The sequence below is a fragment of the Neofelis nebulosa genome, chromosome X, assembly GCF_028018385.1.
Source record: "Neofelis nebulosa isolate mNeoNeb1 chromosome X, mNeoNeb1.pri, whole genome shotgun sequence".
Lineage (NCBI taxonomy): Eukaryota > Metazoa > Chordata > Mammalia > Carnivora > Felidae > Neofelis > Neofelis nebulosa.
Window position 1 is genome coordinate 35,737,241 of NC_080800.1, and position 71,127 is coordinate 35,808,367.

At 49.3% G+C, this 71,127-nt stretch overlaps 2 protein-coding genes across 2 annotated transcripts; one reads left to right on the plus strand and one right to left on the minus strand.

Moving 5' to 3' along the window:
- Positions 1 to 19,191: 19,191 nt before the first annotated feature.
- LOC131502457 (RNA polymerase II subunit A C-terminal domain phosphatase SSU72-like) lies at positions 19,192 to 20,021 on the minus strand. Its single transcript, XM_058713225.1, has one exon. The coding sequence runs from the start codon at positions 19,947 to 19,949 to the stop codon at positions 19,365 to 19,367; it is 585 nt and encodes a 194-aa protein (XP_058569208.1). The 5' UTR covers positions 19,950 to 20,021; the 3' UTR covers positions 19,192 to 19,364.
- Positions 20,022 to 33,481: 13,460 nt separating this feature from the next.
- On the plus strand, positions 33,482 to 39,096 carry LOC131502047 (uncharacterized). Its single transcript, XM_058712698.1, is given in 7 exon segments — positions 33,482 to 33,538; positions 34,273 to 34,896; positions 34,898 to 34,973; positions 34,976 to 36,784; positions 38,304 to 38,382; positions 38,614 to 38,845; positions 38,944 to 39,096. Coding segments are annotated over 6 exon segments (2,781 nt in total). The 5' UTR covers positions 33,482 to 33,538; positions 34,273 to 34,464.
- The last annotated feature ends 32,031 nt before the right edge of the window (positions 39,097 to 71,127 follow it).

Here is a 71,127-nt window from a genome sequence, read left to right on the forward strand (position 1 = left end):
ATGCAGGTCCTGCCTGGTCTCCCAGAACTTGGCCCAGTGAAGGGAGGGATCGTTATGAGTATTCTTTCTTTTTCCTTTGAAAAAGATAGAAAATTGCTGGAACTTCTTATCCTGGTGAACCTGTGGAATTTTCCTTAAAATCTGAGGGATGGCTTCCACTGACTGTGGCGTAACGATGGCTCAGGAGGTACCCTCTGCCATTCTGGGGGCACCTCCTCAGGGTATTCAGGCTGCCGGGACCCCACCCTAGAAGGGAGGTGTGTGGTGAGGAGGCCAGGCCTCACCCGGCCTTCGGGCACATTCCGGGACTGGCCACCAACACAGACCAATGGGGCTGTACCAAGAGAAGTGAAGGTAGATTGGGCGTATGAGATGGGGGCGGAGGGGGGGCTGAGCCGAACGGGGTGGGGAAGCCTGTTTTTTCTAATCCAAGTGGGATTGACAACCTAGGTTTATTTATTCAACGAATATTCAGGTGTGCGCTTCCTGGGAGCTGGTCTAGGCACTGGGGACGTAACAGCGAGCCAAATGCACCGAAGGTCCCACATCTCGGGGAGTGTGTGTTCCGAGCGTGGGGAAAACAAACAATAAATGTAACAGATGACTAAATTATCTCATCTCTTAAGAAGGTGAGGAGCACTGTGGGAAAACGTACCAGGAGAAGTGAGGGTAGATTGGGCATATGAGATGGGGGCGGGGGTGTAAGAATTATCTTTTTGGAAAAATGTTTATTTATTTATTTCTGAGAGAGACAGAGAGAGAGCACGGATGGGGGAGGGGCAGAGAGAGAGGGGACAGGGGATCCGAAGCAGGCTCTGCGCTGACAGCAGAGAGCCCCATGCGGGGCTCAGACTCACCAACTGTGAGATCACCTGGGCTGAAGTCAGACGCTTAACTGACTGAGCCACCCAGGCGCCCCTGTGGTGCATTAAAAAAAAAAAAAAAAAAGGTTACTTATTTTGAGAGAGAGAGAGCACAACCGCTCATGCACACGCACGAGTGAGCAGAGGAGGGGCAGAGACAGAGGGAGAAACAGAATCCCAAGTAGGCTCCGCGCTGTCAGTGCGGATCCGGACACAGGGCCCGATCCCACGAACCCTGAGATCATGACCTGAGCCGAAATCAAGAGTCAGCTGCTTAACTGACTGAGCCACCCAGGCACCCTTAGCTGCCTTAGCTACAGAGAGAGTGCCTCGGTCAGAGTCACGCCCCTTCAGTGACCTTTAAATATGAGGCTGTAAAGATCTAGTCTTCTGGGCACCTGCGTGGCTCAGGGGGTTAAGCATCCAACTTTGGCTCAGATCATGATCTCCTGGTTCTTGAGTTCGAGCCCCGCCTCAGGCTCTGCACTGTCAGTGCAGAGCCTGCTTGGGATTCTCTCTCTCCCTCTCCCTCTCCCTCTGCCCCTGTCCCACTCTCTCTATCAAAATAAATAAACTTAAAAAAAAAAAAATCTTGTCCCCTGGGCTCACCTCTAGACAACTCTGTGGTAGGCCGAATAATGCCCCCAACCTCCCGACATGAACATATCCTTGTTCCTCGAACCTGTGAATATGTTTGGCCACCGTCCGTGGTGAAAGGGACTTTGCAGGTGTAATTAAATTAAGGATTTTCAGTTGGCGAGATTACCCTAGATGATCTGGGTGGGCCCAGTGTAATCACAGGGGACCTTATAGAGGGCGCAGGAGGGGCAGTCACATAAAGAGATGTGACAATGGAAACAGAGGTCAGGGGGATGTGCCTGCTGGCTCTGAAGATGGAGATAGGAGCCAAGAGCCAAAGAATGCGGGTAGCTTCTGGAAGCTAGAAAAAAAACAAGCAGATTCTCCCCTGAAATCTCCTGAAGGAATGTAGTTCTGCTGACACTTTGATTTTAGATATCTGACCTCCGGGACTGTAAGAGAATAAACCTGTGTGGTCGTAAGGCAGTGAGCGTGCGGGGATTTCCTCCAGCAGCAATAGGAAACGAATACGATTCTTTTTTTTTTTTTTTTTTTTTATGTTTATTTATTTTTGAGAGAAAGAGACAGAGACAGAGAGAGACAGAGCGTGACAAAGGAGGGGCAGAGAGAGAGGGAGACACAGAATCCGAAGCAGGCTCCAGGCTCCGAGCCGTCAGCCCAGAGCCCGACGCGGGGCTCGAACCCACGGACCGTGAGATGGTGACCTGAGCCGAAGTCGCACGCTCAACCGACGGAGCCACCCAGGCGCCCCGGGAACGGACACGCTTCTGAAGGTGGATCCAGCTCCGGAGTTCCCTGGGGTGTGGAGGCAGGCCACGGAGCCTGCGGCCAGGCCTCCCTCTGCCCTGTCCTGCTCCCCTCTTCCCTCCCACACAGCTGGCATATGTTCATTATAAGGCTTTATTATGAACAATTTCAAACAGACACAAAAGTAGTAAGAATAATATAATGATCTCCCACAGTCCCATCGCCCAGCTTGGACAGTTGCCAACTCGTGGCCAGTCTTATTTGATCTGTCTGGGAACGGTAGTGGAAAGGGAGAAGCAGAGCTCGCGCCCTGCAGACTTTCCCCGAGTCTAGATGGGGAGTTCAGGTGGTGCACACATCTCTGAGGCCAAGAGGACACCAGGCAGCCGTCCCCATGTCAGCAAGCGTGGGACCAAGGATGCAGAGAAGCAGACTTGGAGAAAGGCAGGAAAGGGGGGGGGGGAGGGGAGCCAACCAGAAGACAAGGAACCAGTGGAACAGACCATGCCACAAGAGGGTGGGTCCTAGGGTCACGGGCAAACTTGTCTAAAGGCTTCGGGGTCTAAGGCAGGAGGCAGGTGATGTGAAAAAGGACATTGTCAGGCAGCACTCGAATAGACTACCACTTGCCTCTGTTTCTTTTTCTTTTCTTTCTTTCTTTCTTTCTTTCTTTCTTTCTTTCTTTCTTTCTTTCTTTCTTTCTTTCTTTTTTAATAGGCTCGTATACCTGACATGAAGTTTGAACTCAGGACCCAGAGATCAAAGAGTGGCTTGCTCTATGGACTGAGCCAGGCAGAGGCCCCACCTGCCTTTGTTTTATTCCACTGTCTTTCTTTGTTTCGTTTTGTTTTGTTTTTAAAGTTTATTTATTTATTTGGAGAAAGGGGGTGGGGGAAGAGCGCATTAGCAGGGGAGGGACAGAGAGAGAGAGAGAGGGAGAGAGAGAGAATCCCAAGCAGGCTCTGGGCTGTCACAGAGCCCAACGTGGGGCTCAATCTCACGAACCACCAGATCATGACCTGAGCCAAAGTCAAGAGTCAGATGCTCAACCGACTGAACCACCCAGGCGCCCCTATTCCATTGTCTTTCTATTATTTGTTTGTTTGCTTGTTTAAATAGGCCCCCACGGGGCGCCTGGGTGGCTCAGTCGGTTGAGCGTCCGACTTCGGCTCAGGTCACGATCTCGCGGTTCGTGAGTTCGAGCCCCGCGTCGGGCTCTGGGCTGATGGCTCAGAGCCTGGAGCCTCTTCCGATTCTGTGTCTCCCTCTCTCTCTGCCCCTCCCCCGTTCATGCTCTGTCTCTCTCTGTCCCAAAAGTAAATAAACGTTAAAAAAAAAAAACAACAAAAATTAAATAGGCCCCCACCTGCTTCTACATGACTAATAATAATTAGCTGTGGTGCCAGCTGCTGAGCTAAGCACTTCCTGCAGGTGATCTCACCTATCCGCTCAACTACCCTGGGAGGCACATACTATTTTTATCACCACTGCACTGAGACTCTGTGAAGTGAGGCCACTTGGCCAAGGTCCCTGGATGGTGCATTAGTTTCCTGGGGCCGCTGTAACAGAGGGCCACACACCGGATGGCTTCCGACAAAGGAAATAGACCGTCTCTCAGTTCCGGAGGGCAGCAGCCTGAAATCGAGGTGTCGGCCAGAGCTGCGCTCCCTCGGAAGCTTCTAGGGGAGGGTCGTTCCGTGTGTCTTCCGGGTTCTGGTGGCCCCAGGTGCCTTGGCTTGTGGCTGCCTCTCTCCAATCTCTGCCTCTGCCTTCGCGTGGTCTTTTCTCTCCCTGCGTCTCTTACAAAGAGAGATCCCCTGTCATTGGATCCAGGGGCCACTGGGCGGGCTCATCCGGGATGATCTTCTCTCGAGATTCTTACCTTCATTACATCTGCAAACACACTATTTCCAAATAAGCTCAGATTCCCAGGTTCCTGGGGTTGGGACGTAGACATAGCTTTTTGGAGGCCACCATTCAACCTGCTACAGATGGGAAGACGGGGACCAGGGGTCTGAACCTAAGTAAAAGGCTCTGTTGTCCGTGGAATGTGATGCAATCTCTCCAGGAAGAGCTGGACTGGTAGGAACCTCTTTGTGCTCGTTTTACAATGTGCCACAAGTTCGTTGACCCTCCTCCCTTTGAAAGGTGGCGTCACCGCCTCTCCTCTCAAGTCTGGGTAGGCTTGTGACTCGTTTGCCACCAAAAGAATGTGGCGAAGTGGTGCTGTGTGATTTCCAGTGGCGATCAGAGAAAGGGGATGCAACATGGGGAGCTCCGAGCTGGCCTGTGAGCCATCCGACTGGCCTGAGGCCGCCATACTGGAAGGAAGCCCAGGCCGGTGGAGAAGTCCCATGGAGCCGTTCTGATCAACAGCTGTAGCTCCAGATAACTCTAGCCCCCAGCCATCCAGTCACCCTCAGCCATGGAGTCTTCCCAGCTGAGGCACCAGAACTAATGGAGCAGAGACAAACTGTCCCTGCTGTCCCCTGTGAATTCCTGACTCATAGAATCTGAGGATAATAAGGGGCACCTGGGTGGCTCAGTCAGTTAAGTGTCCAACTCTTGGTTTTGGCCCCGATCGTGATTTCATGGTTTGTGGGATCAAGCCAGCATCAGGCTCTGTGCTGACGGCACAGAGCCTGCTTGGGATTCATTCTCTCCCTCCCCCTGCCCCTCCCCCCTCCTGCTAGTTTGTGCATGCATGAGTTCTCTCTTTCAAGATGATAGATAGATAGATAGATAGATAGAGGAACCTGAGGATAATAAAATGGCTGCTTTATGCCTCTACATTTTGGGGAGTTTTGTCACACAGCAATAGTAATCAGGACACCCCTCCTTGTCTAGAGAAAAGCCCCAAGTCGGGGCGGGGGGAGGGTTAGCCGTTCCTGAGAAATAGGTCTGATTGAGAGAGAGACAAAGAAAACATATTCTGTCTGAACAAGCACCCCCTACCCCAATTCCCAGTGGTTCTGTGATGAGAGGTGAGGAGAGGTGGGGTCGGCGGGGGGCCGGTGGAACCGGCTTCTCTGGGCATGAGAAGCCATCCCAGCCACCGGTCTCTCCAGCCCCAGCCCGGACAGGGCTCCTGGACGTGGGGGCCCAGCTGCCGTTACAACTTCCCAGGCCACTTCCGTCCCCGGGGCCTGGCCACCTGACTGACCAGCCCCCCGGGGGGCCCAGCCTACCCTACGCTGGGGGACTGGCTCCCACTCCAGTCCCGGCTCCACCAGGGCCCCGGGGTTTGTCTGCAGTCCTGGCTGCTGCTTACAGCGCCAGCCCCTTCATTTGCTGGATTGGATCTTCGGATTTTGTCATTTGCTATGCAGAGGTTTTCTTTCTGACTAATTTGCTTACCAGGTTTAATTCTTCAATCATGTTTTCATTTTAAGAGATTTCAGGGTAATTATGAACTTTGAATAAATCCATCTGAGGCACCGAAGTGCTCTTAGCTCAACTCTGCTAGGGCCTGCCATTCCGCTACCCTTGAGATTCGGTGTGGATAGGACCGCTCTTGCCCACGCACCACCCCCCCTCCCAGCTCCTGCAATTGAAAACAGCTGGGCCTCTAGGAGCCAAGGTCAGGATTCGAGAAAAAACCACAACTGAAAACCACAACTGGGGGTGGGGAGAGATGGAATCGGGCCCGGTGCTTGAGTGAGGCTCCAGAACCTTCGAGGATGCTTCCACTCTCCACCCACCTCACCCAGGCTGCTCCCCAGGGCCCCAGGTGGGGCCGCCCCCAGCACCGCCGGCTGAACATTTGTCTGGGTGGGGTGCAGGAGTACCTAGGAGAGGCCCAGACACAGAGGCCAGAGGCTGGGGCCCCGGTTCCAGCCCCGCAGCCCCGGAGCGGTGGGGCCATGGGCAAAGTTTCTGAGCCCTCTGGAGTCAACTAGAAATACACTGAGGATGACAAGGACAGCGTCCGTTCTGTCCACTTTGCAAGCTTGTCACAGAGGAGCTGATGTGTGTGTGTGGTGGGGAGGTATTTTCCAAGCTGTATCATATGCCACAGTTGAGAGGTGGGTAGTGTTGTGAAACAGTCTCTTGGTCATATCAGTAGGGCCGCACTGGCAGCCTGGGGCGATGTGACACCAGAGCAACTGATATAGGGGCAGGAAATGCCACCAGGCTCCTAGATGTCTTGACTCCGTTTCTCAACCAGTGCGTCCTGGCTCCTGGGTGTAATTTGCATATCCGTATCAAACCTACAGCCAGCCCCGGGGTGGGTGGGTGGTAGCAGTGTGCCCACTAATCGGAACTCGGGTCAGTGGATTAGGCTTAGCTAATTTACATGCAGCCAATCCCAGCCAAGGTGGGAACAGCAAAGCTGCTGGGGGGAACCTGCCACAGGAAGGGAATTCTCCACCGTGGAGTGTAACCCCTGAGCATTGGGAACTTGGTGGCACTCCCTCCGTGTTTGGGGGCCCTAGACTTGCCCCGACAAGAATCCCGTGCTGGGTCCCATCTACTTGTGTCAGTCCTTAACTAGGGGCTACTCCCAGGGAAGGGCATTAATTCCCACACCCCCCAGTCTGCCACAGGGGCCGGCAAAGCAGCTTTGGCGACTGGTAGAAGCCCCCGGGGTGAAGAAATTCATGGATTGCCATTTGAAAGTTGGGCCTAGGGGCTCCTGGGTGGTTCAGTTGGTTGAGCTTCGGACTCTTGGTGTCAGCTCAGGTCACGATCTCACGGTTTCGTGAGTTTGAGTCCTGGATCGGACTCTGTGCTGATGGCATGGAGGCTGCTTGGGAGTCTCTCTCTCCCCGCCCCGCCCCCCCACTCTCTCTCTCTGCCCCTCCCCTACTCACGCTGTCTCTGTCTTTCTCAAAATAAACTTTAAATACATAAATAAATATAAAGAGCGCGGGATCTGGCGTGGTAAGTACGGTTGTTTCTGCTGCACACGCTTATGAGACCGATACCGGACTATCTTGGATACCTGCCTAGAGGCCAAGGAATCATGGCCTCTGACCTCTACCCCCAAGGAATGTGCGTGTGTGTTGTGTGTGCACCAACAGGAAGGTTTAATCTAGATAGAATACATACTTTTATGTTGGATAACCCTGGGTAATGATGTATGACCCTATAATGAACGTAATTTGCAAAGGTTACCTCTGGTTAGTTTCTATGCCAAGCCAGTGGGGTGAACTGGATGTATAACATAGTTCACCGTGGTCCTGGACCCCTGTAGCTTTGGTGGCCTCCCTAACGGGGCCTGGAGGACTTCAGTGCCTCTTGCTAATTTTAGACTCATATTCTGGGCACGGCTAGGATGAGGGTGTTTTGAGTCAGGCTTCTTGGTTTCACTGTATCACTGAAACCAGTGATAGCCAACTTCAATAGGAAAGTATTTCTGGAAGGTACGAGATCGTTTAGACTTGTGGGAAGGGAGCAGGACTCCTATCTAAGAACACTCTGGGTGGTGGTCGGGGGAGGGGATCTGACTTGTTAGCTCGTCCCTTCCCCCAGCCTCTGTAGGACACTTTCACTGCTGACCCTTGATGTTGCCACCATGGTGTCATTGTCCCTGCCTCTTTATTATGTTCCCTTGAGATTCAAAGTCTTGGGGCCCCTTGGCTGCTGCGGTTGGGGGAGCTTTCAGGGAGAGGAGCTCAGCTATGAGCTTCTGTAAATGGGAGGCAAGCCATGTGTTTCCCCAGTATTACCCAAACCGGGGGACGCCTCCCAAATGGGAGAGATGCTTGTCCTTGGTACGTGGTTAGGTAAAAATTCCAGCAAGGGGGTGGAGAGGGAGATGCGATTTATTCTTATGAGTCCTGACGTGTTTGCTAAGCATTGGGCCAGGCTAATGGAGACACTGGGTAGACTGGATGTCAGGCTGGATGTGGGGTAGGTGCCCTTGACCAGGGATCCCTGAGGGCACCAAGAGGAACCAGGGGGACAGAAGCAGGAAGACTGAAGGACGCTGGGTGTTCTGCTTACCTGTTACCACATAATAAACCACTCCAGAACAGTGGTGTAAAAACCATAACGATCAATTACACTGCTCACAAATCAGGGGCTTGACTGGGTTCGGCCAGGCAGTTCTCGATTAGGGGTCTCTTAGGTTGCAGTGACATGGTGGCCAGGGCTGGAGTGATCAAAGACTTCTTCACTCACAGGTCTGATTCTTGGGCTGGAAAGACCCCCACAGCTTGGGATGGGCCCACTGGGGTTCTTTGGACCTCCTTCTCTAGTTCTTCGGCATCAACTCAGGGCTTCCAAGAAAGAGAACCAGACAGAAACTGTATTGCCTTTTATGGCCCAGTCTCAGAAATCGTGTAGTATCACTTTTGCCATATTCTATTCATTCCATGGGAGTCTGGAAGGCCAGCCCATATTCCAGAGAAAGGGGTTAGATCCCTCCACATTTTGATAGGAGGACAGTGAAAGAATTTGGGGACATACTTTAAAGCCACCACAGTGGGCTAGGAGATGGCAAGCAGGCGCTTGGCTTGATCGTTTGATTGGACCAGCACATTTTTCTTTCTCGATTTTCTAACTTGGCTGCTTGTTTCCCATGATGCAGAAGGACCCTGGCTCAAATTCCCGGCAGCATGTTGGTAACTAACAGGATTGCACCTCGTGGGCTGGACCCACGACTCTAGTTAATCCTGCCTCATCATTATGCCAAGAGAGCTCATTCCAACTGAAATTTGACTATTGGTTTTTAATTTTGGTGCCATTTTTCATGCTGATGGCTCTTCTGGCTGACAGTGAATTACCCTGGGTGCAAATTAAATACAATAGAATTGCTAATCAGGCCATTAGAATACGCTGACAGGAGGAAATCTACAAGTTGTCAGACCTGGGTGGGCTCTCCCCTTGCCTCTGGGGCAGAATTCACTTGACTTCGAATGGACCTGTACAGAGGACCCCTTCCAATCTTGGAAACGTACACCTGCAGTCTGCTGGAGGGACTGAGTAGGGCCTGCAATCCTACTCTCGTTCAGCTGGTTCCCTCCGCAGGAAAAAATCTCATCCTGGAAGCACACAGGGTCCCTAGGGATTGCTGTCTAACGTTCCGTCCACTCTTCCCAGGCGAAGAAGTGTCACGATCCAATTCTCCGCCTCCAGGCCCACAAGGAAGGCACCAGATATCTGGCGTAATGAACAATGTTCTCAGATTTCTAAATTTAGACAGAAGGTGAGAACACACTAGCAGTTTTCCCCTTGTGTCTAGTTCTGCACAAAGACAGAAAGACTTACCTGTTGAAGACTTTGGGTCGCCCATTCCTTCAGTTTCTTCATATTTTTTTTTTGAATCCCTACAAACGTGGCTGAGAGGAAATAGATTCAGAAGCCACTTCCTATGGGTGCCACTAGTGATGTCAAATAGTGTGGTTCTGTAAATCAAGAGGCATTAGGCCTTCAGAGAAGACAGAATGAGGTCTTCAAGGGCGAAGATGGAAACCCGGACGCTGTGCAGTGATCTCAGACGGGGAGGGGAGGAGCACTGGGGATGATTTACAAGTGACAGCAGAAGCCCACTGAATCAATAATAGCTAAAGCTTACTGAAAGCTGCTGGCCACTCGAAATGCTTGCAACATTTCCTGTTCACCCCAGTCTTCTGTGCTATGGATTGTTATCGCCACCCCCATTTAATGGATAGTAATCTTTAAGTTATGTAACTTTCCCATGGTCACCCAACAAGTGAGCCACAGGGCCAGTGTTATTAGATTGGGTTCAGTTGCCAGAGGAAGGGGGGGAAATATTGGCTTCGGTAAGATAGATTTTCTCTTTCTTCCTTCCTTCCTTCCTTCCTTCCTTCCTTCCTTCCTTCCTTCCTTCCCTCCTTCGCTTCACACCCAGCTCGGAGCGCAATGTGGGGCTTGAACTCACAACCCTGAGATCCCTGAGATCAAGACATGAGCTGAGATCAAAAGTCAGATGCTTAATCAACTGAGCCACCCAGGGCACGCCTCTTTCTTTCTTTCTTTCTTTCTTTCTTTCTTTTTTTTAAACTATCCAGAACCAAGCTTTACCCAATGATGTATTTCCTTCCTTCCTTCTTTCCTTCTTTTCTTTCTTTCTTTCTTTCTTTCTTTCTTTCTTTCTTTCTTTCATAAGCTCTAGGCCCAACTTAGGGCTTGAACTCACAAACCCGAGATCAAGAGTGACAGGCTCCACCAACTGAGCCAGCCAGACGCCTTCAAGATAGATGTTCTTTCTTACACAAAGTTTGGAGGTAAGCCGTCTAACTCTGGTACGGCAACTTCATTAGCAACAGCCATCCAAGTTCTTTCTCTCTTGTCATTCTGCCTTCTGCAACATATGGTCTCTGCCTTGGGTTGCCAGATAAAATACAGTATACATTAAAATACAGGATAAATTAAAATACAGGCTAAATTGTAATTTCAGATAAACAGTGAATAATTTCATAGTACAAGGATGTCCTGTGCCATATTAAAGCATTAAATAAAACAGTAAAGGGAAGGTAGTAAAACACTTTAATTGAATAAAAATTAATTAAAATGAAAATATTTTATTTTTTGATGTTTACTTATTTTTGAGAGAGAGAGAGAGAGAGTGGGGAAGTGGCAGGGATAGAGGGAGAGACAGAATCCCAAGCAGACTCCCAGGCTCTGCACTGTCAGCGTGGAGCCCGGTGTGGGGCTTGAACCTACGAACCGCAAGATCATGACCTGAAGTCGGACGCTTAAGCGACTGAGCCACCCAAGCGCCCCCAAAATAACATATTTTCATTTGCTCAATCTGAAAACTCTATCTCCACCTCATGGTTCAAGATGGCTGCTTGTGTGCCAGCTTTCAGGACCACGCTTCAGGCAGCAGAAGGAAGGAGGGTTGGGGCGCCTTGGCTGGCTCAGTCGATAGAACTATGCGACTCCATGAGTTTGAGCCCCACACTGGGCATAGAGCCTACTTACAAAAAAAAAAAAAAAAAAAAAAAAAAGAAGGAAAGAGGATCAAAGAAGGACTTCCCTCCCTTTAAAGACACTTCATGGAAGTCATACACCAAATTACTGTTCACCTCACAGTGGCCACACAAGGCTTTTATTCTGGGCAGCCAAGGGCCCAGCTGACAGTCAGAACTTCTGCATGAAGAGTGGATATTAGGGGTTAACTCAGCATCTGCCACAGCTAGGATTTAAACCCGAGTCAGGGGGCACCTGGGTGGCTCAGTCGGTTGCAAGCGTCCCACTCTTGACTTCAGCTCAGGTCACGATCTCAGGGTCTGTGGGCTTGAGCCCCGCTTGGGGCTCTGCACTGCCAGTACTGAATGTGCTTGGGATTCTCTCTATCCTCTCTCTCAAAATAAGTAAATAAACTTTAAACAATGGAAAACCCCCAAGGAGGAATGGCTCCCGAGTCTTGGGGCTTAATCACCCCGCTGTGTTGACTCTTCCGCATTTCATGAAAGGGTGGGGCCGACATCGTGTGTTTTCCCCCACACCCCTTTTTGGATCCTTTTTACCGTTGCTAGGTGCCTCTTCTCTGACTTCTGTGCTTTTGCTGCTAACAGCCCGCACGTGACATAATACCCTTCAGAGGCCAGCCCTTGGACCACTGGAGCCGCTCTGCCCACACCTGCCATTTGGATGGCACGTAGCCAATGACCTGCTGTGCCGGGACTCTGCCAGCCTAGCCCCCTCGCCTGGAAGTGGGGCCAACACCAACATGTAATTTACATGCCAGAGCCCCAGGCAGGGTCAGGCCTGTCCGAGTGTGCGCCCTGCCCTTGCTCGGCTGCTTCCGTTTTTGTGTCCTGCTTTTTCCCCCAGCTCCCTTAACTGGTCTCTCCCGGAAGCGCCGCCTTCATAAATCACTTGCACACAAACCCTTGTCGCAGTGTCTTCGTGGCCCAAGATAAGGGTTTGCCCTGAAAATATAAATAGGAGGTGGGACAGCACTTTGGAAGACAACGCAGTTCTCTTGTCACATGCCCCTTCGTGACGAAGAGGCCAAAGTGACTCGCAAAGCCCTTGAGTTTGAATTAGGTCACACCCAGCCTCACTGGCAAATCCCCAGCTGTGACAACGTGCACGAAGTGGGGCATTTAATAAGTATTCCAGTCTTCCTCCAAGCTGTAGGTTTTAAAAGAGAATGCGTGCTTGTCAGGGTTTGGCCAGGACAGCAGACAGCACTCTGTGTTTCAAATGGGCACGGATTTCATTCTGGAGATCGGGCGCTCATAAAACAGTGGGAAGAGCTGGAAGGGCCAAGGTTTCGGAAAGCCGACACCAGCTCTCAGATTTCCTCCAAACTTCAGAGCATCAGAAAGTACAGTGGGTTGCACACGGGCCTGTAAGACCAAGGTAGGTGATTCTCAGGGAAGTGTCTGGGGGTTGCCACGAAGCTTTCCCCTTGCTGTACCCTTCCTGTCTGCCTGCTGGTTTTGGAGAAGGGTTAATAATTATGGCTTCTGACCTCCCTTTGGCCTTCCAGGTCTCGTGTGTTTGTAAATTTGCTCACTTGTTAAAATGTGTTCCTGATCCCCAAATCAAGAAGCACGGTATGTCAGGGGCGCCTGGGTGGCTCAGTCGGTTAAGCGTCCGACTTCAGCTCAGGTCACGATCTCGCGGTCCGCGAGTTCGAGCCCTGCATCGGGCTGTGGGCTGATGGCTCAGAGCCTGGAGCTTGCTTCCGATTCTGTGTCTCCCTCTCTTTCTGCCCCTCCCCCGTTCATGCTGTGTCTCTCTCTGTCTCAAAAATAAATAAACGTTAAAAAAAAAAATTAAAAAAAAAAAAAAAAGAAGCACGGTATGTTCCCAGTTATTCACGGACTTGTACAGACCGGTGAAAAAAACCTGGGGTCTCCTGCTGCACCTTTTCCTAGCTGAGGTTGAACAAGGTGATGCTCTGCCTTCTTGTTTCAGCTCTCATACTGTAAACAAGTGTCTTTTTGGTGTTTTTAGAGCCATGGTTTTCACAGTTTTGTGCTTTCTGTTGGTGGCTTTGCTGTATATAATGGCCCCCAAGTGTAGTGCTGAAGAGGTTGTGATGTGCCTTATGGAGAAGATACGTGTGTTGGGTAAGCTTCATTCAGGCCGGATTTATAGGGGTGCTGGCCATTAGGGAATCAATGGTATATATTAAACAAGGTGTCTTTAAACAGAAACATACATCGGGGTGCCTGTGTGGCTCAGTCGGCTCAGCTCGGTCAGTTGGGATTCCTTCTCGCCTCTCTCTGACCCTCCCCCACTCACACTTTCTCTGTCTCTCAAAATAAATAAATAAACTTAAAAAAACCACACACACACACACCCAGAAACATACATAAAACAAGGCCGTGTATTGATCAGTTCTCAAAAATGTCTTGTTCAAAGACTCCCCAGAACCTAAACGTGTGTTTCCACTGGGAGCAATGGGTCAGTATCCACTAACTCAGCGTTCACGGCGACTTGATAGAACATAGCTACCATGAGTAACGATAGATTATTGGCAGAATCTAACTGGTAACCCATTTGGCATGGAAGGATGGAAAATGTAATTCCCACGCCTCCCGACGCTACCATACTTGGGAGAGCCTAGAAGGGGGAATAGGGTTGCCCACAGACAATCCAGGACGGCTTGTTAAACCATTTAATGCTTAAAAAAAAATTTTTTTTAACAGTTGCCTCGGGGTTTACAGTAATTAATTAGTGTCTACCTTCAAATAACATTATACCATTTCACGTGTAAAGACTTTATTCAGAGCTTACCACCGATTCCTCAGCCCCATCGTACGTTTTATTTTTAAATTTTTTTTTTTTTTTATGTTTATTTATTTTTGAGACAGAGAGAGACAGAGCATGAATGGGGGAGGGGCAGAGAGAGAGGGAGACACAGAATCGGAAGCAGGCTCCAGGCTCTGAGCCATCAGCCCAGAGCCCGACGCGGGGCTCGAACTCACAAACCGTGAGATCGTGACCTGAGCTGAAGTCGGACGCTCAACCGACTGAGCCACCCAGGCGCCCCACGTTTTATTTTTATATATGCCGTAAACACACAATGCATTGCTGTTACCAGCATAGAAGACTGACTCTAGACAGTTATCTTTCAGAGCAACCCCCCCCCAGTTAAATGAATTTTTATTTACCTTTATTAGTTCCATTTCTAGCCTTCTTCATTTATTTGTGCAGATCCAAATGTCTGTCTGATACCATATTCCTTCAGCCTATAGCATTTCTCATGGCGCATTTCTGCTGGCAATGAGTTCTCACTTTCTCCTTTGAGAACGTATTTCTGTGTATGTATGGGTGTGTGCACTTATTTATTTTTTTATTTTTTTTAAATTTATGTATTTCAGGGGCGCCTGGGTGGCTCAGTCGGTTGAGCGTCCGACTTCAGCTCAGGTCACGATCTCACAGTCCGTGGGTTCGAGCCCCGCGTCGGGCTCTGGGCTGACAGCTCGGAGCCTGGAGCCTGCTTCTGATTCTGTGTCTCCCTCTCTCTCTGCCCCTCCCCCGTTCATGCTCTGTCTCTCTCTGTCTCAAAAATAAATAAATGTTAAAAAAAAAATTAAAAAAAAATAAATTTATGTATTTCAATTCAATGTATGTGTATATTTAAGTGGCAGTATATTGTTTGCATTTCTTTTGCTCCCAGCTTTGTTGAGGTCTTCTTGATAAGTAAAATAGTAAGATGGGGCACGTGGGTGGCTCAGACGGTTAAGCGTCTGACTCATGATCTCAGCTCAGGTCTTAATCCCATGGCTGTGAGTTCAAGCCCCACGTTGGGCTCCACACTGGGCATGAAGCCTACTTAAAAAAAAGAAAAGAAAGAAAAGAAAAGAAAATAGTAAGATGAAGTGTAACATAATGAGGGGGCACCTGGGTGGCTCAGTCCATTAAGCGACTGACTCTTGATTTCGGATCAGGTCGGGATCTCATCGTTCATGAGTTCGAGCCCTGAACTGGGCTCTGTCTTGACAGCATGGAGCCTGCTTGGGATTCTCTCTCCTTCTCTCTCTGCCCCTGCACAGCTCACTCTCTCTCTTTTTCTCTCTCTCTCTCTCAAAAATAAATAAATAAACATTTAAAAGTGTACAACATGAATTGAATATACATACACATTGTGAAAGGATTCCTCCCATCAAGTTTATTAACACATCCATCACCTCACATATTCACCTTTATTGCATTTTTTTAATGTTTTTAATGTTTATTTATTTTTAGGGGGGGAGAGAGAGAGAGAGAGAGAATGTGAGCAGGGGAGGGGCAGAGAGAGGGAGACAGGGAATCCCAAGCAGGCTCCAGGCTCTAAGCTATCAGCACAGAGCCCAGTGTGGGGCTCAAACTCACAAACCATGAGATCATGACCTGAGCCGAAGTCAGACGATTAGCTGATGGAGCCACTCAGGCGCCCCACCTTTATTGTGTTTCTTAAAAATCAAAATACCAAATCTGAAACAAGTAATTTTTAAAAATCCTTTTGCTAATTATCTCTCTTTTATTAAAAAAAAAAAACAGGGGCGCCTGGGTGGCGCAGTCGGTTGGGCGTCCGACTTCAGCCAGGTCACGACCTCGCGGTCCGTGAGTTCGAGCCCCGCGTCAGGCTCTGGGCTGATGGCTCGGAGCCTGGAGCCTGTTTCCGATTCTGTGTCTCCCTCTCTCTCTGCCCCTCCCCCATTCATGCTATGTCTCTCTCTGTCCCAAAAATAAATAAAAAACGTTGAAAAAAAAAAAATTAAAAAAAAAAAAAAAACATATTTTTTGGGGCGCCTGGGTGGCTCAGTCGGTTAAGCGTCCGACTTCAGCTCAGGCCACGATCTTGCGGTCCGTGAGTTCGAGCCCCGCGTCGGGCTCTGGGCTGACGGCTCGGAGCCTGGAGCCCGCTTCCGATTCTGTGTCTCCCTCTCTCTCTGCCCCTCCCCCATTCATGCTCTGTCTCTCTCTGTCTCAAAAATAAATAAAGGTTAAAAAAAAATTTAAAAAAAAATAAAAAAAACACATTTTTTTAAATAATCTCTACACCCAATGTGGGGCTTGTACTCACAACTCCAAGCTCAAGAGTCAGATGCTCTACCAACTGAGGCAGCCTGGTACCCCACCTTTAAAATGTATTTTTGCTGGGTGTAGAATTTTGGGCAAACATGTTCTTTTTTTTTTTTTTTTTTTTTTGTCTTAAACTACTTTAAAGATGGCATTTTGTCTTTCGCCTTGCATGGTTTCTGATAAGTCAGCCATAATTCCTATCTTTGTTGCAAGGCACATCATGTGTCTTTTTTCTCTGGCTGCCTTTATAATTTTCTCTTTGACTTAGGTTTCCAGCAGCTTAAATATGCTATGCCTAGTGTTTTTTGTTTGTTTGTTTGTTTGTGTTTTAATCTTGCTTAGTATTTTCTAAACTTCTTGGGTCTGTGGTTTGGTTTGTGTCATTAATTTTGGAAAGTTCTCAGCCATTACTTCTTCAAATATTTCTCCTGCCCTATTCTCTCTCTTCTCCTGGGTATCCTATTACATATATGTTAGACTTGGGGGCACCTGGGTGGCTCAGTCAGTTGGGAGTCAGACTTTGGCTCAGGTTATGATCTCGTGGCTCGTGAGTTCGAGCCCCAGGTTGGGCTCTGTGCCGACAGCTCAGAACCTGGATCCTGCTTCAGATTCTGTGTCTCCCTCTCTCTCTGCCCCTCCCCACTCATGCTCTGTCTCTCTCTCCCTCAAATATAAATAAACACATATGTTAGGCTGATTATTATGTCTTTGATGTTCTGTTCTGGTTTTCTTCCCACTCTTGTTTTCTCTTAGTGCTTGAGTAATTTCCACTGACCTATCTTCAAATTTGCTGACTCTTTCTTCAGCTGTGTCATGTCTCCTGATGAGCCATCAGAGGCACATTAGTGTTTTTCTTTCTTTTTTTTTAAGTATACTTATTGATTCTGAGAGAGAAAGAAAATGCATGCACATATGCACACATGTGCATGAGCAAGAGAGGGGCAGAGAGAGAGGGAGAGAGAGAATCCCAAAGTATAAGAATCAATATGTTCAATTCCTGGTTTCTTTCAAGTCTCTGAAATGTGCATATATAACCAAACCAAGGTACTGGTCGTTACTTGGAACTCAAGAGGGAACTCTCAGTCTCCATAAGACTAGCTGAGAAGCAGTGGTAAGTCGTGTAAGTAATTGATCAAACTTAATGTATTGCCTCTTGTTATCAACTGAATGGTGCCCTCCCAAAATTCATATGTGGAAACCCTAGCCCCCAGTGTGACTGTATTTGGAGATAGGGCGTTTCAAGAGGTAATTCAGTTTAAATGAGGCAAAAGGAGGGAGACTTAAGCCAATCAGACTGGTGTTCTTAGAAGAGGATGAGACACAAAGGAAGTGTGAATGCAGAGGTAAGGATTGAGGTCGCCAGTTACACCAGCTGTGTGTCCTACAATCCAACTCAATTGTGACAGTCCCTGGAGACAGTATCAGATCTCACAGGTTCAGGGCTCCACAGAACTGCCCCCTCCCCCATCTTCAGATGCCACTCACAAGGCCCGGGGTGTTACTTGTGCTTCTGGTCTACCGCCTATAGATTAGAGGTTCCAATCACTCCCTCTTTGGGTTCGATTAATTTGTTAGAGCCGCTCCCAGAGCACAGAGAGATGTTTTACGTACTAGTTTGTCAGTTAAAGTATACAAATCAACAGCCATTTGAAGGGAGACATAAGGTGAGATCCCAGACAAAGGCGCTTCTGTCCTTGCGGAGTTTGGGGTCCCAAACAGTGGCATGTGGGGCGCCTGGGTGGCTCAGCCGGTTACTCATCTGACTCCTGATCTCGGCTGGGGTCATAATCTCACGATTCCGGAGACTGAGCCCCGCATGGGGCTCTGCAGTGACAGCCCGTAACCCTCTTTCCCCCCTCTCTCTGCCCTTCTCTGGCTCGTGCTCTCTTTCTCAACATAAATGAATCTAAAAAGATAAGACAAAAACACTGGCATGTGATGTGTTCTCATTCACCAACCCGGAAGCTCTTGAAACCTGCTCAGCCGGTTAAACCCCCGACTCTTGGTTCTGGCTCAGGTCATGATCTCACAGTTTGTGACATCGAGCCCCGGGACAGGCTCCGTGCTGACGGCTCAGAGCCTGGAGCCTGCTTCGGATTCTGTGTCTCCCTCTCTCTCTGCCCCTTCCCCTCCCACCACTTTCAAAATAAATAAAGTTGAAAAGAACTGGTTTACCCTCCAGCCGCTCTCCCCTCCCACAGGTTGGGGCTGAAGGGGAATGGAAAGTTCCAAGCCTCCAGTTACATCACTGGGTGTCCTGGCAACCAGCCCCCCTCCTTAAGTTGTGCTTAAAAGTCACCTCTTTGACATAAAAAAGGACTCCTGTATGGCTCTCATGACTTAGGAAGCTCCAACAATTTGGGGAGCTCTGTGCCAGAAATGGGGATGGAAATCAAACATTAGTTCTTAGTATAGATCCAAGTGCCACGAGAGGAACGCTGAGTGTGGACACAGTGAGAGGGTGGCCACCTGCGAGCCAAGGACAGAGGCCTCAGGATAAACCCGCCCCCCCATCCCCCCCACCCCCAGCCAGCAGTTGATTTTGGACTTCCCTCCAGAATTGTGAGAAAGCAAAGTTCTGCTGTTCAAGCCACCCAGCGTGTGTGTGTTCTTATGGCAGCCCAAGCACACTGGCCCCGGCGGGGGGGGGGGGGGGGGGGGGGGGGGGGGGGGAGGTGTGGCAGCTTCTTTTTTTTCCCCCTTCCAGCAAGCTTGGGGGAGGGAGGGGAAAGAACAAGAAAGCCACAGAGGTAGAGATGAAATGTACTAGAAACCGTTGTTTGCAATTTTCTTTTTTTTTTTTTTTTTAAATTTTTTTTTTCAACGTTTTTTATTTATTTTTGGGACAGAGAGAGACATAGCATGAACGGGGGAGGGGCAGAGAGAGAGGGAGACACAGAGTCGGAAGCAGGCTCCAGGCTCCGAGCCATCAGCCCAGAGCCTGACACAGGGCTCGAACTCACGGACCGCGAGATCGTGACCTGGCTGAAGTCGGACGCTTAACCGACTGCGCCACCCAGGCGCCCCTGCAATTTTCTTTGAAAAGAATCAACCTGAGAGTCAGTGCTCCCTGTAAGTAAAAGCAGAGAAGTAACCTGATTGTCTGTCGTCTGGTGCCCGTGCATATCTTCTCATTTCATACATCTGGAAGGGAAAGGTAGTGAGGAAAGGAAGGGCAGAGCAAGGGCTGCAGGAGTGCGGCGGCGCCGGTCAGTAGAAGCACACGGTGTGCAGGAAGGGTCTGCCGCTCTTCTCCTCGAACTCCTGCAACAGCTCGTCCAAATCGTCCTCCATGTCCTCGGTGTGCTGAATGCACTGGCACAGCTTGCAGATGAGGATCGCGCCCACGGTGGCCTCTTCGTCGTTGTCCTCGATGTCCACGTTGATCACGTGCACCGGCTGGCAGGTCACTTGCTCTCTGGAATTCATATCTTCCACCACCTGGTCGTACACACTCTCTTCGCAGGTGACAATCAGATCAAACACGTCCTGGCAGTTCTGGAACCTCTCCGGCCGGGGCTTGATCCTTTTGTTACGCTCCAACATATGTAACATGCCATTTTGCGTGTAGAGGTCTCTGTCCTTGCTGACGAGATCGTTGTACATCTGGTCATAGGTGGTTCGGAAATTGTAAACGTTGGGCTCGTCGGGTGCGGGGCCCGGGAGCTCCACGTGAGTTCCCGTTCCAAAGGACCGGACGCGGAATCCCCGTTTGCTGAGAAAGTAGTGGGCCTCCATGCTCCGGTTCTGGTTGCTGGCGCACACCACCGCCACCCGCAGCGGCATGGTAGACATAGCAGCGGCTCCCCTGGCCGCGACGCCCCTGTGCGGCCACCCCCACGCAGCCACGGCCCTTGGGCGCCAGCAAGATGGCCACCGCGACACCTGGAATGCGAGGCGCTGAGGTCACAACCTCTTCGACGTGCCACTGCGTCGTGACCCGCGCACGGCGGGGCCGTGCGCAAGGCGTGGGGGGTGTGCCGGGCGTCCCCTCCGCCTCCCGCCCTGGCAGGTGTCCTAGCTTCTCAGAGATGATTCCCAGGGACTCGTGTCGCCCCGTGTTCACACCCCTTTGCAAAGTGACTTTGCAGTGGTCCTGCCCTCAGGAGGTAGAATGATTTCTCTTGGCTGTAAGTCTGAGCTGGCCTTGACACTTTGGATAAGTAGAATGTGACTGCAGTGACGTGGGCGTGGGGGGAGGGGTCTAAGCCTAGGGCTCCAGAAGCTTTGTGTCTTCCGTGTTTGCTTAGGGGGATTTCAGGCACCGTGTGAGGAAGCCCAGGCTGTCTTGCGGAAGAGAGAGAGAGACCACTCGGAGGGGAATCAATGAGGAGAACCATGAGGAGACAGAGGTCCGAACATCCTACTGGCCCCTCATACTTGAGCCACCCCACCTGAGGCTTCAGTTGTGTGGGCACTTGGGTTCTCTAGCCTCAGCCAACACCGTGGGGAGCAGGGTGATTCATAACACCCACCTCCCCTTGCCCCAAATTCCTGCCCCATAGAGTTGTGAGAAATAAACGGATGGTTGTTTTAGGCTCCTGGGCTCGGGGATGGTTTGTTACGGCGGCGATAGCTAACTCCAATGGCAGAGACTTCCAGCTGCTCCACGGTGTCCCTTCTCCTCTCTGTCCTCCTTCGATGGCTCACGTTTCAGCTAGATACATGGCCACCTGACATGAAAATTACAGTTGTCAACTTGCCCAGCAGCCAGATACAGCAACCACAACGATGTGCTTCAGGCAAGGCGTGAGGGTCCAAATGTTTGAGGTAAACTACGGAATCACGATGTACCCCTGAAACGAATATGTCAATTTCACCCCAATAACATTAAATACTTTTTTTTTTTTAATTAATTTATTTATTTTTGGGACAGAGAGAGACAGAGCATGAACAGGGGAGGGGCAGAGAGAGAGGGAGACACAGACTCGGAAACAGGCTCCAGGCTCCGAGCCGTCAGCCCAGAGCCTGACGCGGGGCTCGAACTCACGGACCGCGAGATCGTGACCTGGCTGAAGTCGGACGCTTAACCGACTGCGCCACCCAGGCGCCCCAACATTAAATACTTTTAACGATACAGGGCAATCGTGGAAAGACTGTCTTTAACCTCCTGGAAATCTACCGTTTTGAGCGCCTAGGAAGATACGTTGTGGTGAATCTTCTCATTGAAATGTGATTCAAATCAAGACTTTGGGCCTTTTGGGGCGCCTGGGTGGCTCAGTCGGTTAAGCGTCCAACTTCGGTTCATGTCATGATCTCACAGTTCATGGGTTCGAGCCCCGCATCGGGCTCTGTGCTGACAGCTCAGAGCCTGGAGCCTGCTTCTGATTCTGTGTGTCCCTTCTCTCTCTGCCCTCCGCCGTTCATGCTGTCTCTTTCTCCCAACAAAAAAATAAACATTAAGGAAAACAAATCAGGAGCTCCTTATCCTGTTAGCCACTAGGCTTGTGCACTTGTCATTTCTTGATTCTGTTGCTTTCTCTCTCCCCGTGGCTACTTCTCTGTGTTCAGCCTTTGTAATTTGTCTCCAGGGCTCCCCAAGCCTGCCTGCAGTCTGGTCCTCTCAAATCCATTGTCTTCTCTGCAGCCACAGAGATTTCTCTAGAGTGTATATCAGATTCATGACCCTGTGGCGCTTAAAATCCTAGCAATCAAATGATAGCAAGTGTAGGAGTCGTTTGGTAGTAAGTGGCAAGCCTCATTCAGGCTCTGTGTGGTCAAGCACCACTTGTCTTTCCTGAATTTTTTAAAAATTTTTTTACATAATTTATTGACAAGTTAGCTAACGTACAGAGTATACTTACTACCAAACGACTCCCACACTTGCTCTTTCCTGGCCCCTTCTTCTAGGCCAACACTTTGCTGCCTTTGAAGACTCAGCTTACTCATAAGGCTACCTCCTTCGTTGTATTCAACGCATGCCCCTGTCGGTTACACTTGTCAGGCTGTTTTCTGATGGTTTGTCTTCCCCACAGGACGGTGAAGTGCTTGACGTAAGCGTAGCACCTGCAGCCAGGGCCCCGCCCCCAGGTCCTCCCTGCACTTTCCATTTCCCGCCATTTCCAGATTCCTCAAGAAAGCGGCTCCAGGAGCCCGAGAGCAGGCCCTCTAGAAAACAGAAGGGTGTCGGGGATCTGGATGGCTCAGTCGGTTAAACTTCCGACTGTTGATTTTGGCTCAGGTCGTGATCTCACGGTTCGGGAGTTCGAGCTTTGCATCGGTCGCTGCACTGACAGTGCCGAGCTTGCTTGCGGTTCTCTCTCTCCTATTCTCTCTCTACTTTTCCCCTGCTCACTCGCACTCTCTCTCTCAAAAATAAACACACACACACACAAACCAGACAGGTACTGGTTATTGGCAGCAAAACTCACTGAGGCCAGAGGTAGCTCAAAAACAGCTCAAACGTTTTTTTCTTAGTAAAAAACAGGAAGTCTCCCTGACCTCCTTGCCCCTTCCGGAGCATGATGGATGGTCCTCTTCCACGCCTCTCTCCGTTCTTATAATCATCTTGGCTCTTGACCCCAGCAATCGCACAAGGCCCTGTGCATACCCTGCCTGGATCCCTGTTGTCAAAGGGATGGATGATAGAATGTTTTGTCCAGTAAGAGCAGAAGTCGCAAAGGCTGGGGCCAAGGTTGAAACAGTTCCCTGGGGACGAGGCAGAGGTCAGGGCAAGGACTAGTGCCTTAGCTGCGTCTCGAATGATTGCTTCAAACCTGGAGTCAGTTTGCTGCCCCTCCGTTAGCCACCAACTGGTTCCCTTAATGACTGATACCTTCTGAGGATGTCGAGTGTCTGTAGCTGTTATTAATGTTTTGTGTGGTGGCTTAGGGAAGAGAGGTGCTTCTCAGCTTCTCCCAGGAGAGCCCAGATAGTTCTGAACTTGGAGGAGAGTGAGATCAAAGAGAAGCTGATCAGAGCACCTGGGTGGCTCAGTCGGTTGAGCGTCCGACTTCAGCTCAGGCCGTGATCTCAAGGTTCGTGAGTTCGAGCCCCGCATCGGGCTCTCTGCTGTCAGCTCAGAGCCTGGAGCCTGCTTCAGATTCTGTGTCTCCCTCTTTCTGCCCCTTGCCCCCTCACAATCTGTCTCTCTCTCTCTCAAAAATAAATAAACATTAAAAAAAGAAAGAGAGAGAGAGAAGCTGATCATCTGGGCCAGAGGGATGGGGTGTTTAAGGTTAGGGGAGAAGTCTCCAGTACAGAGGTGACTGGACTTTGAAAGTAGCCAGATGAGGACTGTAGGGGGCTCACTCATGTCCACTGTGGCACCTGTTTGAGCATTTGATATCTTTTTAAATCTTTCGTAGCTTCTTCTTCTTTTTTTTTTTTTTTTACATCTGACTGTTACTCTCCTTCTGAAGCAAGAGGGCTCTCTGAGGACTGACTCACAGTAATTAAAATCACATGAGATTGGTCTAAAAAACCTGGAAAGTCATTATTAATTTACGGTGGGAAATCCAGTCATTTATTCGTTTATTTATTCCATGAATATTTATCGCGTGCTGACCTAAGCCAGGTTGGTCATGCATAACCCTAAAGTTCTTTCTGGAAAGTAGCATATCGTCTTCAGGCAGGAGACAAAAACCACACCGGTTATTTTAACAAGTTTTTAATGTATTTATTTGGGGGGGGGTGCCGAGAGAGAGGGAGAGAGGTAGAACACCAGGCAGGCTCCCCGCCGTCCGGGCAGAGCCCGATGCGGGGCTTGAACTCACAGTGAGATCATGACTTGAGCAGAAAAGTCTGACGCTTAACTGACTGAGCCACCCAGGCGCCCCCTAACAGACTTTAAAAAAAATTTTTTTTAACGTTTTATTTATTTTTGAGATAGAGAGAGACAGAGCATGAACAGGGGAGGGTCAGCGAGAGGGAGACACAGAATCTGAAACAGGCTCCAGGCTCCGAGCTGTCAGCACAGAGCCCCACGCGGGGCTTGAACTCACTGACCATGAGATCATGACCTGAGCCGAAGTCGGCCGCTTAACCGACTGAGCCACCCAGGCGCCCCCTAACAGACTTTAATATAGAGAACATTTAGCTAGGTATGATCGCCAAATGTTTAGCTGGGTATAGTCACCAAAGAACCAAAACAACCGAGACGGGAACTCCAAGGCATCATAGAGGTAGCAATCTCAGATAGCAGCGACCACTGGTGGGGGAACAAAGGGGAAAAATGGAATTCTTGAAACCTACAAGCTGGGAGGGGGGAGTCACATGGGGCCGAAAACCCGATGCCCCAGGACAGCCCGCCCACCTGCTGGCAGGTGCGGGTGTCTGAGCTCCAAGGACGGGCCTCCCTGAGGTGGGACCCGGGTCCCTGAGGACGGATGCCGGCTGCTTCTGTGGGAGTCAGCAAAACCGGAAACTCGATTCAGTTGCTGCTGCAGGAAGGAAATGCTGTGAAGAAACATGCAGGATGCCATTCACAGGATCCGGAAACTAACGGGAAGCCGACAGGAAGCCAGCAGACGCCGAAGGAAGAATCGAGTCCCTACTTCTTCCTCTAGCCGTCGGTCTTCCTCTCACACCTCCTGTGGGCCGAGCAGCTGGCTGAGCAGAAATGTGGTTTGTAGCGCCCCAGCCCCAGCATCGCAAAGACAGGTGGAGCTGAGACACCAGTATCTTCATAACGGACACATCACCAAGGAAGTTTGAGGTGAGTGGGGGTGAGGTAACCCCCTCCCCCACATCCTCACTACCAGGTCCCCCAAAGGCAAGTCTCTGACCAAATTCTGTCACACGCAGGGACGTTTATGAAAGAAGCATTCATTAGCAACCAGGCGCAAAAAAATGTCTCTGCAACCCGATCTGTAGACTCGAAGTCCCAGCTCTCAGCCTAGCGCTTGCATAAAAGGCCCACTCAAGGCAGATGCAACATTCTAGAAGTATCGGGGAACCAGCAGTTCTCCAAGACGAAGAGGTCGCGCCACCTCTAAGGTGCAGGCAGCGTCCTCTGATAACCTCTGCAGGTATGGGTAGAGAGCGTCCCGAACATACTTAAGTCAATCCATAGATCCCGAAGACCTCGAATTTCACAAACAACAGCCTATTTCTGACACTTGCCGCGCTAATTAACAAGCCACCAACTTCATCAACGAAAGCCCATTTCTGACTTTCGTTTTGCTCATTAGCAATACCTGGTCTTGGAGTTGGATGTGGCCTTTGTGAGGCAAAGCCGGCCGCCCAGCTGGAGAGGGTTTTTGATGAGGGACAAGTGACCGCCCCTGGAACTGCAGCTTTTAACACTGACATGATATCACAACGTTCAGAGACACACGTTTCAAAAATAAAACACAGACATCATATTAAGTTTGGGTTTAAAACAATTATTTTTTCAAGGTTTGTTTTTGAAAGAGAGAGAGACAGAGCGTGAGTGGGGAGGGGCAGAGAGAGACGGAGACACAGGATCCCAAGCAGGCTCGGGGTGGGGGAGGGGGGGTCTGAGCTGTCAGCGCAGAGCCTGATGCGGGGCTGGAACTCACGAACCGTGAGATCATGACCTGAGCCAAGGTCGGACGCTTAACTGACTGAGCCACCCAGGCGCCCCTGTTTTGTTTTGTCTTTTTTAATGTTATTGATTGATTGATTATTATTTTTTGAAGTAGGCTCCACACCCAACGTGGGGCTTGAACTCACAACCCTGAGATCAAGAGTCACACACTCTACCGACTGAGCCAGCCAGGTGCCCCATTCGTTCGGTTTGCACCAGGCACCGCCAGGGTTTGGTGGCGGACCAGGCTCAGTCCTCGCTCTGAAGAAGCTCGCAGCCCGGAGGCGAACGATAAATAGGTGATGGCAGTGTGAGCAAAGAGCTCACTCAGCTGTCAGCAGACCTCCCCTGTCGATTGAGTTTGCAGAGAAAATACAGGACGCCTAGTTCGGTTTGCATCTCAGATCAACAATGAATCGTTTTTCAGTATAAATGGTCGTATTTTGTTTGTCAAATCCGGCAGCCTTACTTCTAGGCAAAGGCAGAAGGAAAGCCAAACAGGGCAGACTTTGGCTTGGTGAGTGCGGGTCAGTCAAGGCGGGAGGGTGAGGTCGTTTTAGGTTCTGTGCTGGAATTATCCCTTTCCGTCTACCTCGCCGGACAAGCGCAAGTGTTCTGGAGGTCAGGCAGTTTGCTGCCCCCGAGCAGCGCTGATCCCAAGCCACGCATGGTCTCTCTGAGCTTCCTTTTTACCGCAGAGTAAAACCCTTCTGCCAGCACATTCATTCTCAAACAACCCCCCAAGAAGCTGGTTATGTTTAGATTCCCATAATGGCAACACCATTTTGCTTCTCTCTTCTAAATAGGTCCCCTGGGGGACACCTGGCTGGCTCAGTCAGTAGGGCGTTCAGCTCTTAATCTCTGCTCAGGTCAGGATCTCAGGGTTCGTGGGTTCAAGCCCCGCGTTGGGCTCTGCGTGGACAGCATGGGACCTGCTTGGGATTCTCTCTCTCACCTCTGTGTCTGCCCCACCCCACCTTGCATTCTCTCTCTCTCTCTCTCTTTCCAAATAAATAATCCTAAAAAAATATAGGTTCCCCAAATAGTATTTGTTTGCTCACAGCCCTCATTTTCTTCTTCTACTGGTAGCTGATCTCATTTTCTTCTTAACACCCAGAGAGGTTAAGAAAGTTGCCCAAGGCTAGCCAGCTGGAACTTAATCTCGCCTCGGGCTTCAAGGCCTGTGCCCTTCCTACTGCTCCGTGATGGTCTGTGTCCCAGAAATTGTGTTCCCCATCACAGGGAAGCAGCTGTTGGCTAAAATGGAGGACATTGGGCTTGGAGTCAGAGGACTTGGGCCTTGTGCAGAAATGGAAACATCAGAGACAAGGTCAGGAGCATGGGGAGGGCTTCGATGTTCAAGAGCTACATGTGTTTGGCAACTCATGCAGGTTGATCTGACAGAACCTCTCGATAAACCTGAACTCTGGGCGTGCAGAATGACCCAAAGCTAAGCCCTGTTAGTGATGCCCCAGCCCCAGGTGGCACCGCAGTTAAAGGAGCAGATTTGGGATCGAAAGCAAGAGACCCTGCAGGTAGGAGCTCAGGACAGGTGGAGCTCCTCCCACTTGACCTTTGCAGAACCAGCCCCGTTGTTCTAGCGCTGTGGTCTGGCGATGCCGGTGGCCACATCTGGAAGAGTCAAGGGAATGGAGGGCAGGTTCGTGATCCAACTGAGACATCACAATCTTCAAATCTTCCAGGCTGGGGCCGGAAACTGATGCCAGGGCAGCGGCGGTGGTTAAACAAGCAGAGGCTTTATGGCCAGCCAGGTGGGAACCTGAAACTTTACTACCTGTGTTCTAGGGTGACCAGATAATGTCTCTGAGTAGCAGTTTTCCCATGTCAAAATGCAAATTATACTACCTGCCTGACGGGGTTGTTTTAAGGATTAATGATAATATATATAAATGTCTGGCACAATGTCTGGCACATAGGTGTCATTCAATATGAAATAGTGCCACTGATGACAGTGATAATGACGGAAGGGATGGCAGTGATAGAGGTGCCCCGATGCGGGGCTGGAACTCACGAACCTCGAGATCATGACCTGAGCCGAAGTTGGACACTTAACCGACTGAGCCACCCAGGCGCCCCGTATCTATTCCTTTTAATTTGCATACCCCACTCCTGTTATTTGCCCCTCTCTATGGTCAATATTCTTTTCAGTTTAACGTGTATATTTAGGGGCACCTGAGTGGCTCAGTTGGTCAAGCGTCTGACTCTTGATTTGGGCTCAGGTCATCATCTCAAGGTTCATGAGTTTGAGCCCTATGTCCAGCTCTGTACTAAGCCTGCTTGGGATTCTCTCTCTCTCTCTCTCTCTCTCTCTCTCTCTCTCAAAATAAATAAATAAAATTTCAATGTGTATATTTAATTTGTATTTTCTCTTAAAAAATGCATTTTGGGGACACCCGGGTGGCTCAGTCGGTTGAGCATCTGACTTCAGCTCAGGTCATGATCTCGCAGTCTGTGAGTTTGAGCCCCGTGTCGGCCTCTGGGCTGACGGCTCAGAGCCTGGAGCCTGCTTCGGATTCTGGGTCTCCCTCTCTCTCTGCCCCTCCCCCGCTCATGCTTTGTCTCTCTCTCTCTGCCAAAAATAAATAAACATTAAAAAAATTTTTTAAATGCATTTTGCTTTATGTACGTATATGTTTCTTTTGCCTTTAAAACCAACGTTATTGGGGCGCCTGGGTGGCGCAGTCGGTTAAGCGTCCGACTTCAGCCAGGTCACGATCTCGCGGTCCGTGAGTTCGAGCCCCGCGTCAGGCTCTGGGCCGATGGCTTGGAGCCTGGAGCCTGTTTCCGATTCTGTGTCTCCCTCTCTCTCTGCCCCTCCCCCGTTCATGCTCTGTCTCTCTCTGTCCCAAAAATAAAAAAAAATAAAAAACGTTGAAAAAAAAAATTAAAAAAAAAAAAAAATAAATAAAACCAACGTTATTGAGGTATAACTTACATGCAAAAATGTTCCTATTTTAAGTGTACATTCCGCTGAGTTTTGACAAATGTATATACCCATGTCACCACACTGTAATCAACATATTGATCACTTTCATCACCATGAAAAGGTCCCTTGTATCCATTTGCGGTCAGCCCCCTCCCTCAACCCCAGCCCAAACCAACACGAATCTGCTTTTTCTAGCTAGATATTAGTCTTGCCTGTTCTAGAATTTCATAGACAAAGAAAAATATAGTGCATACTCTCCTGTGTCTGGTTTTTGTTCAATATAATATTTTTGAGATTCATGCATGTTATTGCACATATCGATAATTCATTTCTTTTTATTGCTGAGTAGTATTCTTTTTTTTTTTTTTTTTTTTTTTAACGTTTTATTTATTTTTGAGACAGGGAGAGACAGAGCATGAACAGGGGAGGGTCAGAGAGAGGGAGACACAGAATCTGAAACAGGTTCCAGGCTCTGAGCTGTCAGCACAGAGCCCGACACGGGGCTCGAACTCACGGACCGCGAGATCATGACCTGAGCCGAAGTTGGCCGCTTAACCGACTGAGCCACCCAGGCGCCCCATATTGCTGAGTAGTATTCTATGAATATACCACAATTTGTGTATTCGCCCATTGATGTATTTTAAATTTATGTGTATTATTTTACATATCTCATTTAGTTTCTTAGCTCAGGTGTCATTGTAAGCTCTACCTTCCAGCTTTTACAATTTCTCCAAATTGGAGTAGAAAGGACTTGTTTGGGCCCTTTAATGTTAGGGGACCAGCAAGGTGTCCCTTTGGTCCAACCAACCTTAGGTAGTATTGTATTGTGTTAAAAAACTTTGCTTTATAGGGGCGCCTGGGTGGCGCAGTCGGTTAAGCGTCCGACTTCAGCCAGGTCACGATCTCGCGGTCCGTGAGTTCGAGCCCCGCGTCAGGCTCTGGGCTGACGGCTCGGAGCCTGGAGCCTGTTTCCGCTTCTGTGTCTCCCTCTCTCTCTGCCCCTCCCCCGTTCATGCTCTGTCTCTGTCTGTCCCAAAAATAAATAAAAAACATTAAAAAAAAAAAAACAACTTTGCTTTATTTATACTAAATTTATTTACCAAATCTATTTATTTATGCTAAAAACCCAAAAAACAAAAAACCCAGGTCACCCATTTCTTAATAACCATCTGAAGATTTCCACCTGCTGGGACGAGTCCTGTGACTCTCCCCTTCCTGTTTCCTTTTTGTTTCGCACCTATCAATATTCCCTTTATTCACCTTATATTCTTTAGTAACTGTTTGGAACTTTCCACCTCGTTGGGAAGCATCTCTGGTCTGTCCCCGGCCTCTCCCCATTGGCTTGTTAATTAACCTAAGGTTTCTATTAGCATCTGTAAGACCCCGAGGAGAAGCGGAGACTGCAAACTCGAGGAGGCTTCCAGAGCTGTTTTTTTGGTTTTGTAACAATGAGGTTACGTGGGGCGCCCAGGTGAAAGGGGCCCCCTCAACCCTGGCATTTACCGTGACCTGGGTAACGGGCATATTCGGCGGGTTAACATCTGGGTCGTCGTAAAGCCAGTCCCACACGCCAGGAAGCCGCGCAGCTGCTTCATCCGGGGCTTTCCACTAGGCATTTATCGGGGTTAAGGACAGAGCTCTTTCTAAGGATTAGAAAGCCTTGGGGCGCCTGGGTGGCGCAGTCGGTTAAGCGTCCGACTTCAGCCAGGTCACGATCTCGCGGTCCGTGAGTTCGAGCCCCGCGTCAGGCTCTGGGCTGATGGCTCGGAGCCTGGAGCCTGTTTCCGATTCTGTGTCTCCCTCTCTCTCTGCCCCTCCCCCGTTCATGCTCTGTCTCTCTCTGTCCCAAAAAATGAATAAAAAACGTTGAAAAAAAAAAAAAAAAAAAAAAAAAAAAAAAAAAGAAAGCCTTCGGGTGGCTTTTGCCCAGTCCGCCAGGCTGGCTGTTCCCTTGGGAGTGTCTGGATCACGTACAGCCGCCTGTGGCTGTGGCACAGCGAGCCGTGGGTCCCGCACCAACCCAACCATGCCCTTCCCCCCCCAGCAGCGTTCAGACCGAAGACACCACCCCCAATCAGTTTCTCTCCCCAATCCCGCTCGGCGAGGCTTCCTCAGGAAGCTGAGGATACTGATCTACAAGACGAAAACAACTCTTTTCACACGTCACCTTCTTGGTTCTGTCCTCCCCCAACGCTGGCTACATTCTTGGTCATCAGAGGTCTTCTTTAGAAGTACTCTCTGTTGTCCTTACAGAAATTTTCTCTTGGGGTGGAAGCTTGGAAGCTAGTGGCTGAAGCTCAGCCTCCCCCAAATCTGAGTCTGGGCTAGTGTCACAGCCTGACCCAGTCTTTTTTACTTTAGGGATGATAGGAAACAATGACTAAGGTATTGAAGATTTTGCCTTGTTCTTAGCCTTCTGCATCCCGTGAAGCAGCTCCCCCGGAGTTGGATCTTTGTCTAAATTCTACTGGTAACTTTCACCTTTAGTAAGTGGGCAAAGCTCCAGACCGTGGGTGAGCATGTGGCCACCCGGGAATCAAAGGTTCTTCATCCTCCGCCCTTTCCTCCTTTCTCTTTCCAAACCCCATGTTTCTGTGAGCCAGAGCCATTCTAGCAAGTTCCGCGTCACTGACACCGACTAAAAAAGACCTGAGCTTTCCACCGTGTGGCGAAGAACCCAGCTCTTCCCTATTGTGTGTTTCTTCCCCATGCGTCTCCTTTACTAGACACACAGAACACTTCTAGTCACACTGACACTTCTGGTCACCAAATGTGTGGAGTCACCAAATGTGTGGAGGCTTTCCCCACATCAAGCAATTCTCTGTGACATTCCTGGTGGTGGGTATCCTACAATTCAACTCAATTCTGACACGATCTACCTGGAGGCGGCGGCAGATCCCACAGGGTAAGGGATCAGTCCCATAAGACTGTCCCCACTCCCCAACTTCAGACACCAGTCAAGTCCAGGCTGTCAGCGGTGCTTCTGACCTATTGGCTACAGATTGGACGTTCCCATGACTTGCTCCTCGGGTTTGATTAATTCATCAGAGCGGCCCAAAGAACTCAGAGAAACATTGTACTCACTACATTACCTGTTTATTACAAAAAGCTAGAACTCAGGAAGAGCCAGATGGAAGAGATACGTACGGTGGGGTCCGGGGAAAGGACGAGGACCTGCCATGCCCTGTGCAAGCACGCCACTCTGCCCACATCTCCACGTGTGCACCAACCCGAAAGCTCCCTGAACCCCATCTTTTTTTGTTTTTCGTTTTTTGTTTTTATGGGAGCTTCATTACATAGGCGAAATTGATTAAATCATTGGCCATTGGTGATTGAACTCAACCTCCAGTCCTCCTCCCGCCACCAGAAATCAGGGGGTGGGACTGAAAGTCCCAACCTTCTAATCCTGGTTGGTTCCCCTGGCAACCAGCCCCCACCCTTGGGATACCTAAGGTCTTTTCAACAGTCACGTCATTAACATAACTAAAGATACCTTTATGGCTCTCAACGCAGGAAATTCCAAGGCTTTCAGGCTGGGTGAACCGGGAACGGTAGAGGAAGACCAAATACACACGGGAAATATTTTGGTCATCTGAATAACCAAATACATATTTCTTGTAAATCACAATATCTCCGGTTCTTAATCTAGAGGGTCCTCACTTATAGGTAGTGTTAGATTGGAACCCAGTTTTTTGTGTTTTTTTTTTTTGTTGTTGTTGTTGTTAAGGTTTTTATCTTTAAGTAATCTCTACGCTCAACGTGGGGCTTACAACCCAGGGATCCAGTTGCATGCTAGACCATCTGAGCCAGCCGGGCGCCCCAGATTGGGACCCAGTTTTATTTTTTCACATGTGGCATACCATTTCCCCCCCCTCAACTCCATACAGTTGATCTCCAAAGCCTTGGCTGTAACATGAGTACAGGTAGTTTGAAAAAAGAAATCTCTTCATTAGAATTTGAACTTTTAATTGAAGTATGGCATACATACCTCAAAGTTCTCAAATCAGAAATGATTTGATGAATTTCCCAAAGTGAAAACAACAGTGAACAGGACCTTGGCTGTACCTCAGAAGCCCTCCTCCTGCCTCTTTCCATTCACTGCCCATCATGGATGAATTTGGCTTGTGTGTGTGTGTGTGAGTGCTTCATATAAATGGAATCATACTTTTTTCAATATTGTTATCTTTTTTATAAAATTTTTTTAATGTTTATTTTTGAGAGGGAGAGCATGCATGTGAGCAGGGGAGGGGCAGAGAGAGAGAGAGAGAGAGAGGATCTGGAGCAGGCTCTGTGCTGACAGCAGAGAGCCCAATGAGGGGCTCGAACTCACGAACCATGAGATCATGACCTGAGCCAAAGTCAGAGGCTCCACCAACTGAGCCACCCAGGCACCCCATAATGGGATCATACTTTATGTACTCTCTTGGGTCTCCCATTTTTCACTATCATGTTTCTCAGATTTATCCCTATTGTTGTGTCTGGTTGTAGTTTGCTCATTCTCATTGCTGTATGTATTCCATTGCATAATTATACTACAATTTTTAAATTTTAACTCCAGTTAGTTAACATGCAGTGTAATATTAGCTTCAGGTGTACAATATAACGATTCAACACTTCCATACATCACCGGGCACTCATCATGACAAGTGCACTCCTTAATCCCCATCACCTATTTAACCCATCATGAGCTTGGTAACCATCAGTTACCCCTTGGTAACCATCAGTCTGTTCACTACAATTAGGAGTCTCCTTCTTGCTTTGTCTCTCTCTCTCTCTCTCTATTTTTTTCCCTTGTTGTTTGTTTCTTAAATTCCACGTATATATGTATACTGCAACAACATGGAAGGAGGTATATAGATATATATATACACATACACATACACTATATGGGGGCTCGTCCGGGATTCGAGAGACCCCCAGGACCCCACCCGGAGGGTCCCACATCTGGTGAGTGCACTCAACTTCTTCTACCTTCCGTGCACATATTTTCTGAGAGCTCTATACTGTATCTCTACCCGTAGGAATTCCAAACTGTCTTTGGGTCGGCATTGGCTTAAGCGGACGTGCTGGCGAGCCGTCGACCGGGGGGGGTCTTGGGAGACGTCCCTTGCCCCCGCCAGGAGGACGAAGTCTTCATCTGTGAGGAGGGCCCGCTGCCATTACGGACAGCCAGCCCTTCGTTTTACTTTCCGTTTTGTCTCCGCGGCCGCGCTGGAACGTTTGTCTGTGTTATTGTGTCCTTGTTAGTCGTCATAACTGTTTGTGTCCTGGTGTGGATTGAAATGGGGCAGACCCAGACCACCCCCCTGTCTCTTATGCTCTCCCACTTCTCCGACGTTGAGGAAAGGGCTCATAATTTGAGCGCAGACATAAGAAAAGGGGAATTTCAGACTGACTGCATGTCAGAATGGCCAACCTTTGACGTGGGATGGCCCCAAGAAGGAACTTTCCACCTACCTATTATTTTGCAGGTCAAGGCCGTAATCTTCAAGGACCAACCGGACGGCCACCCTGACCAGGTGCCCTACATCCTGGTCTGGCAGGACATGATCGAAAACCCCCCTTCTTGGCTAACACCATTCTTACCCCCCAAAGAAGGACTTACCAGGATTCTAGCCCTGCGGAAAGCCAAGAAGGAGACTGACACAAAGACCAAAACGCCCCTTTATCTGGTCTTGCAGGATTCCTCCCCAGAGGACCTGATTCATCTGCCACCCTACCAGGCTCCCCCTCCCCCTTCCGCCCCTTCATTGGAAGCACCAGGGGCTGCAGGAGGGGCACCACCCCTCCCTGATGAGGGAATTCCTGTGGGGGGGAGGGAGCAAGCAGCAGGGACACGTGGACGGACCCACCGGGTGGCCCCACCCTCAAGTATGGGGCCGGCAGACTCCACCGCCCTTCCCCTCCGCGCCATGGGGCCTCCCGACGAGTCTGGAGAACCACCAATGTTATATTGGCCGTTCTCCACCAGTGATTTATATAATTGGAGAACTCGAAATGCAAAGTTCTCCGATAACCCAAAAGATTTGATTGGGCTTTTAGATACTGTTCTCTTTACCCACCAGCCTACTTGGGATGACTGTCCGCAGCTCTTGGAGGTTCTCTTCACCACCGAAGAGAGAGAACGAATACAGGTGGAAGCTCGGAAGTCTGTCCTGGGAGAGGACAGACAACCGACTCAAAACCCAGACCTCATAAACGCTGCCTTCCCCTTATCCCGCCCTACCTGGGACGACAACTCGGCTGAAGGTAAGGAGAGACTCCGGGTCTACCGCCAGACTCTAATGGCAGGTCTCAAGGCTGCGCGCGCGCAAGCCTACTAATCTGGCCAAGGTATATGATGTAAGACAAGGTAAGGATGAGAGTCCAGCAGCTTTCTTAGAATCACAGAGGCTTTTAGGCAGTACACCCCGATGAACCCAGAAGCCCCAGAAACAAAAGCCGCAATTATCATGGCTTTTGTTAATCAGGCCGCTCCAGACATCAAAAGGAAATTACAAAGAGTGGAGAGGCTAGGAGAGAAGAGCCTGCAGGACTTAATAACAGTAGCAGAAAGAGTTTACAATAATAGACAAAGCCCGGAGGAGCAACAGACTAAACTATGCGACCGCCACACCCGAAATCTGGCTAAGATCCTTCTGGCTACAACCATGGATGACCCACAGGAAAAACGGAGGCACCTCAGGAAGCTGACTTCAGGGACAGGTAAGGAGGATGGCCCTGGTCCCCGACGGGAGCGCCCTAAGCTAAACAAAAACCAGTGTGCTTATTGCAAGGAAGAGGGCCACTGGGTGAAAGACTGCCCTGACAAAAGATCTAACGCCCCTGCCAAGATATTGGAGATGGAGGACCTGGACGACTAGGGGAGTCGCGGTTCGGTACCCCTCCCCGAGCCCAGGGTAACTCTCAGAGTGGAGGGGAAACCAGTTGAATTTCTAGTGGACACTGGGGCACAACATTCGGTCTTATTACAACCCCAGGGGAAATTGGCGAGCAAGACCTCATGGGTGCAAGGGGCCACGGGGACCAAACAGTACTCATGGACTACCCGAAGAACTGTGGACCTCGGCATGGGCCGGGTATCCCACTCCTTCATGGTCATCCCTGAATGTCCCTACCCGTTGTTAGGTCGGGACTTGCTCACCAAGATGGGGGCACAAATTTGCTTCCGCCCCGGAGGGGCAAAAATCCTAGACAAAGAAGGGCAACCGATTCAGGTGCTTGTCCTGAGTTTGGAAGACGAATATCGTCTCCACCAGATGCCCCCAGCCCCAATGGCTGACATTGACCGTTGGCTACAGGAATTTCCTCAGGCATGGGCAGAAACTGGGGGAATTGGGCTGGCCCGACACCGACCGGCTATATACATAGAACTAAAACCAGGGGCAGACCCTGTTGGGGTCTGCCAATACCCCATGCCTCTCGCGGCGCGAACGGGAATCACGCCCCACATACGGCGACTGCTAGACTCAGGCATATTAAGGCTCTGCCAATCAGCATGGAACACTCCCTTGCTGCCGGTGCGAAAACCGCACTCTAACGATTACAGGCCAGTCCAGGACTTAAGGGAAGTCAAGCGGCGAGTAATGGATGTGCACCCCACGGTCCCAAACCCATACACCCTCCTCTCCACCTTGCCTCCAGACAAAAATTGGTATACGGTATTAGATTTAAAAGATGCCTTTTTCAGCCTGCCTTTAGCACCCAAGAGCCAAGACCTTTTTGCCTTTGAATGGACGGACCCCGAGAAAGGCATCAACGGCCAACTCACCTGGACTCGACTACCACAAGGATTCAGAAACTCACCAACCACCTTCGATGAGGCCTTACACGAAGACTTGGGTGAGTTCCGTTCTGAGCACCCTCATTTGACCTTATTGCAATATGTACATGATATCCTGCTGGCGGCGGAGGACCAGGACACTTGCCTGCGAGGCACCAAGGACTTACTCCAGACTAGAGAGGCTCTAGGATACCGGGCCTCAGCCAAAAAGGCCCAAATCTGCAGAGCAGAGGTGAGCTACCCGGGGTACAAATTAAAGGACGGACAAAGATGGTTGACAGATGCGCGGAAGGAAACCGTCCTAAGGATCCCGCAGCCGCCAACCGTCCGTCAGGCACGTGAATTCCTGGGGTCGGCGGGGTTCTGTCGATTATGGATTCCGGGTTTTGCCGAGATGGCCAGACCCCTCTGTGAGGCCACCAGGCACCAACAAAATTTTGAATGGATAGAGGCCATGAACAAGGCCTTTTAATGACCTTAAACAGGCCTTGCTGTCTGCCTCGGCTCTCGGGTTGCCTGACCTAACCAAGCCCTTCTACCTGTATGTAGATGAGAAAGACGGGGTGGCAAAAGGAGTCCTTGTCCAGTACATAGGCCCCTGGAAAAGACCCATAGCTTATCTCTCTGAAAAGCTGGACACGGTGGCCGCTGGATGGGCCCCCATGCTTAAAAATTATTGCCACGGTGGCCACTATGGTCAAGGACGCAGACAAGCTAGCCATGGGGCAAGAGCTATATGTTACCACCCCACATGCTATTGAAGGGGTACTCAAACAGCCCCCAGACCGCTGGATTAGCAAAGCTCATCTGACCCATTATCAGAGCCTACTGCTAAACCCCACCAGAATTTTATTCAAGCCTCCTACAACCCTGAATAGGGAGCAACGCTACTCCCTAACCCAGACTGGGACCCCCCCCCCCCCCCCCCTGCATAACTGTCAAGAGATTTTGGCACAGGTGCACAGAATCAGGGCTGATCTCCGGGACCGGCCGCTGCCGAACGCACGGCATACGTATACCGGTATACGGACATATACCGGTATACGGACGGCAGCGGTTTTGTCCGAGAAGGAATCAGATACGCGGGGGCAGCCGTAACCACAGAGACGGAGATCATCTGGGCAGAGCCATTGGCAGCCGGAACATCGGCTCAACGGGCAGAACTGATCGCCCTGGCCGAGGCACTAACCATGGGAAGAAGGTAAACGGGTAAACATTTTCACCGACGGCAGGCACGCCTTTGCCACCGCTCATATCCATGGAGCCCTTTACAGAGAGCGAGGGCTTCTGACAGCAGAGGGAAAGACTATTATAAAAACAAAACAGAGATTCTTGAACTCCTAAGGGCCCTCTGGCTACCCGAGGCGCTAGCTATCTCATCCATTGTCCAGGCCACCAAAAAGCAGACACACCAGTAGCCAGGGGAAACCGGCTAGCCGACTCAAAAGCGAAGAAGGCGGCCCTTTCGGTGACCCAGGTTTTAACAACCACGCTACCCGATCCGGGGGCACCGACCCTGCCGGACACCCCCAACTATACTGGCACCGACTTACAATGGATTAAACGCTCGCCTATGACCCAATGCTTGTGTGGCCGTTGGAGGGCCGCAGAGTCCAGCATCATCCTGCCAGAGGAACTAGGACGACGAGTCCTATCCCAAATGCATCGGAGGACTCATGGGAACAAGAAAGATGGAAGACCTCATGCGACATGCTAAGGTCATTATTAAGGACTCTCGAGCAAAGATCGAGCAGATCGTGGCAAGCGGTCATGCATGCCAGCTAACCAACGCCACCACCCATGGGTCTAACCCCGGAACCCGACTCAGGGGAGACCGCCCAGGAGCATGCTGGGAAGTAGATTTCACCGAGGTAAGGCCTGGAAAGTATGGGTACAAGCACTTGCTAGTTTTCGTAGATACCTTTTCAGGGTGGACGGAGGCATTCCCCACCAAGCACGAAACAGCGCAAATCGTGACCAAAAAGCTGCTGGAGGACATTCTGCCAAGGTATGGATTTCCTGCCAGGATCAGATCCGACAATGGACCGGGGTTCATTTCTAAGGTAACACGGGGAGTAGCACAAGTACTGGGGGCAGATTGGAAATTACATTGCGCTCACAGACCCCAGAGCTCAGGTCAGGTCGAGGGGATGAATAGGACATTAAAAGAGACCTTAACTGAATTAGCCTTGGAGACTGGCGGGGACTGGGTCACTCTCCTCCCCTTTGCCCTATATAGGGTGAGAAACTCACCATCTAAGATGGGACTGGCTCCCTACGAAATCATGTTTGGTATACCCCCACCTATCGTTCCTGCCTTGAAACCCGAAGTGCTTGCTGAGTTCGATGACCAACAGCTTCTTTTCTCCCTCCGAATGTTACAAAGAGCCCATGAGCAGGTGTGGCCTAAGCTGAAGGCCCTCTACGGTACAAGACCGGGCCGCCTCCTGACCCCCATTGGTATCGAGCAGGTGATTGGGTGTACGTGCAGAGGCACCAAGAGCAGGCACTCCTACGTCCCTGGAAAGGACCCTACATGGTGATCCTGACCACGCCCACTGCTCTCAAGGTTGACGGAATAACTCCCTGGGTCCACTACACCCACGTCCGGCCAGCTGATCCACACGCCGTCCTCAAGGACTTTGTTCCGGAATGGAAGAGTCAGCCCGACAAAGACAATCCCTTAAAGCTAAGGCTGCGTCGCTCCCACTTACCCCGCTAATATTACTTATGCTGTATCCCCTCGCGGCTAAACCCAACCCCAACCCCCACCGACCACTTAATCTAACCTGGCAAATCATCACCCCAAGCTCTAACCCATGATTGGGTCCTGCATAGGATCCTCTGGAAAAGGGGGGGAATGTGGGACCCAAGGAATTTAACAAAAATCCCCTACCCCTGGACAAGCAGAGCAAGACTAACTCCATTTTGTGCTACACCCACCATCTCATGTATAACCCCCACATGACCTACTTATTGCTTAAGACACTCCCCCACCCTAGTCAAGCCGCTGAGCACACCCTTACTGGAAACCGGCTCATAGAGGAATATGGAACCCCTAACCGCCAAAGAATGTAAACCCCGCCTTTTGCCCGCCAAACTTGTGCGCCACTTCTGACCAGAGTGATAGGCTAGTTCAAACAGTTACTATAGGGTAAATTGTAATTCAATTGGCCACCTGCGTGTGGACTGACATGACTATGCAACTTTCTGTGTGTGTTACAATCTCATTGGCCACTGGCCCCTATGAAACTGCTACGCCTTTTAACCTAGGGGTCCAAGTCCCTGCTCTGCTGTGTCGGGTATCCTTGGGCCCAAGCTCGAGCTTGCAAATAAACCTTCGTGCGTTTGCATCGGTATCGGCTCCTTGGTGGTCTCTCGGATTCAAAATCGGGGCCATTACACTATATACGTTATATATACACGCACCTTTATCCATGCATCTACAGATAGAGACAGAGACAGAGACAGACGTAGAGATAGAGATAGAGATATATGCCACATCTTCTTTATCCATGCGTCTGTCAGTGGACACTTGGGTTGCTTCCATAGTTTGGCTATTGTAAATAATGCTGCTATAAACACAGGGGTGCATGTGTCCCTTTGAATTAGTGTTCTTGTATTGTTTGGGTAAATACCCAGTAGTGCGATTGCTGGATCATAAGGAACTTTTATAATTTTTTTTTAATGTTTATTTCTTTTTGAGAGAGAGAGAGAGGGAGCGAGGGAGGGGCAGAGAGAAAGGGGGCCAGAGAATCCCAAACCACTCCGTGCTGACAGCAGAGAGCCCGATGCAGGGCTCAAACTCATGAACCGTGAGATCATGACCTAAGCTGAAATTCAGAGTCGGACGCTTACCCGACTGAGCCACCCAGGTACCCCAAATAGTTCTGGGGTAGTAGTTCGAGGAACCTCCATACTGTTTCCTACAGTGGTTGCACCAGTCTGCATTCCCACCAACAGTGCAAGAGGGTTTCCATTCTCTGCGTTCTCACCAACACCTGTTGTTTCTCGTGTTGTTGTTGATTTTAGCCATTCTGACAGGTGTGAGGTGATATCTCATTGTGGTTTTGCTTTGCATTTCCCTGATGATCAGGGATGATGAGCATCTTTTCATGTGTCTGTTGGCCATCTGGATGTCTTCTTCAGAGAAATGTCTGTTCAGGTGCTCTGCCCATTGTTAATTGGATTATTTGTTTTTTTTCGGTGTTGAGTTGTATGAGTTCTTTATGTATTTTGGATACTAATTCTTTGTTGGATATGTCATTTGCAAGTATCTTCTCCCATTTAGCCTTTTAGCTTGGTTGACTTTTTCCTTAACTGTGCAGAAACTTTTCATTTTGATGTAGTCCCAATAGTTTATTTTTGCTTTTGTTTCCCTTGCCTCAGGAAACATATCTAGAAAGGAGTTGCTATGGCCGACGTCAAAGAAGTTCCTGCCTGTATTCTCTTCTAGGATTCGTATGGTTTCAGGTCTCACATGTAGGTCTTTAATCCATTTTGAATTTATTTGTGTGTATGGTGTAAGAAAGTGTTTCTTTTGCATGTAGCTGTCCAGTTTTCCCAGCATCAATTTTTGAAGAGACTGCCTTTTTCTCATTGGATATTCTTTCCTGCTGTGTTGAAGATTAATTGACCATATAATTGGGGGGTTGTTTCTGGATTTTCTATTCTCTTCCACTGATCTATGTGTCTATTTTTGTGCCAGTACCATACTGTTTTGATTATTACAGCTTTGGAATATAACTTGAAGTCCAGAATTGTGATGCCTCCATAATTATACCACAATTGAATCATTGCACTATTGATGGGCATTTGGATCGTTTCCAGGGTTAAACTTAAAAATAAAATTCTCAGTTATTTCACCAGCAAAAAACGAGTTTCTTTCAGGAATGGCAGAGAATTGCAATTCTGGACATGCAGGTTATGGCGAAACCACAGGCAAATCCAGAGAACAAAGGAGGAAGTGCTCTTTTGTAGAGGAAAGGGGGCAGGTGGGAGGGGCCGTTATAAACAAAAACTCCATTAGAGTAAACTGGGAGTTCAAAGTGTAGTGGCTTATTGGCTGAGCTGTGACCGTCTCCCATTGGCTGGGCAAAGAGAAAATCATTCTTCCTCCAGCTCAGGTAGTAAAGTACACTTGATCTTGAACAACACAGATTTGAACTGTGCAGGTTCACTTACACACAGATTTTTTTTTTTTATTTTGATAAATATGGTACAGTACTGTAAATGTATTTTCTCTTCCTTATGATTTTCTTAATAGCATTTTCTTTTCTCTAGCTTACTTTATTGTAAGAATACAGTATGGAATACATATGACATACAAAACATGTGTTAATCAACTGTTTATGTTGCCAGTAAGGCTTCTGGTCAACAGTAAGCTATTAGTAGTTAAGTTTCTGGGGAGTCAAAAGTTATATGGGGATTTCGACCCCCATGTTGTTCAAGATTCAATTGTGTAGGCTACTTTTTGCTGTGAAAGACAGAGCGTGAGCAGGGAGGGGCAGAGAGAGAGAGGGAGACACAGAATGAGAAGCAGGCTCCAGGCTCCGAGCTGTCAACACAGAGCCCGACACGGGGCTTGAATGCATGCACCACAAGATCATGATCTGAGCCGAAGTCAGACATTCAACCCACTGAGCCACTCAGGGGCCCCTGTATAAGCTTCTTCTTGTGAATTCCAAGAATATCTCTTCCTGTTGGGGTCTGCAATTGATGGTGAGTGGTAGGGCATGAGAGCCCCCACTCTTCCTGACTCCATTTTAAATGACATTTCTTTCTCTAAATTTTTACATCAGTTTTTGACTATAAACAATATTGCTGCTATGAAAATTCTTATACACACTTTTGGGTGAACTTAATGTATATATTTTCACTGGGCCATAGAGTATGTATATGTTCAGCTTTTAGTAGCTTTGGCCAAACAGTCTTCCAAAGTGGTTGTACCAATTAACACTCCCATAGAATGGTATGAGAGTTCTGGATGTTCCACATCTTTGTTACTACTTAGTATTTTTCAGGGCATCTGGATGGCTCAGTTGGTTGACTGTCTAATTCTTTTTTTTTTTTTTTTTAATGTTTTTGTTTATTTTTGAGGGAGAGAGAGCACAGTTAGGTGGGGGAGGGACAGAGAGAGAGGGACAGAAGATCTAAAGCGGGCTCCTCGCTGATAGCCGTGAACCCGATGTGGGGCTTGAACTCATGAACCACGAGACCGTGACCTGAACCAAAGTCAGACATTGAACGCTCAACCAACTGAGCTACCCAGGTGCCCTGAGCATCTGATTCTTGATTTCAGCTCCAGTCATGATCCCAGGGTCATGGGATTGAGCCCTGGATCAGGCTCTGTGCTGGGCAAGGAGCCTGCTTAAGATTTTCTCCCTCTCCCTCTGCCCCTCTCCCCTGCTCATGTGCTCACTGTCTCTAAAATAAAACTTTAAATGTTTATTTATTTTTGAGAGAGACAGAGAGACAGAGCACGAGTGGTGGAGGGGCAGAGAGAGAGAGAGAGAGAGGGAGACACAGAATCTGAAACAGGCTCTAAGCTGGGAGCCATCAGCCCAGAGCCTGACGCGGGGCTGGAACTCACTAACTGTGAGATCATGATCTGAGCCGAAGTCGGACACTTAACCAACTGAGCTGCCCAGGCACCCCTGTCTAAAATAAAATTAAAAAAATATATATTAAACATAAAATTAAAACCTTAGTATTTTCCATTGCTTTTTCATTTTAGCCATTCTGATGGGGTGTAATGGTATCTTGTGCTTTTAGTTAGCATTTCCTTATTGCCTAATGAAATTGAGCACCTTTTCAGATATTTACTTGCCACTTGAATATATTTTTTCAAGTGTCTTTTCCAGACTTTTGCCTGTTTTTCTTTTGGGTTGTCTGTCTTTTTCTTATTAATTTGTGAACGTTCTTTCTATAGCCTGGATATGAATCTTTCTTCTGGGATATGTACTGAGAATATTCTCTTCAATTCTGTAGGTTGTGTTTCAGTCTTTTGATTTCAAGTAGTCTGATAGTGCAATGATGCTTGTTGTATTCTGGTAAAGACATCTTCAAAGACATCTTTGCCCACACCAAACCATGAAGATGTTTTCCTCTAAGGGCTTTATTATTTTATCTTTCATATTTAGATCTACAATTCTTCTGAATCTGGCTTATATGTATGATGTGAGGTAGGGATCCAAATTTATTTTCCCTCCAATTAGATATAAAATTAACCCAATACCATTTATTTAAAAGAGTCTCTTTTTTCCTCCATGGCACACAAGTGTCATGCTGTTAGGTGGCCTGGAATGTATGTTGGCTTCTGGATTTTCGGTTCTTTTCCATTGGTCAGTTCATCCATTCTTGTGCTAGGACTTCACTGTGTTCCCCAGATAGGCCTTGGGTATTCTTGATTAAGTTACTTGTTAGACACCGTATAGCCTTATAGTTATTATAAATGATAATTTATATAATTTATTGTTTTTATTACATTTTTATAATTTCTGGTTATTTCGGGGGATAAAGAACTGTTGCCGATTTTTCTAGGTTGATTTTCTAGCTGGAAACCTTATATACCTCTCCTATTAGCGTTAAGACCTTGTTGATTGTATTTTTATTTCTTGACAGATCACCTGCAAATAGCAGTTTCACCTTTTTTCTTCCTGTAATAATACTTTTGTGAGGGTTACTTTTATGTGTCAACTTGACTGGGCTATGGTGCCCAGTTGTTTGGCCAAACACCAATCTAGATATTGCTGTGAAGATATTTTTTAATGTGATTAACGTTAATATTTAAATCAGTATAAGGCACCTGGCTGGCTCAGTGAGGAGAGCATGTGACTCTTGATCTAGGGGTCATGAGTTCGAGCCCCACGTTAAGCGTACGGATGACTTTAAAAAAAAAAATGAAAACTCTTAAAAAAAAAAAAGGAAAGAAATTGCTCCAGATATTTTAAGCAGAAAGGTATTTAATACAGGGTGTAGAGTTTATATTTAAAAAAAATCAGGGCACCTGGGTGTCTCAGTGGGTTAAGTGTCTGACTTCGATCTCACTGTTTGTGAGTTCGAGTCCTACGTCAGGGCTCTGTGCTGACAGCTTGGAGCCTAGAGCCTGCTTTGGATTCTGTGTCTCCCTCTCTTTCTGCCCCTCTCCCGCTCATGCTCTGTCTCTCTGTCTGTCAATAATAAATAAAAGTTAAAAAAAATTTTTTTTTAATTTACATCAGTAGACCTTGAATAAAGCAGATTACCCTCCATAATATGGGTGAGCCTTGTCTAATCACTTGAAGGCCTTAAGAGAAAAAAGACTGACATCTTCCAGGGAAGGGCAATTCTGCCTCCAGATGGCCTTTGTACTTGAACTGCAACATAAGCTGTTCCCTGGTCTCTAGCCTGCCAACTTTGCCCCACAGATTTCAGACTTGTCAGCCCCTGCAATTACATGAGCCAATTTCTTAAAATCAACTTCTATTCCTATCTCTCTAACCATCCACATCCTATCTCTCCTGTTTCTCTGGAGAACCTTGACTAATATAACGGCTTAATTATTTTCATTTCCTACCATTTCCCGTGACTTTCATGCCATATTAAATAGTAGTAGTGATGAGGACATCCTTGTCTTATTTACAATGTCAAAGGGGATGTGTCAAAAGTTTGTCCATTAACTATATTTGTTATATGTTTTGATACATAACCTTTATCAAGTTAAGGAAGTTTCTTATATTCCTAATTTTCTAGGTTTACTGATATTAAGCCATTATTGAATTCCTGGGATAAAAACTTCATCACGATAGATTTTAAAAAAAAAAAACCCTGTTGAGTTCAGTTCCTAATATTTTGCTTGGGATTTGTACATCTGTGTTCATAAATGAAAAGGCCTGATAAATATGTATCTATTTTTAAATTCATCATTTAACTTGTTTTTGAATTAAGATTAGATTGGTCTCAAAAAAACGAGCTGGACAGCTTTCACTCCGTTTCCAATCCCCGAAACAATTTGTGTAAAAAAGGAAGTAAGCATTTCTTGAAAATTTCATAGAAGTCACCTGTAAAACCACCAGTGCCTGAAATTTGGGGGGAGGAGACATCTTTGACGACCATTTCAAACTCTTCAGACTTGGTGGCCTAGAATTAGTCATCTTCTTTATCAAATTTTGACATTTTAGATATTTCTAGGACTTACTTCATTTTTGCTTTTTTATTTTTTTTTAATGTTTATTTGTGAGACACAGAACAGGACAGAGCACGAGTGGGGGAGGGGCAGAGAGAGGAGACACCGAATCCAAAGCAGGCTCCAGGCTCCGACCTGTCAGCACAGAGCCCAACGTGGGGCTCGAACTCACGAACCGTGAGATCATGACCCCAGCCGAAGTCAGATGCTCAACCAACTGAGCCACCCAGTGCTTCTTTTTTCATTTTTTTTAAAATTTTTACTTATTTTGAGAGAGAGAGAGTCAGAGTATGAGTGGGGGAGGGGCAGAGAGGGAGGGAGACACAGAATCCAAAGCAGGCTCCAGGCTCTGAACTGTCAGCACAGAGTCCGATGCAGGGGTTGAACTCACGAACTGTGAGATCATGCCCTGAGCCGAAGTCCGACGCTTAATCGACTGAGCCACCCCGTTGCCCCTTGCTTTTCATTTTATTAGTGCAATTACTCATAATGCTTTTTCTTCTTTTTTATTTTTTTTATTTAAAAATTTTTTGTTCTGTTTCTTTATTTTTGAGAGGCAGAGTGCGAGTGGGGGAAGGGCAAAGAGAGAGGGGGACACAGAATCGGAAGCAGGCTCCAGGCTCTGAGCTGTCAGCACAGAGCCCGACGCGGGGCTCGAACTCACGAACCGGGAGATCGTGACCTGAGCCGAAGTCGGATGCTCAACCGGCTGAGCCACCCAGGCGCCCCAGCTTTTTTTTGTCTTTTTTAATCATTACTTTTGCATCTATAGTTATTTCTCCCTTATCGTTCTGTATTTTATGTATTCACATCGTCTCTCTTTTATTCTGGATAATGCTTGCCAGGGGTCTGTTTTTAAGAAATCCTTCACAGAACCAGCTTTTGACTTCTAAAACGATGGCCATGGTTTTTGTTGCTGCTGTCTGTTTTACCGAGTTCTGCCCAGATCGAGCCAAGTATTTGCAGTTTTCAATAAGAGCTGAATGTGCCAGCTGAAGGTCAACCCAAGTTTTAATGTGTCAATAATTGGTAACTGACATCTGTTCCAGTATTGCAAAGTTGCAATTAGTCAAATTGTTACCTTGGCCACAGTACCTTTATCAGGGAAACATGAGAATAGGGTTTAGTATAGAAATGACACCGATATTGTTGATGCATGCCAGGACTTACCAGGACTTGCAGTCTATTCGACAAACGCACCTCCTTTTCCTTGAGAAGGGCCGTGAAATCCTGGCCAAGAATGTTGCAGGACCAATCCAGAGACAGGACTTTCTTTCTTTCTTTCTTTTTAAGTTTATTTATTTATGTATTTACTATTATTATTTTTTTTAATGTTTATTTTTGAGAGAGGGAGAGACAGGCAGACAGAGCATGAGGTGGGGAGGGGCAGAATCCAAAGCAGGCTCCAGGCTCCGAGCCGTCAGCACAGAGTCTGTCGCGGGGCTTGAACTCATGAACCTGGAGATCATGACCTGAGTTGAAGTCGAATGCTTAATTGAGCCATCCAGGAGCCCCTGTTTATTTATTTTTTGTGAGAGAGAGAGCGCAGGGAAGGGGCAGAGAGAGAGAGAGAGAGAATCCTAAGCAGGCTCTGCACTATCAACACAGAGCCCAATGCAGGGCTCGAACTCACGAACTGGGAAATCACGATGTGAGCCGAAGCTGGACACTTAACCGACTCTGCCACCCAGGCTTCTCACAGTCACTTGATAAGCTTGTTGTTGCAGCTCGTATCGTGCTGTCACATGCTCAGATCTTGGCCAGGCAATTTATAGCATGGGCGTTTCAAGTTGCTTATCTCCGGTAAACGGGTCTACCTTTGCCTCAGTTGAGTACCGCGGATTTACCGACAGGAACCTTATCCCACTGTCGCCATCCTCCCCCACGTCCCCGTGGTTCGTGGGTCCGAGCCTTGAGTTGGGCTCTACGCTGACAGCTGCCCCTCCCCCCTCACGCTCTTGCTCTCCTTCTCAAAGTAAATCAACAACAAAAAAAGGTGTTCTTTGTATATTTTGGATAACAGTCTTTTTTTATTAAAGCGGTTTTTTGTTTTGGTTTGTTTTTTTAGACAGAGAGAGAGAGAGCGAGAGAGAGCAAGCCTCCTGCTGTTAGTGAGGAGCCACACACGAGGCTTGAACTCACGAACCGTGAGATCATGACCTGTGCCGAAACCAAGAGTCAGACGCTTAACTGACTGAGCCACCCAGACGCCCCTATTTTGGATAACAGTCTTTTGCAAACATTTCTCCCAGTCCGTGGCTTGTCTGCTATCCCCTACGTTGTCTTTTGCAGAGCAGAGGTTTTTAACTGTAATGAAATCCAGCTTATCAATTATTTCTCCCATGAGGCACCTGGGTGGCTCAGTCGGTTGGGCATCCGACTCTTGATCTCAGCTCGGGTCATGATCTCACAGTTCCTGACATCAAGCCCCTCTGCACTGTGTGCAGAGCCCACTTGGGATTCTCTCTCTCTCCCTCTCTCTCTCCCCCTCTTCCCCCCACCTCTCAAAATAAATACACTTAAAAAAATTATTTCTTTCATGGATTGTGCCTTTGGTGTTGTATCTAAAAAGTTATTGCCACACCTAAAGTCACCTAAAGTCAGCAGCAAGGATAGACAACCCTTTTGAATATTTTGCTCCTACCGGAAGCAGAGAAACGGGGCGAAAGCTGCGAGAGGAAGCGCTAATGTTTGGGCGCTAATGAGACCGATGGAGTCATGAGGGACCGATTAACACCACAGGAGAGAGACGATAAGAGCCCCCTCCTCGTGTGGATGAAAGGGCCTGCGGTTGGCTTGAAGTGGGAGCAGGGGACAGTCCGTCCAAAACAGCCGGGCGGACACTGCAGGGACCGTCCCTGGCTAGCTGTGGTGGCGGAGGCTCCAGAAGTCCTCTTCAGCTGGCTCGACGAGCCAGGAGGCAAGGCCATCGGCCTCGAGTGAGGACGGAGCAGGTGTTGGAGGAATGAGGACATCACAGGAGGTGGGAAATTGGCACCGAGGAAAGTGGAGGGGCGAATGGACTGGGCAAACGTGGGATGATGAGTGGGGCAGCATTTAGGGTGCAAATGAAATTCACGGTCGTTACCTTAAAGTGGGCCCGGTCAACGTGCTTGGGGGCTTCCCTGCACATGCATGCAGGCCAGAGTAGATGCTGAACCGGGCGTGAGCAGGGCTGTCCTTCTGTGCGATGAGCACAGTGACGTGGAGAGAGGTAACCGGGTGGAGGGGTCTGCCCTAGAGTGGCAGCAATCCTGAGTCATGGCGTTTGAGCAGCTTAAGGTGGAAACAGAGGCCGTCAGGTGGCAAAGGGACGGTGGAAAGGAGGAGGGACAGTGGAAAGGCAGGGGGCCAGTGACACTGGAAATATGGTGCAGTGGGAGTCTTTGGGGCACGAGCTGGAGAGTCAGGAGGCCATAGTCAGAAAGAGGGACGTGCGACACTGAGTTGGAGGAGAAGGTGCAATTTTCTGGTATAGGCCTAAGGTCTTGCTGTAGCAGTAGGGGGCTGAAGGAGGCCGGGGACCAGAGCAGTGGAGGAGTGGAGGTCACAGAACGGAGAATCCAGGCTGGCGGGAGATTCACCTACCTATAGATGTACCTGGCTCCCTTTTATTTTATTTTTATTTATTTATTTATTTTTTTAAATGTTTGTTTATTTTTTTGACAGAGAGAGAGAGAGAGAGACAGAGCATGAGTGGGGGAGGGGCAGAGAGAGAGAGGGAGACACAGAATCTGAAGCAGGCTCCAAGCTGTCAGCACAGAGCCCGACGCGGGGCTCGAACCCACAGACCGTGAGATCATGACCTGAGCCGAAGTCGGACTCTCAACCGACTAGGCCATCCGCGTCCCAGGCTGGCTCCCTTTTAGTTAACATCTGCTCCCCCGATTTCCTTAATGCCATCAGTAAAGGTCAAAAGGGGCGCTTGGCTGGCACAGTCAGCTAAGCATTGGACTCTTGATTTTGGTTCAGGTCATGATCTCACAAATTGTGACTTCGAGCCCCGAATCGGACTCTGCACTGCCAGATTCTCTCTCTCCTGTCTCTTTCTGTCCCTCCCCTGCTCGTGTATGTGCTCTCTCTCTCTCAAAATAAATAAACATAAAAAAATAAAGGTCGGTGTGCTGTTTCGAAGGGGCACATGCACCCCAACATTGATAGCAGCACTATCGACAATAGCCAAAGGATGGAAAGAGCCCAAATGTCCATCGACAGATGAATGGATAAAGATGTGGTGTATATATATATATATATATATATATATATGTGTGTGTGTGTATATATATACACACACACACAGACACACACACACAAACACACACAATGGAGTATTACTCGGCAATCAAAAAGAACGAAATCTTGCCATTTGCAACTACGTGGAGGGAACTAGAAGGTATTATGCTAAGTGAAATTAGTCAGAGAAAGACAAGTATCATATGACTTCACTCATATGTGGAATTTAGGATACAAAACGGATGAGCATAAGGGAAGGGAGGCAAAAATAACATAAAAACAGCGAGGGGGACAAAACAGAAGAGACTCTTAAATACAGAGAACAAACTGAGGGTTGCGGGAGGGGCTGTGGGTGGGGGGATGGGCTAAATGGGCAAGGGACCTTGAGGAGGACACTTGTTGGGATGAGCACTGGGTGTTCTATGTAAGTGACGAATTACTAAATTCTACTCCTGAAATCATTATTACACTATATGCTAACTAACTGGGATGTAAATTAAAAAAAATAATAATAAAGAAATAAACAATAAAGGTCAAGGGGAAGACCTGTGTACTTTGCCCCTCCCCCAGCAGGAGTTCAGAGGGGGCTGTGGGCCTGAGACAAAGGTCATCAGTCCCCCAGCCTTCTACTGCACTCTTTTCATCAGGGATCAAGAGGGGCCATCAAGGGTGAACAACAAACAATTTACTTACTATGTGCCCAGCAGGGTGCTGAGTAGCTCACATTTCTCTCCTTTAACCCTCTCAATACCTGTGAGGAAAGTACTGTTAATCGGTCCATTTTACAACTGAGAAAATGCAGCCTCAGAAGATTGAAACCCTGCAGACTCTGAAACCTCAAAGGGGCTGCCTCCATCCTGGGTCATCTGGAGTTGAACCAGATCCAGGCCCTGGCTTCGGGCATGTAAACAAGTAATTGCAGAATTTACACTTTTATTCTTTCTCTCAGGTTCCCCCAGGCCTCCTTTCCCCGGAGGGTAGGCCCAGACCCCACCCTGTCCCTTCCCCCCAGCAGCTGGGGAACTGGAGTCCGGGAGCACCAGGCCCGAGGGTTTTCTGGGCCTCTGGACTTACTGCAACACTCAGAATGATCTGGGTTCTGCCCAGCTGGTGGCGTCTCCCCAGCTGTGACTCGTCCATCGGCTGCCCCTCTAGCGTTTTTTCTCCTTTCTCCTCCGGTGGTTTGCTCATTTCTTGCATGGCTTTTGTTTGACCTCCCTTGTCTCCTTGGGGGCCATGAGCACTTGTGGAGCACCCTAGGGGAGCCCAGCGTCAGGGCTGGGGAAGATGAGAGAATGCCGTGAAGGTTATGAATTGGGCATTTTTTTGAGCAGGAACCATCAATGCCCTCTGGGTGCCCATAGTCGACCAGAACCTCACCCCAAAACAGACACATGATTATATCAACAGGCTAGAACATTTCTGGGCTTGGGCTAACAACCTGGGGAGAAAGAAAAGGGCCATCCCTCAGGCAGGTTCCGCATCCAATTCATTCATTCATTCACTCGTCAAATACCTGTTGAGCATCTATGTGCCTGGTTCCATTCTGGGCAGCAATGAACAAACGAGACCGAATCCCTGGCTTGCGTTCCTTGGTCTCCTAAAAGCATTTGTCTCCCTGTTTCCTTGGATTTTTTGATTTTGTTTTTCTTTCTAAGGTCGTGCTGACAGTCCTCCATAAACTTCAGTCCCCAACACCCAGCATGGGATCTGCTATGTAGAAGGTATGTGGTAAACTTGAAATGAAGGGCTGTTTGAATGAACGCATGCATAGATGAGTGATCTCGGGTTCTGACATTAAAACCTTTAGTTCCATCATGAGAGGTCTGCTAACTTTGATAAGGTCTCCACGTGTCGAAGGCAGGTGTGCCCAAGAGGGGCGGACAGTAGCCAACTGTGCCTAGTGCGTGGGTGACAGCTGTCGGGCGCTGCGGGTCTGTGAGGGGGTAGGGTGCGATGTCAAAGCCAAGGGGACTTCAGGGAAGCCTAGGGGAGCCGGGCTTGCACGTGGCGCCAGGGAATCCGAAGGCACTGAGCGGCTGGAGGGGGGCGGGAGACCTTGGAGGAAGGTGAGCAGTGTTAAAGAAAAAAGTACGACACTTGTTAAAGATGAGCTCAGTCGGTTGGGCGGCCGACTCTTGATTTTGGTTCAGGTCATGATGTCACAGTTCTGAATTCGAGCCCTGCATCGGGCTCTGCGCTCACAGCGGGTCCCCTGCAATGGGGTTTTGCCCTGGGGGAGAGAAATCGCCTCGATTTCAGATACAACAGGACAGGTAGGCATTTATGGCCAAGGAGCAAGGTGGGAGTCACTGGACGGGAAATTATCAAGAGGAAATGTCAGGGGTGAAGGAGATCCTGGCCAAACACCAACTTCATGGGATTTTTGCTGAAGGCAGGCCAGGGTGATAGGATAGTGAGGGTGAGAAATTTGATCAGATATCAAGGGTGGAAGGTTTGGGGGGTTTGGCTAGACCATGAGCTCTGGGGTTGACAGAATGGTTTTGGATCCGGCACCATCACTGGGTATGTGAACGTGGAACGTGGGGGAGTCATTCAGCTGCCCCGAGCCTCACTTTCCCCATTTGGGGGGTGAGGGGGGCTGCTGCTGACCTCAGAGTATTTTTTTTAATGTTTATTTATTTTTGAGAGAGAGAGTGCAAGCAGGGGAGGGGCAGAGAGAGAGGGAGACACGGAATCCGAAGCGGGCTCCAGCCTCCGGGCTCCGGGCTGTCGGCACAGAGCCGGAAGCGGGGCTTGAACTCACGAATGCCAGACCGTGACGCTTAACCGACTGAGCCACCCAGCGCCCCGCTCAGAGTGTTGTTCTAAGGATCATCTAGGGCAGTGGTTTCTCAGACAGGTCGCCAGACCATCAGCATTACCTGGGAACCGGTTAGAAATGCAAATTTGCCGCGTACCCCAGACCTGCGAAATCAGAAACCCGGCCGCTTTAACAAGCCTCTGGGGGATTCCGATGCACTCAAGTTCCAGAAACACCGCTCGCTAGGTCAGGCCAGCCCGGAAACAAACCCCTTGTAGGTGAGAAGTTCTTTTTCTCCGCCCTGATCACAGAACCAGGGGAGCGGATTTCAGGCCTGCCCTCTGGGTGCACAGCCCAATCGCCTGGCCTCTTCCCAGACCAATTACTTCAAGACTCCCCAGAGGTGGGAGATGCAGAGGCGGCAGCAACTTTGAAAGCTTCCCAGGTGATTCCACGCGCCGCCAGCTAGCAGGTATCCGGTATCCGAACCCTCTGGGGGGCTTGTTAAAGCGCAGACAGACAGCGCCACCCCCAGAGCCCCCGATTCCCTAGGTCTGGGCTGGGGCCTGAGAATTTGCATTTCTAACAAGCTGCCAGGTGCTGCTGGTGCTTCTGTAGGAGCAACACACGTTGAGAGCCGCAGCCCAGGGGGTTCGATGGGGATGGAGACGCGTGGGAGACGTGTGGAAGGCTTGGGGAGAAATCCCAGCTTCCTCCCTGCCCCGCCCCCGCCCCCCATGCTGAATTAAGCATGAACTTTGCTTGCACATTCATTGTTTTCTTTACACTCCGTCTGCACCGGAGGGATGAGGTAGGTTGACATTTGTGGAGAAGCTGAGCTGTGGCGTGGGCCTCCCTCAGAGAGAGCAGGAATTATCTCCACCATCTCAGCAGATCCCCAGGAAAATCAATTGGGGGGGGAGCCTCTGGGACTAGGGTCCGACGGGTGGTGCATGGGACCTTCCAGATCCCCCACCGCTGCCCTGGCCCTGGCCCCAGTCTCCCCTCCGGCATTTTCTCAGGAGCAGGTGCCTTCTTGTATTTTATTTCACAAGCTCCTGCTACCAAGCGCCTCTAGTGGGGAGGGGAATAGGGAGCCGGGAGGCAGAGATGTTTTCTGTGGGGTTTTCGGTGGCTCTAAATTCATTCATTCAACAAATATACCTGGCAGCATGAGGTGGACAGGGAACCCTGCTTTCTTCACCGCTGGAGGCCCAGTGTCCGGCATGCAGTAGGTGCTCAATAAATATGTGTTCAGTGATGAGGGGCCAACTCTAGGCTCATGCCGCGACCGGGAAAGGAAGACACAGCCCCTGCCCTCAAGTGCCCAGAGCGGTGTGCCTTGGGGAGAAAAGACACTAAACCAGTGACTACAAGCTGTGACGGGCATGATAACAGCCCAGGGTCTGGGGCCATTTGGCCGAGGCCCCGTCCCCGGCTTTGGGGGTCCAGGAAAGGGCTCCCAGGGCGGGAGGTGTGTGTCAGCTAAAAACTGAAAGACGATCAAACCAGGCGAAGAAGGACAGATGAAGAGAGCGGACTGTCTCTTATACGCTGTTTGGGGGTGACGTAAGAGTAACCGTTTTGGAAGACTGGTGGAATTGTACCCTTGAAATGTGAACGTTACGGGGCTCCTGGCGGGCTCAGTCGGTAGAGCGTGCGACTACTGATCTTGGGGTCATGAGTTCAAGGCCCACGTTGGGCGAAGGGCTTACGTTAAAAAGCAATGTGAATGATACACGTTAACATGGTCCAAATGGTGAATTTGACGTGATATGAATGGTACCTCGGTAAAAAAAATGTTTTTTAAGTTTATTTGTTTATTTTGAGAGAGAGAGAGAGAGAGAGAGAGAGAGAATATCCCCAGCAGGCCCCACACTGTCAGCACAGAGCCCAACGCGAGGTTCCACCTCACAAACCATGAGATGATGATCGGCCGAAATTGAGAGTCGGACACCCAACGGACTGAGCCACCCAGGTGCCCCCTATATATATATTTTTTTTAATGTTTATTTACTTATTTTGAGAGAGAGAGTGCACGAGAACATGCACTAACTGGGGTAGGGGCAGAGAGAGAGGGAGAGAGAGGACGCCAAGCAGGCTCCACAGTCCACGAAGAGCCTCCCGCTTGTACATGTGTCTTGATGAATCAATGGAACTCATGCTTTAATCACAACCAGAGAAGACGGCCCCACGAACAGGGACACCTAGGCAGACAGATGGGGCCGCAGCAAAGGCAGATGAGGCCCAGGCACGTCCTGGCCACCGTGCCTCCGATGGGAGGAGGAGGGAATGGTGGAAAAGGGCGTGAGTGGCCCCTGCCGCTCCGGGTGAGGCCGGAGCTGGTTGCCTTGCGGGGAGGAGTCGGCCGGAAGCCCACCCTCCACATTTCACCCGAGGGGCTGGCTGCTGGCTCCCACGGGTGCGACTGTGGTAGTCGCCAGAGGCTCTGAGCTGGAGCATCTCAGCGCTGACCCAGCCGCCTTGCCCTCTCCCTTGGAGAATTTCTCTCCCTCCTTCCGACTACCCCCAGACTGGGCTTTCTGCAGTCTGTCTGTGTTCCCGTCACACAAAAAGTCCTTTGCCAACAGAGAAAGTCAAAAGGCTTGGCCTGTCATTTAAGGCCTTGTCCGATTTGGCCACACCCACATTTCCCGACTCACCTTTCCCAGGCCCAGGCCTCGGGTGCACCTGGCCCTTGCTCCAGCCACCCCCGTCCCCCACCCCCCGACCCGGGTGCAAGGCCTTGCCGAGGCCTCCCTCGCACAGCAAGGGCTTTCCCAGCACACACTCACCGGCTTGCCTTGGACGCGTCCCCTCAGTAGCTCAAAACCCCCTTAGTACCCGCTGACCCCCATGCAGCCACCCGGCTTGACAACCGTAGGGTGTCTTACCCGCCTGTCTTCTCTCCTTGACCACCGCCCGCGTGACAGCAAGCCACGCTGACCCTGTCCCTGCTGCATCCCAGTCCGGTGCCTGGCACAGAGCAGGCGCCTAGAAAATATGTAATGAACAAGCGGATTCTTCTTGTGCAACGACCTTCCGGGGGGTGGGAGCCGTGCTTCCCATTCTATAGACGAAGAAATGGCGCTTAGAGAATTTGTTGCTCAGGTCAGGCAGCCAGCCAGGTGCAGAGCGGGGTCACCTGAGCCCCGATAAATAACCCTGCCTCTCTGGAGACTCACAAGAAAGTACTCTGAACAATCCCACAGTAGCGTTTGCCAGTGGGTGGCCATAGCATCTGAATAACATTTGCCCCTGTAGCTGCGTAGCATCTGGGGGGATTTTGAATTGTGTGTGTGTGATGTGGATGTGTGTGGTGTGTATATGTCGATGTGCGTGTGTGTGTGTGTGTGTGTGTGTGTGTGTCCTCCCACGAATTTCCCTCCTTCCCCTTCACTACCTCGTGGCCTCTGAGGATCTTGGCTGAGGGTTTGTTTCTCCAAAACTTAAGGCCGCTGAAGAAATTCTCTCCACCCTGAGGGAGCTTTTAGAAAGCCAGTGCAGGGGTGAAGCACCAGGGACAGGCAGAGAGGAAAGAGAGCCTTCCCCACGCTCTGGGCTGGGAGAGCTGGGCCCTCCAGGGAGAGGAGGGAGAAGCCTGTGCGTCTCAGAGCTATGGGAGCAAGGCCTGTGCGGTCGTTAATTGTAGGTGTCAACTTGGCTGGGCCCACAGGGTGCCCAGATATGTGGTCAAATATTCTGGGCATTTCTGTGAGGGTATTTTTAGATGATATTTGCAGTTAAATGGGTGCACTTTGAGGAAGGTACGCCGTCCTCCCCAACGTGGGTGGGCCTCGTCTAATCAGTTGAAGGTCCGTGTGGCACCAAAAGACTGGCCTTTACCAAACAAGAGAGAATTCTCCAGCAGACGGACTTTGGACTTCATCTGTACCATCAGCTCTTTTTGGTTCTATAGCAGACAACCTTCAGGCTAGAACTGCGTCACTGGCTCTCCTTCAGGCTCTGGCCCACCGACCCACATTGTAGATTTTGGACTTACCAGCCTCTATAATCGTATGAGCCAATTCCTTATAATACATTTTTTTTCTCCCCATATGTACACATCTTATTGGTTCTGTTTCTCTGGAGGAGCCCTGACTAATATAGCCTGCCTCCTGCCAGAACCTAGTTTGCCTCCAGCATCCGTGCCCCAGGGCGGGAGAGAGGCCTTGCACCCAGTGCGGCGGGAGAGAGCTTAAAACCTTGCCCCGAGCTACAGGTTTTGGGGCCTCGGAAGCCGAGCAGCCCTCCCGAACTAAGAAGCTGGTCTTCCTCCCTGAGTCCTCCCTCTTACTCTGTCACCTGCCAGCTTGGCCCTCAGACCCGAGAGCCTGGAGATGGATTAAGCCTCCTGTTCTGCTCACCCTGCTGGGCCCAGATGTCAGCAGAAGGCAGGGCTCTTCCCTGGGCCCTCGGGGCCAGCCCCTTTCTTATTGCCAGGGAGCATTTGAAGGCCTGGGAGGGCACTCTCTTTGGACATCCAGGGGCCCAGTCACCCTCGATTTTAGTCGGTCTGTGCTACGAGGGTCCAATGCAGGACTAGGGTTGGGGTTAGGCCTACGTCAAGGATACTTTTGTCCAGGAACTCAAAGTTCATGCTAACTCAAGAGGGGGAGCAAAACGCTGTGTGTGAGAGAGAGAGAAAGAGAGAGAGAGAAGGAAGGAAGGAAGGAAGGAAGGCAGGAAGGCACATGGCCAGGAGTGCCAGAAGCCCAGGCCTCACCAGCTATCTTTGTCTGTAACCTCAGGTCGCCTCCCTCTGTGGACCTCAATTTCCTCTTCCGCAAAAAGAAGGCCTGGATTAGATCACCCCCCAGGCCTCTTCTGGCCCTGACATTCTGTGATTTTCTAATTTCCTTCAGACTCCAGGGGCCTGCAGACCCCATGCTAATGTGTATGAATAAAACATGGGCGCCCTAAAGCTTGAAATATCGCACGTATTTGCTCTGGATTTGTTCTCACTTAACTGTGTGGTAAGCAGCATCCAGCTGGGGCCCCACAGCCTCCTGTTTGGATTGTTCCCGCGTGGCTGGGGGTGTGGGGGGAGGTCCAACCACCCCAGCGAGTGCTTTCCTGCACCTCCCCTCCCTTGATCCTTGATCGTCCCCACGCGCTTTGTTCTCAGGCCTCAACCCCAAACCCACCTGGCCACCTGGCTCGTGTCCCTCCTTGCGCCGCACCGGGGGCATTTCCCTTGGATGCCTGCCCCGGTGCCTTCACACGGTGCACGTCCACCTGGCTCCACCGTGGGAGGCAGCCTGTCACCAGCTGCCTTCTAGAAGGGGCATATCCTGGGTCTCTTCTGTGGGAACAGGCCAGACATAACTTTTTTTTTCTTACTCTTAAGTTTTCTTTTTTTCCTTTTAAAAAAATAGTTATTTTTGAGAGAGAGAGAGAGAGAGAGAGAGCAGGGGAGGGGCAGAGAGAGAGGGGGACAGAGGATCCAAAGCGGGCTCTGTGCTGACAGGAGAGAGCCTGACATGGGGCTTGAACTCACAAACCATGACCTGAGAGCCAAAGTCAGACGCTTAACCAACGGAGCCACCCAGGCGCCCTTAAGTTTTCTTTTTAAATTATTCTTTTAGAGCAGTTTTAGGTTTACGGAAAAATTGCACAGAAACCGCAGGGAGGGCCCACGCCCCTCCTCATCCCCTCCCCCACAGGCCCCCTGTTATTAACGTCTGGCCTTAGTGTGGCACCTTTGTTGCAAGTCATGAGCCAAGATTGGTACCTTGTCAATTTAGTAAAGTTTGGGGTTTCCATTAGCGTTCCCTGCTCGTGTCATCCGGGTCCATGGGTTTTGCCAAATGCATCATGTCGCGTACCCACCATTACGGCACCACACGGAACAATTTCCGTGCCCTAAATGCCCCCATGCTCTACCTATGCGTCCCTCCCTCCCCTTCCTCAATCCTGGGCAACCACTGGTCTTTTTACTGTCTCCACAGTTTTGTCTTTTCCAGAACGTCGTTGTAGTTGGATTCCTACTGTTTGTAGCCTTGTCAGATTGGCCGCTTTCGCTTAGTAACATGCATTTAAGGTTCCTCCGTGTCCTTTTATGGCTTGACAGCTCATTTCTTTTTATCACTGTATGATATTTCATGGTCTGGATGGACCATTCCATAGATAACATTGGTGATTGATGGATTGGTGGAAAAGACCAGAAGTACGAGATGAACGGCAACCCTCCCAACATAAAGTGTGTAAAAAATATAGATTTCAGGACAGTTCTAGGTAATGTACAGAGCATGTCCAACAAAGAGCATCTGACATCCTGAGAGTTGAATTTACAGTATTAGCTCTGAGGCGAATTCCTTTTTTTTTTTGTACCTTCTTTTTTTTTTTTTTTTAATGTTTATTCATTTTTGAGAGACAGAGAGAGACAGAGTGTGAGCAGGGGAGGGGCAGAGAGGGAGGGAGACACAGAATCCGAAGCAGGCTCCAGGCTCTAGGCTGTCAGCACAGAGCCCGACGCTGGGCCCGAACCCGCGAACTGCGAGATCATGACGGGAGCCGAAGCTGGACGCTCAACCGACTGAGCCACCCAGGTGCCCCGCAAATTATTTTATTATTACAGAAGGCTTTTTTCTTAAATAACTGCATTTAAAGTAGGATTCAATTAACAATTTTTCTACAACAGTTTAGGCGTGCATTCACACTAGAAATTAGCTGTAACCATAGTAGATATTGTGAAAACAGGGACACTTTGGAGAGCAAAAGGCGGGAGGGGGTGCTATTAATAATTATGCCCAGACAACAGGTGTAAGCCAGGACTATCCCAGATAATATATAGTCTTTCTATTTATAACTGGTCTCTGTCTGCTTAAAATAGCTGAGGGAACACAGGATATTTTTGTGTTTCTCTGAAAATATTAGATGGTGTAGCAGCTAAGGTTACACCAAGTAGTGGACTTCAGTGTATTTTTCACTCACATAAGCTCCTAAACACACGTTGCTGATCGGCGGGCGGTGGGAGGTGGCCGGGCGTGGGGGCTCTGCTCTGTGCAGACATTCAGGGGTTCAGGCAGATGGAGCCTCGGCCATCTTCCATATGTGCCTTTCAAGGTGGGGGTGGGTGACCACTCGTCTCTGTTTGTCTGGGAGTGGAGGGTTTCCCAGGCTGCAGACTCTGCTGAAAGTGGGGCAGTTTCTGGCAAAGCAGGACAGTTGGTCATCTATTTCCAAGGTTGCCCAGATTGACATCCAACTGCCTGGGAGGAGGAGAGAGAGACAGAAAGGGAGAGAGAGAGAGAGGAGAGAGGATAATGGCATGGCACGCTTTTCTGGGCCAGGCCAGTCATCTCTTCTGCCTACTTTCTGTTCGCTGGAACAATCACATGGCCACCTTTAGCTGCAAAGGAGACTGGGAAATGTAGTCTAGCTGTGCGCCACAGCTGGAAAGAAATGGCTTTGGTGGCGGGCTACTCCAGGGCCCTGGGATTGAGAGAGACTTTGATCTTGGCTGGCATGTGTCTGGGAGGGACTGGTGCACCACCCTCCCCCCCCCCCCCCCCCAGCCGCCTTTTGTGAACCTAAGTCTCATTTGCTGAGCGGTCCATGGTGTTCAAGTCAAGGGTGTCCATGTGGCCCAGGCCTCTGCCGGTGGACAGTCTTGAACACTCCAGGGTTCAGGGCAGGTTGGGGGCATGGCATCGTGGAGGGTCCACCGGGCAGCCACAGGAACCCGTTAAAGGGGAATCCAATGGTGAGCAGGGAGGGACCACCTCAGAGGGTCTGGTTGTGCTGCAAATGGCAATCTTGCGGTCTGCGAGGCTGATCCATTCCCACGCCCACGTTGAAGGTAGCAATATAATTAGTCTTCAACATGACTGCTTTTCCCGGGGCCAAAATTGTCACTGGGTCGTTGGGTGCAGCTGAGCACCTTCCGTGGCTGCGTTCCATCCAAACCGTAGCCGTCATGGCGTCCCTGGGAAGTGGGTTAGGGCTGTGAGCCCCAAGCCAGGGGGAGCTGCCGTCGGCAGGGTGACGCCACGTGCTCCACTTGTGCAGCTTCTGTCCTCCCCTGGGTCCCCTTGATGCGGCCAGGGATGAGGTGTGGAACTCGTTCAGGTGCCCGACTCCTCTCCCTCGCTTCCCTGTCTGGATGCCTCCTGTGCGGTGGCCAGGGAGGGGAGCCTGGGTGGCTCAGTCGGCTGAGCGTCCAACTTCGGCTCAGGTCGTGAGCTCATGGTTTGTGAGTTCGAGCCCCGCGTCGGGCTTGCTGCTGTCAGCGCAGACCCCGCTGAGGATCCTCTGTCTCCTCTCTCTCTCTCTGCCCCTTCCCTGCTCACACTCTCTCTTTCAAAAATAAATAAAACATTAAAAAAAAAAAAAAAAAAAAAGACGACCACCCAAGGCAATACCAGCTAGAGGGACCTTGGTTTCTGCAGCCCCTGCTCAAGGGACCAAGGGTTCTCTTTTCAGAGTGTCAGGGCTTGGAACCCAGACCTTTCCTTTCTTAACTCTCTCTTTGAGGGGCACAGACTCAGTCGGCTATTGTATTGGTTTCCTGTGGCTGCTGTGACAAATGACCTCAAACTTGGTAGCTCACAGTTCAGAAGTCCCCAGGCAGAATCACTGGGCTGAAATCCAGGTGTCCATCTCCGGAGGTTCCAGGAGGGACTCTGTTTCTTGTCTCTTCCAGCTCCTGGTGGCTGTGGCCTTCCTTCACTCCAGTCTCTGCCTCTGTAATCTCCCTCTGCCTCCCCCCCCTTCTTCTTCTTCTTCTTCTTCTTCTTCTTCTTCTTCTTAATGTTTATTTATTTTTGAGAGACAGAGAGAGAGGGAGCACGAGCAGGGGAGGGGCCGAGAGACAGGAAGACACAGAATCCAGAACAGGCTCCAGGCTCCCAGCTGTCACCACAGAGCCCTATGCAGGGCTCGAACCCACGAATTGTGAGTCATGGCCTGAGTCGAAGTCAGACGCTTAACCGACTGAGCCGCCCAGGCGCCCCTGCCTCCCCCTTCTTATAGGGACGCTTGTTTTAAGGATGCATTTTCTCGGTCCGTCCAAGTAACCGGGGATAATCTCCCCATCTCCAAATCCTTCACTTAATAATTTCTGCAAAGGACTTTTTGGCCACATAAGGTAAGATTCCAGGGACTAGGACATTGATATCTTTTTTTTTTTTTTTTTGAGGGGTGGCATTATTCAGCCTCCCACAGCTGCTTTGGCACAAAATCCTTCACATGCTGTTGGTGACTTTCTCGATCTATATCGTGGTAGGAGGGGGTGGGAAGGAGGGTGCCTGCTCCATGCCTCCTGCTCCTGATCTCATTTAATTCTCCCAGAGCCCTCTGAGAGGGTATTATTAGTTCCACTGGACAGTGTGAGACCCAGAGACATTAAGTGACTTACCTATGTGACACGGTGGGTACGTGATGAAAGTGGACTTTCTCCGTTTTTCCATGGAAACACAGGAAATTCTGTGATGGCTGGACTCAGTTGGAATGCAGATGACCAAGCACGGTGATCTCCCCCCACCCCCCCCCCACCCCCCAGCCGCCCCTGCCCTTTTTGCCTGTGCGATACTGTGATTTATAATAAGAAATATGTATTTGGTCTTCTTCCCAGTGTCAGGTTCAGAGCTCCTAAAACCCTTGGGATTTCGAGAGTCTTTTGTTATGCTCCTGAGGTGACTTTTGGACCCCTACCTGAGGATGGAGGCTGGTTGCCAGGGGAACCGGCCTTGAATGGCCAGTTGGAAATTTCAGTCCCAGCCCCTGACCTTTGGGGGAGGGGAGGGCAGTGGAGATCGAGTTCTATCACCAATGGCCAAAGAGTTCATCAAGTCGCGCCTCTGTGATGCAGCCTCCCTAAACCCCCAAAAGGACGGAGTTCAGAGAGCTTCTGGGTTGGTGAGCGCGTGGAAATGTGGGGAGAGTGGCGGGCCTGGGGAGGGCGCCCAAGCTCCCCTCGTCTTCCCCTACCCTGGCCATCTCCTTCCATCCGGCTGCCCCTGAGTTCTACACCTTCGTAATAAACCGGTGATCTTGTGAGGAAAACGTTTCCCTGAGTTTTGGGAGCCACTCAGGAGGAGGAAGTCATGGGAGCTTCCAATCTGTAGCCAGTTGGTAAGAAGACTTGGAACTGTCATCTGAAGCAGGAGGGGAGCAGTCTGGTAGGATGGACCCTTACCCCGTGGAACCTGATGCTGTCTCCGGGGAGACAGTGTCACTCTCCACGGACTGAGCCACCCAGGCACCCCCCGGGGTAGACAGTGCCAGAAGTGAGTTGGATTACAGGACACCCAGCTGGTGTCCCGGGAAGCCCCCCTCCAACACACGCATTTTGGAAACTGGGTCCAGGAGCCCAACAAAGCCTGGCTCCGGGATCACCCTTGGATGACAACTAAGGTTGTCTCCGGGTTTTTTGTTTTTTTTTCTTTTCTTTCTTTTTCTTTTTTTAATGTTTTTGAGAGAGAGAGAGAGAGAGAGAGAAACACAGAAAGTGAGCAGGAGAGGGGCAGAGAGAGAGGGAGACACAGAATCGGAAGCAGGCTCCAGGCTCTGAGCTCTCGATCCAGAGCCCGACGTGGGGCCTGAACTCACGAAACGTGAGTCGAAGTTGGACACTCAACCAACTGAGCCACCCAGGTGCACCCTCTTTTCTTTTCTCTTCTCTTCTTTTCTTTTCTTTTCATGTTTATTTATTTTTGAAAGAGAGAGGGTGTGCTTGTGCACACAAGCAGGGGAGGGGCAGAGAGAAAGGAGGGGTGGACAGAGGATCTGAAGCAGGGTCCACGCTGATAGCACAGAGCCCCGTATAGGGCTTGAACTCACCGACCGCGAGATCATGACCGGAGCTGAAGTTGGATGCTTAACCAGCTGAGCCACCCAGGCGCCCCTGTCTCTTGGTTTTCACAGATACTTCTCTAGCCCTCATCCCCTCGTTTCTGGCTCCTTCCTTCATCTCCAGCCTGGATCAAACCATTGTTTCTTTTCATCCCTAGTGTTCTGGAAAGGTCCTTCTCTCTTTACCACTGTGTATTTGGTAACTTTTTCATCTACGGGAAAATTGGCAGAAGGCCATAACAGTCAATATAAATAAGCGAGTAGATGCTTGTGTAGGGACGTGCTTCGTCACATGAGGAGACACATTTTTGAAGCATATTTAGTAGGCTGGTGCTTCAGATGTGAGGCTGATAGGAGTGAGGGATGAGTTTTACTTTCTGGTTTCCTGCTGGACTTTCTTTACACTGAATCAATTCTTACTGGGTTTTTTTTTTGTTTGGTTTTGGTTTTTTTTTTTTTTTATTTTAATTTTTTTTTATTTTTAGAGAGAGAGAAAGTGTGAGCCAGAGAGAGGGACAGAGAGAGAGAGAAAGAATCTGAAGCAGACTCCGTGCTCAGCGTGGAGCCCACCGCAGGGCTCGATCTCGTGACCCTGGGATCATGACCTGAGCCAAAATCAAGAGTCGGGCGCTCAACCGACTGATCGAGCCAGGCGCCGCCCCTTTTTAAAGCAGTGAAGACAGAAATCTAAACCATCTATCGCTCTTCTCTTTTGATGAGGGCTGAGAATGGAGACGCAAGCTAACTTTTGCATTTTAGCATTTGTGGCCTTTTGGGCAAATAGATTAGCAGTTGCTAGAACATACGGGTGACAAAGAGCTATGTGTAAGCACACAGGTGCACGCGTCGCACACCTGCACACGCCCATATACTTCCGCTGACGGAAAGATCCTGTGTGGTAGAAATCGTAAAGTCTTTCAGGCTCCTCCCGTGTTTAGACCTGAAAGGGTAGGGTAGGAGAGGCTCAGTGACAGATCGACCCTCGGCATCTCGGCGGCTGAGCACAATAGCTGACCTCTGGCTCAAAGTCTGACGCATAATAAATAATAGTTATTTCTTTGCTCTCTCACCCCCACAACCTTGCTCTCTGCACTTAATGGGGGGCCCCTTAAAGCATCTGGGAATTTGTGGAAAGGCCACACCGTTAGTCTGCTCTTTACTTTTCAAAACAATTTTTTTTTTAAGTTTATGTATTTATTTTGAGAGAGAGAGAGAGCAAGTCGGGGAGGGGCACAGAGAAAAAGGGAGAGAGAGTACAGACCCTGATGCGGGGCTCAGACTCACGAATCATGAGATCGTGACCTGAGCCGACGCTTAACCGACTGAGCCACCCAGGTGCCCCTCCCTGATCTTTACTTTGAGTCATCTTGTGACTCAGAGGTCTTCCCATTCCCATCTCTTTCTACGTGCAACAGAAAATTTGACTGAGTATTTTGTCCTGCATAACATGCATCACGGTCTTATCAACTGCTGGTATCACATTCCTCACTTCCTTCTGTCTGACCTTATAGTTTAGGTTTTTATTTCAGCAAACCCTTACTTCTGATACCAATTTCTATATCAGTCAGCATAGGGTAGACTATGCTGCAGAAACGAATTAGCCCCCGAATCTCAGTGGCTTGAGCAAACAGAGGTTTATATGTTGCAAAACCCAGCATGACTTAGGCAGAGCAGTTATCTAGGATCCCAGACGCTTCTATCTTACCATCTTGTGATGCAGCCTCTCTGGTTGTTGCTGAAAGTGAAGATCGCACAAGATGTTTTTAACGGCAAAGCCTGGGAGGAGTGCTTTGCGTTGTTTCTGCTTATATCTCCTTGGCCAGAATCCTATCACATGACCTCAGTCTAACTTCAAGGGAGGCTGGGAAATGTTGTCTTTCTGTGACTCCAGAAAGAAGAAAATGAAACAGGAGTTGATGAATATATAAGATTATTTCTTCTAGATCTGATCCATGAATTCAGCAAAGTCGCAGGATATAAAATCAATGCATAGAAATCAGTTGCATTTCTATACACCAATAATGAAGCAACAGAAAGAGAAATCAAGGGGGGCGCCTGGGTGGCGCAGTCGGTTAAGCGTCCGACTTCAGCCAGGTCACGATCTCACGGTCCGTGAGTTCGAGCCCCGCATCAGGCTCTGGGCTGATGGCTCGGAGCCTGGAGCCTGTTTCCGATTCTGTGTCTCCCTCTCTCTCTGCCCCTCCCCCATTCATGCTCTGTTTCTCTCTGTCCCAAAAATAAATAAAAAACGTTGAAAAAAAATTAAAAAAAAAAAAAGAAAGAGAAATCAAGGAATCAATCCCATTTACAATTTGTAATTTACAAATGCGTCAAAAACCATAAAATACCTTGAAATAAACCAAACAAAGCAGTGAAAAATCTATACACTGAAAACTATAGAAAGCTTATGAAAGAAATTGAAGAAGACACAAAAAATGGAAAAAGATTCCATGCCCATGGATAGGAAGAAAAAATATTGTTAAAATGTCAATACTACCCAAAGCAATCTATATATTCAATGCAATCCCTATCAAAATAACACCATCATTCTTCACAGAGCTAGAATAAACGATCCTAAAATTTGTTTGGAACCAGAAAAGACCCCAAATAGCTGAAGCAATTCTGACAAAAAAAAAAAAAAAACAAAAAAACAAAAAAAAAAACAACCCCAAGTTGGAGGCATCACAATCCCAGACTTCAAGCTATATTACAAAGCTGTAATCATCAAGACAGTATGGTACTGGCACAAAAAGCAGACATTTAGGTCAATAGAACAGAATAGAGAACCCAGAAATGGACCCACAAACATATGGCCAACTAATCTTTGACAAAGCAGGAAAGAATATCCAGTGGAACAAAGACAGTCTCTTCAGCAAGTGGTGCTGGGAGAACTGGACAGCAACATGCAGAAGCATGAACCTGGACCACTTTCTTACACCAGACACAAAAATAAACTCAAAATGGATGAAAGACCTAAATGTTAAGACAGGAAGCCATCAAAATCCTCCAGGAGAAAGCAGGTAAATACCTCTTTGACCTCGGCCGCAGCAACTTCTTATTCAACACGTCTCCAGAGGCAAGGGAAACAAAAGCAAAAGTGAACTGTTGGGACCTCATCAAGATAAAAAGCTTCTGCACAGCAAAGGAAACAATTAGCAAAACTAAAAGGCAACCGACAGAATAGGAAAAGATATTTGTAAATAACAGATCAGATAAAGGGTTAGTATCCAAAATCTATGAAGAACTCATCAAACTCAGCACCCAAAAAAACAAAGAATCCAGTGAAGAAATGGGCAAAAGACATGAATAGACACTTCTCCAAAGAAGACATCCAGATGGCCAACCGACACATGACAAAATGCTCAACATCACTCATCAGCAGGGAAATACAAATCAAAACCACAATGAGAGACCACCTCACGCCTGTCAGAATGGCTAACAGGAACAACTCAGGCAACAGCAGATGTTGGTGAGGGTGAGGAGAAGGAGGATCTCTTCTGCACTGCTGGTGGGAATGCAAACGGGTGCAGTCACCCTGGAAAACAGTAGGGAGGTTCCTCCAAAAAATTAAAAATAGAACTACCCCAGACCCAGCAATGGCACTACTAGGCATTTATCCACGGGATACAAGTGCTGTTTTGAAGGGGCACGTGCACCCCAAGGTGTGTAACAGCAAGGTGTATATCAACAAAGTATGGAAAGAGCCCAAATGTCCATCGACAGATGAATGGATAAAGAAGATATATATATATATAAGGGAACACTACTCGGCAATCAAAAAGAATGAAATCTTGCCATTTGCAACAACGTGGCTGGGACTAGAGGGTGCTATGCTAAGTGAAATTAGTCAGAGAAAGACAAATGTCATATGGCTTCACTCATATGTGGAATTCAGGAGACAAAACAGATGAACATAAGGGAAGGGAAGCAAAAATAATATAAAAACAGGGAGGAGGACAAACCATAAGAGCCTCTTTAATATAGAGGGCCATCTGAGGGTTGCTGGAGGGGCTGTGGGTGGGGGGATGGGCTAAATGGGCAAGGGGCACCAAGGAAGGCACTTGTTGGGATGAGCACCGGGTGTTATACATAGGGGATGAATCACGGGGTTCTACTCCTGAAGTCATCATTGCACTACATGCTAACTAACCGGGATGTAAATTAAAACATAAAAAAATATCTTTTCAAGGCTCTCCATTCTTGTTTATCTGTTCCTGTCAAGTGTCTAACGCTCTCTCATTTATCCCCTATGTCACACGCCTCTCCAGATTTCATTTGCGGTAAGGAATGTAAATGGCTGATAATAGCCTAAAACATGACCCCTCTTATAGGTAGTTACGTGTTAAAGCAAATTTTAAGCTTTTGTCTGGAGGGTTAATGCCGTGATGTGGGAATTTCAGGCACGAGTAGGCGAGTGGGAGAAATATTTTTAGGGTTTCTGAAATGACAGACCAGGCAGGTCTTCTGTACCTTTTGTGTGTGTGTGTGTGTGCCATTTTGTAATGTCGGGGGAACATTAGTGTGAGATATTTTGGAGTCAAGAGCCATCGGGCTAACAGTATGAGTGGCCATGTTGTTAGATGTGACCAGACCATTAAAGCATGCTTTTCATCTGGCTGTCTAGAGGTATTGATGTGAAGTAGGGAGAAATTATTGTCCACTCCAGCGGAGATGGAATCAGCTTTCAAATCACCCATCTGCCATCTCTCCCCCGCTCCCTCCCCTCTACAGAATGAAAGAGGCTCAATCCACGGTGGGCCTGTCATGAGTCTCAAGAGGGAACAGGGGCCAGGGGTTTCCCTGAGGTTCTGGGGAGTCTGGGGTCTCTTGTGTTCTCACTGTCAGACTCCGGCCCACCCACGGCCGTCTTCACTCCTCCTCGCTCCAGCCCGGAGGAGAAGGAGAAAAACAAAAACACACACAAAAAAACCCCAAACTCCTTCTGAGCACCTCCTTCATTGGCTGCATCCATCCCCCCCCCCCCCCCCCGACAGCCCTTTGGTTGTTGCTGATCTGCTGGCTCCCCTCTTGGGCCTTAGGGTACGTGCCAGGCCCATGGCTGCTTCGGCCTTTTCTGGATCATCTCCTTCGACTTCTCCAGGTCCTGGGGCAGGTGCTTCTGCAGTCGTGGCTGAGGGTGCCAGCTTTTCCCGCAGATGACCCAGACCTTAGAGGTTAGGGGCGGTGAAGGGTGGACTCTAACTGGCCTGGAGGGTTCTGGCTTGTCTCTGCACTTGCCCACACGGGCCTCCAAGATGCCCGCGGTGAGCCTTGCCTTCCGGTATTCATATCCCTGAGTCCTTTCTTCTACATTGTACTGAGTTCATCTGTGTGGCCAGCGTGAGAAGGGTAATAACAATGGGATGCCGCTTATGAATTAGGTTTTATTTATTTATTTAATTTATTTTATTTAATTTGTTTTTTTAATTTTTTTTTTTAACGTTTACTTATTTTTGAGACAGAGAGAGACAGAGCATGAACGGGGGAGGGGCAGAGAGAGAGGGAGACACAGAATCTGAAACGGGCTCCAGGCTCTGAGCGGTCAGCACAGAGCCCGACGCGGGGCTCGAACTCACGGACCGCGAGATCATGACCTGAGCCGAAGGCGGATGCTTAACCGACTGAGCCACCCAGGCGCCCCGATTTATCTTATTTTTGAGAGAGCATGTACACAAGCAAGCAGAGGAGGGGCAGAGAGGGAGGGAGAAAGAATCTTTTTTTTTTTTCTGGTTTTATTTCATATATTTTTTAAAGTTTATTTATTTATTTTGGGGAGAGAGAGAGAGAGAGAGAGAGAGCAGGGGAAGGGCAGAGAGAGAGAGGGAGACAGAGGATCCGAAGCAGGCTCCAGGTTCCAAGCTGTCAGCTCAGAGCACGACTCAGGATTCGAACCCATGAACCATGAGATCGTGACCTGAGCCCTAGTTGGACGCTTAACCGACTGAGTCACTCAGGAGCTTCAAGGGAGAAAGAATCTCAAGCAGGCTCCACGCTTAACGCCGAGACCCACGTGGGCCTCAATCTCACGACCTGAGATCATGACCTAAGCCGACATCAAGAGTCAGACTCTTAACTGACTGAGCCAGCCAGGCGCCCCTGAATTAGGTTCTAAAGGACACTGGGGCGCCTCGGTGGCTCAGTCGGTTGAGCGGCCAACTTCGGCTCAGGTCATGATCTCACGGTCCGTGAGTTCTAGCCCCGCGTCAGGCTCTGTGCTGACAGCTCAGAGCCTGGAGCTTGTTTTAGATTCTGTGTCTCCCTCTCTCTGACCCTCCCCTGTTCATGCTCTGTCTCTCTCTGTCTCAAAAATAAGTAAACGTTAAAAAAAAAAAAATTTAAAGGACACTGCACTTTCCATCGTAGACTCTCTTCCTCTCTTTTTCTGAGGTCACTGGATCCGAAGAAAGCCAGCTGCCATGTCCGGAGGATTGCCCTAGAGAGGCCCGTGTGGTAAGAAATGGAGGCCTCCCAGCAGCAGGTATGTGAGCGAGCCATCTCAGAAGCAGAGGTTCCAGCCCCGTTCACGCTTTCAGATGACCACAAGCTGAGACCTTAACTGCAACCTCATGACAGACCCTGAACCAGAGCCGCTCAGCTTAGCCACTCCAGTCCTGACCCTCAGAAACTGTGAGACAACAAATCGTCTTTCAAGTTTTGTCATGATTTGTTACACAGCAATGGATAACTGCTACAATGTGCATTGTTTTCATCCCAACTTCTGGCCCTGCTGCCCTCGGCCTTCCCTCAGACACAGGTCACCGCTCACGTGGGCAGCTGAATCGGCTCCCACAACGGAGTCAGGCCCAACCCCACAATAAACCCTTATTCTGGATCACTCAGAGCGGTTCTGCTTCCTTGATCAAACCTTATCTGATACCACTAGAAACGAAAAGGAGAGATTCCTCAGATCTCTCATCATTGGTTTTCCCTACCACACTGGTCGCAACTTTTGATCAGAACCACCCTAACAGCTTAAAAAAAAAATGACCGATGCCTGGATCTTATCTCCAGGGATTGTGATTTCATTGCTCTGTGGCCTGTGCTGTGGCCTGGGCATTGGGATCTTAAAGCTCCCAGGCACTTTTCATGTGCAGGTTGGCTGGGGGCGCCTGGGTGGCTCAGTCGGTTAAGCGTCCGACTCTTGATTTCAGCTCAGGTCACGGTCTCACGGTTCATGGGTTCAAGCCCTGCCTCGGGCTCTGTGCTGATGGCACGGAGCCTGCTTGGGATTCTCTCTCTCCCCCCTCTCTCTGCCTCCCCCTCTCTCTTTCTCTATGCTTTCTCTATGCTTAGATTATGGGACCTTTAGGGTCTATTCCAATGCCGAGAGTCTGGGTCAGGCAACTCCATTTCACTTTAACTCCCCGAGTAACCTTAACGGTACCCAGCCCCTCTCTGGGCCTCAGTTTCCTCATCTGTGAAGGGGAGGGCAGTGTCAGATGAGCTCCAGACCCTTTGTCTTGGGTTGAGTTGCCTGGAAACAGGCTCTGAGATGGAAATTTGTGTGCAGATGGTTTTGGGGGGGGGGGGCTGCCTTTAGGGTCAACGTCTGTAAGAGTGGTAGGGAAGTGGAATTGAACAGAGGGGCTGAACTGTGATGTTCCCATGATCCCCTGGGAGCCTTGGAACTGGTATGGCCCTTCCGGAGTTGAGGGGAGGGGACGAGCCTTTATATGATGGGAGAAGATAGGATTCAGTAGGCAGAGAGGGAAAGATTAGGGCCTGAGGTCCCTGCGTGGGAGAAAACACCTATTTTGGAACAACGCTGGGAGTGTGTGACCACAGCAAACCCC

What these genes read in the sequence shown, in the direction of transcription:
- LOC131502457 (XM_058713225.1), bottom strand. Translation starts at nt 19,949, where the DNA reads ATGTCTACCATGCCGCTGCGGGTGGCGGTGGTGTGCGCCAGCAACCAG.